Source organism: Citrus sinensis, chromosome 3 (genome assembly GCF_022201045.2).
Source record: "Citrus sinensis cultivar Valencia sweet orange chromosome 3, DVS_A1.0, whole genome shotgun sequence".
Lineage (NCBI taxonomy): Eukaryota > Viridiplantae > Streptophyta > Magnoliopsida > Sapindales > Rutaceae > Citrus > Citrus sinensis.
Window position 1 is genome coordinate 4,243,888 of NC_068558.1, and position 59,018 is coordinate 4,302,905.

At 35.2% G+C, this 59,018-nt stretch overlaps 10 protein-coding genes and 1 pseudogene across 17 annotated transcripts; 5 read left to right on the plus strand and 6 right to left on the minus strand.

Moving 5' to 3' along the window:
• The first annotated feature begins 505 nt into the window (after positions 1–505).
• LOC102610687 (beta-glucosidase 24-like) lies at positions 506–4,073 on the plus strand. Its single transcript, XM_025099127.2, has 12 exons — positions 506–623; positions 754–872; positions 1,022–1,091; positions 1,180–1,238; positions 1,318–1,393; positions 1,492–1,569; positions 1,672–1,759; positions 2,033–2,398; positions 2,890–3,110; positions 3,395–3,493; positions 3,578–3,686; positions 3,800–4,073. The coding sequence occupies exons 1-12, from the start codon at positions 506–508 to the stop codon at positions 3,969–3,971; spliced, it is 1,575 nt and encodes a 524-aa protein (XP_024954895.2). The 3' UTR covers positions 3,972–4,073.
• A 2,089-nt stretch (positions 4,074–6,162) lies between these two features.
• On the plus strand, positions 6,163–9,896 carry LOC102610992 (beta-glucosidase 12-like; annotated as a pseudogene).
• A 284-nt stretch (positions 9,897–10,180) lies between these two features.
• Positions 10,181–12,786, minus strand: LOC102611289 (O-fucosyltransferase 37). Its single transcript, XM_006477495.4, has 6 exons — positions 12,186–12,786; positions 11,694–11,862; positions 11,419–11,508; positions 11,022–11,305; positions 10,666–10,924; positions 10,181–10,572 (listed from the first exon to the last, which is right to left on the minus strand). The coding sequence occupies exons 1-6, from the start codon at positions 12,554–12,556 to the stop codon at positions 10,345–10,347; spliced, it is 1,401 nt and encodes a 466-aa protein (XP_006477558.4). The 5' UTR covers positions 12,557–12,786; the 3' UTR covers positions 10,181–10,344.
• Positions 12,787–16,811: 4,025 nt separating this feature from the next.
• On the plus strand, positions 16,812–22,305 carry LOC102628337 (probable aspartyl aminopeptidase). The gene is made up of 11 exons (XM_006476935.4): positions 16,812–17,025; positions 17,152–17,287; positions 17,442–17,520; positions 17,617–17,819; positions 17,915–17,987; positions 18,583–18,666; positions 18,819–18,974; positions 19,316–19,489; positions 19,983–20,057; positions 20,147–20,287; positions 21,862–22,305. Exons 1-11 carry the CDS (start codon positions 16,821–16,823, stop codon positions 22,081–22,083), a joined length of 1,548 nt encoding a protein of 515 aa, XP_006476998.2. The 5' UTR covers positions 16,812–16,820; the 3' UTR covers positions 22,084–22,305.
• A 466-nt stretch (positions 22,306–22,771) lies between these two features.
• Positions 22,772–25,366, minus strand: LOC102628633 (adenylate kinase 4). The gene is made up of 6 exons (XM_006476936.4): positions 25,061–25,366; positions 24,258–24,403; positions 24,038–24,157; positions 23,749–23,916; positions 23,458–23,547; positions 22,772–23,109 (listed from the first exon to the last, which is right to left on the minus strand). The coding sequence occupies exons 1-6, from the start codon at positions 25,173–25,175 to the stop codon at positions 23,008–23,010; spliced, it is 741 nt and encodes a 246-aa protein (XP_006476999.1). The 5' UTR covers positions 25,176–25,366; the 3' UTR covers positions 22,772–23,007.
• Positions 25,367–27,502: 2,136 nt separating this feature from the next.
• On the minus strand, positions 27,503–31,204 carry LOC102628911 (nucleolar protein 56-like). 2 transcript variants are annotated; one of them, XM_006476937.4, is made up of 8 exons: positions 30,844–31,204; positions 30,051–30,265; positions 29,791–29,948; positions 29,361–29,548; positions 29,006–29,258; positions 28,638–28,786; positions 28,414–28,548; positions 27,503–28,162 (listed from the first exon to the last, which is right to left on the minus strand). In XM_006476937.4, the coding sequence occupies exons 1-8, from the start codon at positions 31,046–31,048 to the stop codon at positions 27,777–27,779; spliced, it is 1,689 nt and encodes a 562-aa protein (XP_006477000.2). In that variant the 5' UTR covers positions 31,049–31,204; the 3' UTR covers positions 27,503–27,776. The 2 variants fall into 2 exon arrangements, with proteins under 2 accessions (XP_006477000.2, XP_006477001.2); XM_006476938.4 differs by having other exon boundaries at positions 27,503–28,138; positions 30,844–31,203.
• Positions 31,205–32,561: 1,357 nt separating this feature from the next.
• LOC102611574 (transcription termination factor MTERF5, chloroplastic-like) lies at positions 32,562–35,351 on the plus strand. 3 transcript variants are annotated; one of them, XR_008053594.1, is made up of 3 exons: positions 32,562–34,078; positions 34,573–34,621; positions 34,722–35,351. XR_008053594.1 is itself a non-coding variant. In XM_015529675.3 (2 exons), exon 1 carries the CDS (start codon positions 32,724–32,726, stop codon positions 34,071–34,073), a length of 1,350 nt encoding a protein of 449 aa, XP_015385161.2. In that variant the 5' UTR covers positions 32,562–32,723; the 3' UTR covers positions 34,074–34,078; positions 34,573–35,351. The 3 variants fall into 3 exon arrangements, 2 of the variants coding, with proteins under 2 accessions (XP_015385161.2, XP_024955196.2); XM_015529675.3 differs by having other exon boundaries at positions 34,573–35,351; XM_025099428.2 differs by lacking the exon at positions 34,573–34,621.
• A 7,487-nt stretch (positions 35,352–42,838) lies between these two features.
• Positions 42,839–46,692, plus strand: LOC102629385 (probable inactive leucine-rich repeat receptor-like protein kinase At3g03770). Of its 4 annotated transcripts, none has more exons than XM_052438571.1 (8): positions 42,839–42,857; positions 43,545–44,945; positions 45,091–45,224; positions 45,302–45,545; positions 45,622–45,833; positions 45,918–45,943; positions 46,065–46,173; positions 46,310–46,692. In XM_052438571.1, exons 2-8 carry the CDS (start codon positions 43,586–43,588, stop codon positions 46,520–46,522), a joined length of 2,298 nt encoding a protein of 765 aa, XP_052294531.1. In that variant the 5' UTR covers positions 42,839–42,857; positions 43,545–43,585; the 3' UTR covers positions 46,523–46,692. The 4 variants fall into 4 exon arrangements, with proteins under 4 accessions (XP_052294531.1, XP_052294530.1, XP_052294529.1 ...); XM_052438570.1 differs by lacking the exon at positions 42,839–42,857 and adding an exon at positions 42,895–43,102; XM_052438569.1 differs by lacking the exon at positions 42,839–42,857 and adding an exon at positions 43,113–43,358.
• Positions 46,693–46,826: 134 nt separating this feature from the next.
• Positions 46,827–48,881, minus strand: LOC102630046 (probable adenylate kinase 7, mitochondrial). 2 transcript variants are annotated; one of them, XM_015529936.3, is made up of 5 exons: positions 48,448–48,881; positions 48,121–48,211; positions 47,787–47,810; positions 47,646–47,686; positions 46,827–47,314 (listed from the first exon to the last, which is right to left on the minus strand). In XM_015529936.3, exons 1-5 carry the CDS (start codon positions 48,823–48,825, stop codon positions 47,147–47,149), a joined length of 702 nt encoding a protein of 233 aa, XP_015385422.2. In that variant the 5' UTR covers positions 48,826–48,881; the 3' UTR covers positions 46,827–47,146. The 2 variants fall into 2 exon arrangements, with proteins under 2 accessions (XP_015385422.2, XP_006477005.2); XM_006476942.4 differs by having other exon boundaries at positions 47,787–47,865; positions 48,071–48,211; positions 48,448–48,880.
• A 461-nt stretch (positions 48,882–49,342) lies between these two features.
• Positions 49,343–52,823, minus strand: LOC102630538 (argininosuccinate synthase, chloroplastic). Its single transcript, XM_006476944.4, has 10 exons — positions 52,615–52,823; positions 52,383–52,441; positions 52,199–52,280; positions 51,853–51,991; positions 51,291–51,339; positions 50,972–51,154; positions 50,578–50,652; positions 50,306–50,491; positions 50,104–50,192; positions 49,343–50,004 (listed from the first exon to the last, which is right to left on the minus strand). Exons 1-10 carry the CDS (start codon positions 52,679–52,681, stop codon positions 49,452–49,454), a joined length of 1,482 nt encoding a protein of 493 aa, XP_006477007.2. The 5' UTR covers positions 52,682–52,823; the 3' UTR covers positions 49,343–49,451.
• Positions 52,824–54,662: 1,839 nt separating this feature from the next.
• On the minus strand, positions 54,663–58,701 carry LOC102611876 (protein ROOT INITIATION DEFECTIVE 3-like). The gene is made up of 8 exons (XM_025099394.2): positions 58,335–58,701; positions 57,188–57,301; positions 56,801–56,934; positions 56,534–56,726; positions 56,231–56,433; positions 55,671–55,792; positions 55,297–55,532; positions 54,663–55,196 (listed from the first exon to the last, which is right to left on the minus strand). Exons 1-8 carry the CDS (start codon positions 58,560–58,562, stop codon positions 54,975–54,977), a joined length of 1,452 nt encoding a protein of 483 aa, XP_024955162.2. The 5' UTR covers positions 58,563–58,701; the 3' UTR covers positions 54,663–54,974.
• Between the last annotated feature and the right edge of the window lie 317 nt (positions 58,702–59,018).

Consider the following 59,018-nt stretch of genomic DNA (forward strand, 5'->3'; position numbering starts at 1 on the left):
TATCATAGACATGTGATATGTCCCGCAAAGAATACCATATTAAGAATGATTATAATATTATATACTCGTCTGAATTGCAAAAGCCAAATTCAAATTATTACAATCAAAATGAGAGGAAACAAAATTGTTAGAACACCATTTTTTTTTTGTTTTAAAATTTGGATAAATAGATGAAAAGAAATGTTAAAAGAGCAGGGAACAGATGGCGGCGGACTCGTGGTTAAAAAAGAATCCTAGTCCTGTTCCTCAGGACGACATTTATACTATCTTTTGACCACCGTAGAAATGCTGTGTGTGTGGGTGTGTATATATTGCGTGGGTCAAGTTCCATTAATTGATCGTAAGACTTCCTTAAGTGCCCTAACATCACAAACAAGTTGAAATCAGCTCAGTTTTATTCAATCTGCAGATTAAACCAAACTTAGTCAAGCGTCAGAAAGAATTCAGTGTCTACAAATTTATAAATTAAAATCACTCTAATCATTATTAGTATAAATTAAAGCCCATGGCCTTTTCAGCACCTTTGTCATCACGCATTAGGAATTCAACACGAGCTTTACCTTCGATCTTTGCCACTGTTTATGTTTTGCTGCTTTCCTGCAGCTTGTCTGCGCAGTGTCATGGTATGTATTAATTACCATTAATTAATGTATTTATAATGTTCCGTTAATGGTTTAATTGATTTCTTCTAATCAAATTTAAATTTTCTTACAATTTTTTTTTTCCATCTTCATTCTGCTATTTTATCAAAAGAGTTCACATCACTGTCGAAGTCGGAAGCACACACTGGCCTCAACTCCAATGTATTGAATATCAAGAGATCCAATTTTCCAGCTAATTTCTCATTTGGAGCCTCAACTTCTGCTGCACAGGTGTGTGTGTTTGTGTGTGTATCGCATGCAAATATATAATTAACGTGAAAATTCTCAGATAGAGACATCCACACGTTATATACGGAATGCGAATGCATATGAAATAATCAAGTTAATTTATTTATAAATAATGTGTCCTATTCATGTAGATTGAAGGAGCAACGACAGAAGATGGGAAGGGACCAAGCATTTGGGATGATTTCATTGAAAGATATCCAGGTTAAACAAATCTCAATTAACCCCTATAATATGAAAACTAATAATTCCCACTATTATTGATACCTTTGATTTGTTTTATTATTTTAAGGGAAAGTTATGAACGGAAATGACCTGATCACAGCAATAGATTCATACAGGCGCTACAAGGTGAGTAATATTATATTTATATTGATTCGTATATATGTTTTAGATTGATTTACTATTTAAATTTCCTGATGAATTGTAGGAAGATATGAAAGCTGTGAAAGAACTTGGAGTTGATTCTTACAGATTTTCCATTTCCTGGACAAGGATTCTACCCAGTTAATTTGATTTCATTTGTTTCAACCTTTGTTGTTAACCTTCTTTTTACGCAAAAATAGAAACAAAAAATAACCATCAATCTTTTTTATGTTATTAGACGGCTCATTAAGTGGTGGGGTGAACCAAATGGGTATCGATCACTACAATAGTCTCATCGACGAACTAATTAAATATGGTAACCAATTAGAAGCCCATCACACATATATATATATTAAAAAAATTAATTTAATTTAATCAAAAACTTATTAATATGCTTGACTTCTTTGTTATAATCTAGGCATCAAACCCTTTGTTACAATCTTTCACTTTGATTCACCGCAAGGCCTGCAAGAAAAGTATGGTGGCCCCTTGAATCGATCTTTTGTGTGAGTAAATCTTCTATACAACCCTTCTCCGGAGTACAAGCTTACTGACAAATGATAATTATCTCTGGAATTATACGATTAAAATTCTTCAACTCCATATGCCCTACAAACACAAATATTATATTGGAGTTCATATCGTTTTTTCCTTTTCTAATATTAATAAAACATGGACGTCGGCATCATCTAATAATTAATTATAATCTTGCATATATGTAACCGTGCGTTTTATTTATTTATTTTTTCAAATAATATAAAATTGGTTTTTGATTTCAGGGATGACTTCAAGGACTACGCAGAAATTTGTTTCAAATCATTTGGGGATAGGGTTAAGAATTGGATGACAATAAATGAGCCATTAATTGCATCAAAATATGGATATGAATCAGGAACAGCTGCACCAGGGAGATGTTCGGATAGGAACAACTGTCCAGCTGGTAATTCATCAACCGAACCTTACATCGCCTCTCACAATTTTCTGCTTGCCCATGCCGCTGCTTTTAGACTCTACGAACAAAAGTTCCGAGCAAAACAAGGTGGCCAGATTGGACTCTCCCTTGTGTCTCAATTTTATGAGCCCCTTTCAAATTCTTCCGATGATGAAGCGGCTGCAGAAAGAGCTTTGGACTTCCAGTTAGGATGGTCAGTTAATTTTCATCACCTCTTTATATATGTGTGTGTATATTTTCAAGAAAATTCCCATGAATATTTATATGACGAACTCTCGAGTGCTGAGTTCCACAAATTTGATGGAAAAATTATAAAAACCAATTTTATAATTTTATTTTCTTCCAATTTGAGCAATAAGTTATTTTGCTATGTTGTGTTGTAAATAATGTTATATGGCTTAAAATTTACAGTTTAATAGTATAGACAGCTTCGTGGGATAGGATATATAAAAAATAAATTTGTCCACCATACTTTGAGTAACTATACAGACGATATAATTATTTATAGTACTATCACTTATCATAACATGAATAACATCGCTTATCATAACATGAATAATTAACATGTGTGCTAAACTAATCAATGTTGATGAAAGCAGTGTTGGTTTTGCAATCACTGCTTTTCCGTTTCAAATTTATTGTTTTTAGCTGGGAATTATGTGAAGTGGGTTGTTAATTAATTAGGTATTTAAATCCTTTGGTGTATGGAGATTATCCAAAAATCATGAGAAAGTTGGCGAGGAATAGGCTGCCAACTTTTACAGCTGAAGAGAAGAAGCTGGTCAAGGGAGCTTTTGATTTTATTGGTCTCAATTATTATACCACCAATTATGCTAAGAGCATCCCAATGAATTCAAATGACCCACCGGTCAGTGTCACTGCCGATCAATTTGTAGATTTCACAGGTACGTAATTAAACTATGTACAAATTGTCAAATTAATTAACCCACTTTGATTTAGTTAAAAACAGGAAAAAGAAACTGCAAAATATATATTAGAAAGAGCGCATGCAGCAATTAATGATTTATTTGCTGTGTATTGCGAATGTTGCATGCAGTGGAAAGAGATGGAGTACTTATTGGTCCAGAGGTCTGATTTCTTTTTTTAAATTATTAAATATATAAGAAGACTACAGCAGTTTGTATAACTTCTGAAATAGTTCTTACTTGCTGCATGAAATAGGCTGAAGGGAGCGGGTACATTTACATTTATCCAAAAGGGATGCAACAAGTTTTGGAGTATGTGAAGAACAATTATCAAAATCCTGCAATCTACATTACTGAGAATGGTTTGAGATTTGTTGCTAATATTTCTTTAATTGGTTTATCAGGAAATTTAATGGCATAAAATTAAGCATAATGTTTGCTTGTAGGGGTTACTGAACAACGAAACGACAATCTTACACTTGACGTGGCATTAAAGGATGAACATCGGGTAGATTTTGTTCTTGGGCACTTGTATTATCTCCATGAGGCAATTAAGTGAGTAAATTAATTTTAATTATGTAAATTTTGTTTCACAAAATTAACAGGAAAGCGAGTTTATATATTTAATTAGGTAATTTATTGGCTGTGAATATAATTACATGTTGCAGGAACGGAGTGAATGTGAAAGGATACTTTTATTGGAGCGCATTTGATGATTTTGAATGGGGGATAGGCTACCTTCCCAGATTTGGACTTTATTTCATTGATTACAATAACAATCTCACCCGTATTCCTAAAGAATCTGCCAAATGGGTCCGTGATTTCCTCGAAGGTACATAAAAGCCCAGAAAAAAAAAATATTGTAATATTTTCCATATTTTGAAGGATATATGTAGAGAAACAATGGAAAAAAAAAACTTAATCATTATTCATGTACGTGCGTGTATGTATATTCGACCGAAATATTTTTGCTACTGCATGAGCTTATATGTTGGTTGCAGCATCCTGAGTTTGCATTGATGGGATTCTCCTCCAAATTACATGAGATTCCATATATGCATGCTGAGTTTTTTTTTTTTTCGGGCACATGGAGATTGCCTTGCCATCGTTTTGGACGACTTTTTTGATATCTGGCTAGCATACTAGCTACTTGTTTTATTTTTAGTTTTCACAATGTTTCCTTTGTATTTATGGAAAATTATAAGGAGTACGGCTAATTGTGTCCTCTAATTTTGTGATAATTTCACTTTTTACATCAATACCAGCATGCCTTCCGTGAGAGGTCAATATCTTTCTCTGGACCTAATTCCTAAGGAAGTGGTTAGACAGATTGTTTGTAGGTCTCTGAAATCTACAATTGATTGGTATAGATTAATGGTTAGATGACACATTATTATAATTTTTATAGCCCCTATCAAACCAAAATCCTGGTTAAACCACTGACTAGGGATGAAACGTATACTTAATTATTCATCTTATACTTAAATGGTAATATGTATATGTGTCTGTGTGTGTGTGTGTATAATAAATAAAGGTGTGAGTGACCTCATTTTTTTAAAAAAATGTACGTTTCACGAAATGGAAGCCTTGGACGAGTTTATTTATTTGCCTGTTGGTTGTAGATTATATTACATGCAGGAATGAATTGAATGAGAAAGGATACTTTTATTTGACTTTCATTGGTGTGCATTTGATGATTTTGAGTGGGGATTAGGCTACACTCCAAGATTTGGATTTTATTTCATTGATTATAATAATCTCACTCGTATTCCTAAAGAACCTGCTAAAGGGTTTCATGATTTTCTCAAAAGTAATACAACAAACTATGCATCATAGAAATTATTTTCGTTAATGATTAATGTTTCCTTGAAAAAGAATGAACTTTATTCATTTACTTTTCTTTATATTTTTCTTTAATTTTCTGAAGGAAATCGTGTTGCAGAGCTTTGAGCTTATGTTGGTTGGCAGCACCTGAGTTTCGTACGTTGTCGGCACTCTCTTTCTCATGGGATTAGATTCTTCGTTCTTTCTGAATTATAAAAATGGTCTTGCTATCATTTTTCTTAGGGAGCTTTTCAGCTATGACCTTTTCACTTTTTTGTATCTTGATAGGGTATTGTTCTTTTCTAAGCGTTGTTGTTGCTACTGTTGTATCTGAGTGGAAACCCTACACAAGGGTGGGCACGATTCACTATGTTTTCTCTAAAATATACACGCTGAAATTTTGAAAATATATAAATTTTGAGTTGTTAGAACCTTTTAGATATAAATTGATATGCATACGATATAATTTTAGGTCAAAGTGGTTTGTCTAGTTGGTTAGCCTTTGTAATAATAAAAAACAAATAGTCAATAACTCTTATTGGAATAATGATATTTGCACAAAATCATTAAATTTAAATTTTTTTGTCTTAAGTGATAATATAATATAACTAATGGAAGAGAAAATTTGAGACATATAGTATAATTTTATTAGATAATTTCACTGAGATGATTCTATCTAAAACGGAATTCTATGATACAATGAAAGTAATAAAACAAATCAATACATATATGACATATGTAGTTGAATTTTTTTTAACTACCACTTGGATGGTGATTTTCTAAAATAAATGCACACATGTGATGACATCATTTGTATGTTTGTTGTATGATTGACATAATGAGATTTTCTCATTTATTATATAATTAATTTAATTTATTATGATCATTTAAAAAGTTATAAACACGTAACTAAGACAGATTCTTATTTGTAGTCCTCTGTGTGGTAAAAAATATATATAGAGAAATCTTAAGTTACTCATAAGTCATAGTGGATTTATTCACATATATTTTTACAAAAAGATCAAAGACTTCCCTCTTATTTGGCAAAATTAACTATTTCTAGCTATAACTCATTAATAAAACTTCATTAATTTATCTATCCCCCCCCCCCCCAAAAAAAATTACGTGAATCTAAGTGTTTAGCGTTATATTGTAATGCAATGCCGTTATAGTGGATTTTAATTAAAACGTAAGGGGTGACCTAGGGATGGGTTTGGTGGTTACATTACATCGTGAGATTGAAAAAGGGCACTTAGGAAACCCAAAAGTAATTTCTTTACACTTTTTAAGTTGTTATTATCCAAACAATTTAAAGGTTGTGAGAAACTAATTTTAGGTCAGTTGTAAATTACAGATAATGTAACTTAACAACTGCCCATTATATGATCATTTAATTAGAAATTCTTACAATTATTTCATGTTATTGAATGTAATTATTAGAGTAACGAGAAAGTCTTTAGTGCTCTTAGACTATTTGTTTCTTATTCATTTACTGTTTGCCATGTATGTACGCATATCATTATGGTTGGTTGAGATGTGCACATGGCAAAGAGTGAATGAGAAAATAGCAATGCTCTAGAGTTAATCTCAGGGATGATTTCAAGGACTATGCAGAAATTTGTTTTAAAACATTCGGAGATAGGGTTAAGAAATGGCTTACAATAAACGAACCACTAATAATAGCAAAATTTGGACACGCCATGGGAATAGCCCCACCGGGAAGATGTTCAGATAGAAAAAAAATGTCCATCAGGAAACTCATCAACTGAACCTTCCATTGCGTCCCACAACCTTCTACTTGCTCACGCAACAGCTGCTCGCGTCTACAAACAGAAGTTCCAACCAGAGCGAGGGGGACAAATCGGACTAATTAAGCCTTGTGGGACAATATTATGATCCTTATTCAAATTCACCTCGTGATACAGCAGCAGCCAAAAGAGCAATGGATTTTGAATTGGGATGGTTAGTATATATTTTTTTTATTTTCTTGATTAATCGGGATTGATCAATATAATTCTGAAAAATTTAATGTAATGTTGGTATTTAATGAATGAATGAATGAATTATTAATTAGGTTTATGGAGCCATTGGTGTATGGAGATTTTCCAAAAACCATGAGGCAAATAGTAAAGGACAGGCTACCGAGATGGAGTGATGAAGAGAAAAATTTGGTGAAGGGATGTTTTGATTTCATTGGTGTCAATTATTATACTACAAGGTATGCCAAGAACATTCCGATTGATTTTCGTGCACCGCCCACCAGCTATCTCGTCGACCAATTTGTCAATGCCACAAGTAATTTGTTCACTAATTAACTAATTAAATTAATTATGAAATTGATTTTGGCAGCTGAGAAAGATGGAGTGCCTATTGGTCCAAAGGTGTGTATATATATATATGAAATTGAATTTAGATTCTGAATATAAAAAACTCATTTTTTTTATTATTTTGGTAATAAATAAATTTCCGTTCCATTTGCATTTTAGGCTGAAGGGAGCTTCTTCATTTACGTTTGTCCGCAAGGGCTGGAGAAGATTTTGATGTTTATGAAGCGACATTATTAAAACCCTACAATCTACATTTCGGAGAATGATATATAATTAGAAGTAATGAAATAGTTATAAACTCTTGTACAAACTGACGTGGAATGATAAGATTGGCTGAATTAAATATCACTTAGCCCACATGATTTGTTTTTATTATTTTATATTTTCATTCAACCAATGAATTAATGTCACGTCAGTTTGTTCAAAATAAGTTTATACAAGAGTTTGTGGCTGTATCATCACTCATATAATTAGACATTTGTTGTTATATATACATATTATTATTTTTAGGTGCCGACGCTCTCATTTATTTTTTAATACAAACATGCTATTAAATCATGTGGTTTAATAGCGTGTCTGCATTGATTTTATTAAACTATGTGGTTTAACAATATGTTCACATGAAAAAAAATGAAGACATCTACATAAGAGAAGCACTATATATATATATATATATATATATATACAAAAGAAATTCATAATCATCCAGTTAGGATCAATCTAAACCAGCCCATAATGGATAATTCAGCATGCAAACTATTAAACAACTTATTAGAAACCCAAGACAGGTATGAGAAAGCTATCAGACCATATAGCATTTCAATAGTATAATGTCATTAGACTCATTACACTATTAAATCATATGCAGCATTAATTAAAATTGTTATACCTAGAATAATATATAATGCAACAGGTTATGTATGTATATTAACAAAAAAATATAATTGGGTGAATTTTAATTTGTGCATGGGTGTTACTGAGAAACGAAACGACACACTTGCAATTGACGCTGCCTTAAAGGATCAACATCGGATTAGCTTTATTCTAAGGCATTTGTATAGGATCCGTAGAGCCATCGAGTAAGTGATCATCATCATGGATTAAATACATAGAAAATGTACCCTAATGAGTGAATGAACTAATTAATTAATTTGTCATAGTTAGCTAGGGAGAATACTATATGTTAATTATTATTATTATTTAGTCATTACCATTAATTTAGTATTAATAAAATAAATTGATGCATGGTGGTGGTGTTGCAGGAAAGGAGCGAATGTGAAAGGATACTTCTATTGGACTTTATTTGATGACTTTGAGTGGTCGGAGGGATTTAAATATTTAATCCTAGACACATACTTTTACTACACTGATTACAAAAACAATCCCACCCGCATCCCCAAAGATTCTGCTAAATGGTTCCACGCTTTCATCAAAGGGCAGGGCCAGGCTTCACACTACTATATCACATAATTAAACTCTGCTAATTCATATATTTATGGTTCCAATATTTATTGTGTTCGCACAAATATTGATTCATTACAACTTAATTATGTTGCTTGAAATTATATATGTAATTTTAAATTCTATATGCTGATAGTTGAATAAAGATGTAAAAGCCATTAAATGTTAAATTGCACACTTGACACATGGATTTTTAAAAATTGGGGCACATATTAACATTGATGAAAATGAGATTACTTAATTGGATGTTCGATTACAACAATGCTAACTTGTTGTCTTCGGAAAAGAGACCCCTTCTAATAAGCGTTGGAAAAAAAAAAAACGACCCAGAATATTCAAGATCCTATCTCGGTTTCAGCTGATGAAATTTGATGAGGACACACACACACACACACACACACACATATATGCATGAACCGCACGCAAGAATTAATAAATAATTAAGATGATTAATATTGTGGCATTGAAATTGATGATAAGCTAGAGGCAATAGCTATGAAGTTACCGTAACATACAGCTCACATAAAGATGCTGTTGTGTGAGCTGTGTTGGTTTCAGCGCCCATTGATGAACAAAGATATTTCAAGGGCTTAGCATTTTCATTTTGATTTTTGATATCAGTTCATCAGAGATAGTTCTTGGCCTGTATGGATATAAAATGGGTAGCAAAACCAAGAATCCTAAACCTGCTACTGATCCCTACCCTGCTACTCATCATATCATACTAGCCCATTCTGCTGCTGCTGCTAAGCACAAGGAAAATTATCAGGTGAAATTTAAATTGCCTTTTCAAATCCTCAAACGTGCCAAAATTATAAATATAGATTTTTTAGGCAATTAGTTTTAGTAGTTTCCTTTTATAGCCTATTCAAGATGGAGAAATTGGAATTTCACTGGTATGCTAATGGTTTGAGCCTCACTCACAGCTTTCCCACCATAAGGAGGCAGCAGAAAGAGCCACAGGCTTGCTCTTGGATGATTTGTTTGATTACTGTCACAGATAATTAAAACATTTAGAATTCTTTTTCAGGTATATATCCATTTGTTTATGGAGATTAGCCATTTATTTTCTATGAAGGCTTTGGTTAGGGATGGATTTCCAAGATTCTCAGAAGAGAAGAAAGACTTGATTAAAGGAGCCTATGATTTGTAGGGGTTAATTACTGTACTTTGCGGAATGCAACAACACTTTCAATTAACACCAGTGATTTTCATCAACTCCATGACCAATTCCAATAGGTTGATCTTAAAGGTATATTCTTCGCATGGTCAAGCTTGCAAAGATCTCTCACATTCAGTACTCAAAATTCTTTCTTGAAGAGATGAGATTTCAAAGGGCTGTTGGCACTTCAAGTCTTCTTCTTTTTTTTTTTTTGGGGTCATTAATAATAATGGTGGATGAACTAGCCTGGTTCTCTTTGTCTTTGAATTTTGCTTTTTATGAATGAACTCTATCTCGCATTTTCTCAAATTATTGCAATGGTCACTGAGACTATCATTGGTAACAGACTATTGCTCTCTGATTTGTATGGAAGAAAATTTACAAATCAGTCTCAGTCTCTCAGATGAGACAAAAATATTGAGTACACTAATTGAGTTGCTTAAAAAACACCAGTGTTGTGTTTGCGCATGCACTCGGGAACTGGATATGCCGTCACGTCCCGGTCTCTCTTGTTAGTCCTTCGCTCAGGCTGCCCCTGAGATTTACTGTGTATCTTTCTTATAATGCTTCCAAATTCTTCATCAGAAATTGAGGAGTCAAAGAAAGGAAGCATGGCTTTCTTGTTAGGCTTTATGTACTTCCAATGACCCACATAGGCACGGTGACCCTGTCAAGTCGATCAACAATTACCTTCATTTTACTACAATATCTATAAGATTGTTGTATACCTAAGTAAATACCAGCCTTAGCTCACACAAACCTGCATGACTCGGCCCATGTTTCCACCGTGGGAAGGCACAAATACATTGCTGTTCAACGAGACAATGTAGTCAATTGCAGCAAGAGAAGAGGACCTGTTGACATACGGAGAGAGTTCACCTTCTTGAGCCAACATCTCCTTGGTCACCAAATATGGAAATTCTGCAGCAAGTGGCTGCAGCGCCTGGTGACCCCCAAATGGCTCTCCTCCAGCAATGTATATTCTTGCACTACTTGGCGCTCCCAAAGCCTTCAAAAACCTAAACCAATTACCATGTTCAAATGTAATAAACCAAAACTAAAACTTTGAACTAAATCTACCCCACAGTTCTGTTTTTGGTTTCTGATTTAATTTACCTTGCTATCTCTGAAGCAGTAAGAGGACAGAGTCCAGCAAGTCTTCGCTGAATGTGGCTCATGTTCAATTTTCCTGTGAGGTATTCAGGTTGAGATTCGCGAATCTTGGCAATAATTTCATCATATTCCAAGCCTAAACCAGTGAGACATCCGGTTCTGACCCAAACGTCCTTCTCCATCCGGAGATGGAGGGCAATATATGGACCTTCAATCCACATTCTCCTTGCAAGTCGGTTTCCAAGTTCCTGAATTGGAGCTGCAAATCTTAAAGCATGGAAGGCTACCTGCATATACAGAAGAGTTTTAAGGAATCAACACATGATGGCAATATTTTGCTCAGTAACTATGTTCATGACTTTCTAATCTAACATTCATGTAAAATGACTTTAGAATGCACCTTGCATCGAAGCTTCTGCAGATCAGGTGGAAGATTCTTGGAGAGCTTAGTATCTAACCCTTTTAGTACAAGAACACCTTCTTCATTTAGCTACATGAACCAGGAATGTGAAAAGAAGCGTGACTACAAGGAGAAACAATAAATATCTATATTTCAAGCATGCTTCCATAGGCATCACAATGTCACCTTAATTAGCTTAAAAAAATGGGCAAAGTTTCATGCAAAGAGTTTATATTAATATATAAAGACATCAGGGTAAGATTTTTCTGCCATACTTGTTTGAAGAACCTGGCACGGATCCAAAATGGAGAAATGTTGTAAGGAAGCTGATTTTCAATGGACTGTCTTGACATCAAATGTGTTGAGGGAAGGGATGATACAACTCTTACGTCTGCTTGTAAAGTCCTCTTGAAGTGTTTGACATTAAAAATGTCCGAGAATTCACTGCAATTATCATTAAACAAGTGAATGTTTAACAAAACTTCACAAGGGACCGAGTCCTCAAAAGTACTAGTATGCATTGAAAGACACTGTTTGCTCTGCACCGATGAGAAGCTGAGGTGTTTCTCCAGGAAACACACATAGAGCCAAGATGATTAATCCAAAAACTTTTACAAATAACAATCCTCACAGAAAATGAAAATTAACACTTTAGTCAGGTCACATAACCATCCAAGAAAATACACAATTTGCAATTTTCACCACCACAAGATGAACTGACATGATGGGCTAATTAAAGACACAAAATTAACTAAAATTCTCTTTACCTCTCATCTCCCCAAATCAGATTAACCTGCAAGACGGGCACAACCAAGGCTGCTTCAAGAATCCTTGCAATAACAACAGCATCAACAATCTGATTCCTCTGCTGATTCAATCCTCCTGAAGCCACGACCACCAAGAACTTCCTCTTCTCCTTGGAAATCTTGGCTGACTTTCTTCTATACGCAAGACTGAAATCCAAACAAGGCTTGTAACCTTCACTACCAGGCTGCTGCCAAAACTCCCTCTCCTCCTTGGACAAATTACCAGCCACTAGCTGTGCCGGTAAAGGCACCAGTACGCTATTAGCCAACCCCGCAGGCTCGTGACCATCCTCATTGTAAGTGTTTGACGAAGCAAGAGAAGCAAAGAGCATAGCGGAGTTTGAAGAGAGTGGATTTTGTGAAGAAGGTGAGATGAGAGAGCAAGGGGGTGGATCTTGGTAACTTTGTATGAAGTTAAGAACAGAAACTCCCAAGAACGTGAAAGTAAGCAAGAGTGAAAGAAAAAAGATTGCGAAGTTTTGTGGTGTGAAGAGCCTTTGGTGGCTTCTCGGGCTTTTCTTGGGAGACAAGAAAAGAGAAGTGAATGGAGAGATTGAGAAAAGTTGAAACAATGGTGACGGTGTCAGTGTGATGAACGAGTTCTTGATGATTCTTGCTCTCGCCATGAAAGCTTGCTCGCTGTAATTTCTTGGCAAATGAAATGAAATTCTAATAATCACGGATCTTTGTATTATTTTGGCATAATCCTGAGCTAAGAAATTTGAGGTCAAAAGTCTAAAATGTCCTCAGTTTCTTGGAGATTAATAAGGTTGTTTTGGTCTAAAGAAACGGTTACAATATAGTTATAAAATCGTTTCATTTTCCCGGGAAAAGGCGGTTACGTCACATTACACTCTCTAACTTAAAAGTAGCTAAATACCGAAACTATCCTTCAATAAGCTAGTTCTGGTTGGCGGTCGTTTCACTTCTGAATTCTTCCCATCCTCTGTAAAACGACTTGTCGTGTATTTGTAAGGAATCCGTCAATATAATGTGCAAGAGCTGAGACGAGCCAAAAGGCCGAAGCCCAAAGGCATGCAAGCGTAAGTTGTTCTCGACTCACTAGCCACTATTCCTTGAATCTAACACCACCAATCCCAGCATCCACTATGATCAAATGGAATTGACCCAAGAGAGTATGATCCATTTCATATGGTGAGGAAGATTATGTGCTTTAGTTGTTGGACAAATAGAATATCGCTCATACTTTCAATGTGGCTGATTTCATCCGAACGATGAGGAGTTTTATTATCATAATTCGTGGGCTAGGAGTACTAATGTAGGTTAGTTGCATAAGACAAACAATATACTTTTCAAGGATCATAACTTGTGCTACAGATATCTTTTTTTTTTTATTATAATAATATAATGCTTTGAAGTTTGCAGCGAGAAGAACCAATATCAAAATAGAATATACAAGGATTTTGGGAAGAGGCATTGCATCAGATCATCCCATGGATGGCTCAAACTCCTCGATCATGAAAGAGCCTGTCCATTTCTTTTGAATCCCTTTTCAGGTACCCGGATTCTCCTTCCTTCTCCGTAAACACTTGCAGATATTGTGGGGTATTATCCGGATGGGGATGCGGAAGAAGGTCATCATGTCTTGGACCGTTGGAATTCAAAAGTACGTTTTATTTCAATCAAGGAATTAAGAGACGATGGTTTTTTCTTTAACGCTATTCTGCCATCAAATCCGTACTTTGAGAATAAATATAGTGCGATTGTAATCTACAATGATAAATCCAAACTTGCTTTCTGAAAGCACGGAGAAGGAGGAGATTTCGTGTGGAAGAACTTTAACGGAGAGTGCCAGTGCGGTTACAGTGATGTTATATGCACTGCCGACAATCTCGTTTATGCATTATCAACATCCATTAATGATAATACAGGATTTACAGTTGAAGGATGGGATTTTAAGCCACAAGCTCCATCAAAATTGATGCAAGTCACAGCTTCTTTACCACGACAGTTGATTTTACGTTCCATGTTCATAACCTCGTACTTGGTGGAATCTTTGGGGGATATCTGGCTTGTTGTGAGGAAATTTTGGGTACCCAGCAAACGGATACATTTCACAACTCAGTTCTCAGTTTTTAAGTTGGATTTCCAACTCAGACAATGGATAGATGTGCATAATCGAAGTGATTGTGCTTTTGCTGAGACTGTGAAGATTGAACCCCCTCCTATTTGGGTTGCTCTAACATTTAATTGATCTGGACAAATTTTTACCTTTTTTTTTTAGTAAGTAAACTGCAATATTTTATTTTTCAATTTATATATATTATAATCCGTATTGTATTCTTATAATTTGAATTTTTTTCCCTGTTTTAAGTAATTAATGACCTTGAAGGGCAATCAAGGGAGATAATAATAGAAAGAAAAATGATTAGTGAGACAATACTTTGGAGCTTCATTAATTTCGTCGGTTCATCGGGAGGATAATAAGCTCACTAAGATATCCCATAATAATTAAGCCTCATATTAGCAAGTGTGCTCGTCTCTACTTTCCTTCACAATCGATGTTTTTGGAAATAAAAACGACGTCATTGTGTGTTCGGACTTAATTTCGGATAAAATTTTCGGGCTAATGAAAGTGACGCTACAGTTTTGATAGTTTGCGGACGCTGTTGTAAAAAGTAATCTGAAGAAAAAAAATCTCAAAACAATGTCATAGTTTTCTGCTAACGAAATCATTATTGATCACTTACCCCATAGAGTTTTCATAATATCTCATTGGGTGGGGTACTTGAATTCACTAAAATACGACAAAGCTTTGTAAAATACCATTGTTGCGATTGAGAATAAAATATTATTTTAATGAGGTTAGTTATTTACAAATAAATAAATGAGGTTAGTTATTTACAAATAAACAAATAATCCGTGCCACTTCGGCCTTGGCCGAAGTGGTGGGCTGCTGCCCTCACAATGCTTGTGAGGGCAGCGGTTCTAGCCCCCACAAAAGCATTGTGGGGGCTAAATATTCTTTATATCCTTCTCTCTTGCGAAATGCAAGTGGAGTATGGACATCCTCTCCTGTGAGGGGTTATTTGTATTGGGCATGTACTTCATAGAATTCATTGTAATAATGTAAGTCCCAATCATGTATATCTGATTGTAAATATCAGTGTAATACCTCTGCTACAATAAGCAGTTGTTGTAAATATCTGTGAATTCATTGTAATAATGTAAGTCCCAATCATGTATATCTGATTGTAAATATCAGTGTAATACCTCTGCTACAATAAGCAGTTGTTGTAAATATCTGTGTAATGCAGTAATATGATGATTAATCAGTCTCAAAAAAAAAAAAACAAATAATCCGTATATAAAAAAAATATTAAAAAATGTTATATAAATCTATATAAAAGCCTAAAAGTTAATGTAAGTACCTTGTACATAAACAAAAAATTGGTCTACGTACTTTTCAAATTTAATATCCTAAGGGCTCGTTTGATATGCTAAATTGGATTGGATCGGATTAGATAAAATAATATTGAATTGGATAATATTAGATTATATATAATACTATGTTATCGCACAGAACTTAACACTCAAGCTCCCTTATAAATTTTAGTTTTTTAAAAAAAAATGAGTATGAAAACCATATCCTTACCTTGGCGGAAGCTCTCTTGCTTTGCTAGTTTGCTTTGTTTCTTATTTGATGCAATATTGGATTGGACTATAAATAATCATGTCTTGTGTTTAGTATATACCATGAGATTAGCTAGTAACTAATAATATGTCTTATATATTAATTTATTAAAATCATCTTAGATTTACTTAAAAATGACATGTAATATAATTTAATTTAAATTAATAATTATTGGTAAATTTATTTAAAAAGTGTAAAATCTTCCCTTAATTTTTTTAATATTTAACATGTTATAGTTTTTAATTCCATGAATAGTAGAGGACAAAGTTTTAGCTTAGAAAATGTAATCCTAGGGATCCTCTTGCGATGAAATTTTACCACTATTGAGATTAAGTGGTGAGCTCATTATTGTTATTCTACCAAACATAATATAAAGATTATTTTACACTAAAATTATCTAATCCTATGATATATAATTAAAACCAAACGAGCTCTAAGTGTATGAAATACTTTATCTTTTAGGACCCTAAAAATATTTTTTTATTATTTTTATTATTATATAAATAAATAGATAGATATTTAAAAAGTAAAATTAATAAGATTTTTTTTTAGATGCTGTAATATGGACAAGAGGCGAAAGCGCAAAAGCAAGCATAAATTATTCTCCTATGTTTAAATCAGTATTCCTTAAATCTAACGCCAAGTCAGCATCGATGTACAGGACAGAGATAATGTTAAAATAACATTGGAATCCCGCCTAATATTCCGCGTTTTCATTTCGTATTTTTAATCAAACAAGTTATAATTCGAATGACCGGATTACCCTTGACCTATTGAATTTTGAGTTTTTGACTTTTGATGTTGCCCTGTATTTGTATTGTAACTAGTTAACACTAAAGATTATTTCAGTCATTTTAGTGGGTTAAGGACCTATTTATTAATTAAAATGGAAAAAAAAAACTATTTCTTTATCTGACGCATCACAACAATTTTGGGGATCCATGTGTTATTTACGCTATCAATCATTTAATATATTTCCAGGAGAGGAGAGATCTTCTGAAGAAGAAACTGAGACTGCACTGAACCAAACTGAAAGAGAGGCAATGGCAAAGGCAAAGGCAGAAGCAAACGGCGAAGAGGTGAACTCGATCGTCTCTGATTTCCTCCATTTCTTGAACGCTTCACCCACCGCTTTTCACGCCGTCGGTAATCAATCACCATTCACCTTCGTTCAGTTTCGTTTACAAACTCGACATTTGGATTCGATTTTGCGTGTTCTCATTCTTGAATAACCAATTAATTTTGATTTTTTTTTCAAAAAAAATGTTTCAGATGAGGCGAAGAGGCGTCTGCAAACAGTGGGGTATCAACAGATTTCAGAGAGAGAAGATTGGGAATTGGAAGTTGGCAAGAGATACTTTTTCACCAGAAATCATTCGACGATCATCGCTTTCGCCGTTGGTAAAAAGTAATATTTTTCGTTTATTTTAATATAATTTGATTTTTTTTTTTGTATTTACAAATTTGAAGAAAAGTAGCTTAAAAGGCTGTAATTTTTGGATTTTTAAATGGAGTTACATTACTTATGATTTTATGCCGATGTGGTAAAATTTATGCTTTAGATATGTTGCTGGGAATGGATTCCATGTAGTCGGTGCTCATACTGACAGTCCTTGCCTAAAGCTGAAGCCTGTTTCTAAGGTGATTTTCTATTCGAAAAGCTACAATTTTATTTCTATCTTGTGCTTTATTTTGGAAATGACTCAATTAGTTTTTAAATGTGGGTGGATTTATTAGGTAACAAAAGGTGGGTATTTGGAGGTTGGCGTCCAAACATATGGAGGTGGTTTGTGGCATACGTGGTTCGACCGTGACTTGACAGTTGCAGGAAGGGTGATAATTAGAGAAGGGAAAGATGGTTCTGGTCCCTATTCTCATAAACTAGTTAGAATTGACGAACCCATAATGCGAATTCCTACACTGGCAATTCACTTGGACAGGTTCTCTACTTAGATAAGTCTCTTTGTTGCTTGGTGATTTTGCCTCCGTATCCTTTGGGTTTAAGGAAATATAAATTTCTCTGTTTCGATAATAGGAATGTTAATTCTGATGGATTTAAGGTGAACACCCAGAGTCATCTTGTTCCCATCTTGGCAACATCAATAAAGGTATTCTTCATACACCATACTTGTTTTGTGTTTAATATATTTGATTCATAACTTTGCCTCATTTTTTTTTTTTTTGGTGATAAGACATATATTTGCCTCTGATGATTACCGTTTGTGGAATTGGAGTAATAGGCTCTCAGCTTATAGGTCATTCATACCGGATACTTTGTAGTGTTCCATTTAGAATTTAAAATCTGAACGAATGGTTAGCAAGCTTCTCTTGGTTTAAGGTTCTTCTGCTGTATTGGAATGTTTATCTGCTAGAAGCTGGAATGAACTTCTGTTGAGTGGTCATGGACAAAGATTGCACAAGTTTATAACTTGCCTTACATTGGTCCTTAGATATTAATAAAAGCATACAACTAGTTTATCACTTCAGTTGCAAGAGAGTGTTATTGTGGTTATTCGGTTCAATAACCTTATGTGGGAGCGCGATTTATTTGTTGTTAGCTACAACTTATCTACAACTTGCTATTTAATAGTTAAAAAAAAAAAAGTAAGCGAAGCTCCCTTGGATTTTATATATTCAGAATGATGGATTCTCTGCACTCATCAAATGTTGCCTATTCTTATCCAACTAATGACTTTTTTACAGGAGGAGCTTAATAAAGTGGTCACAGACAGCCCTAATGAAAGAACAGACACTTACAGCTCAAAGCATCATTCGCATCTGCTACAGGTTTGTTTTTCCTCTTTTTTTGTCCCTCTTTTCCATCACTATTTTTTCGGTGGGTGGATGATACAAGCAATTTCTATTTAAGTTGATTGATGTATGGAATTTGGACAGTAATAGAAATGACATTATTTTATTCTTTCTCTTTTTACCTTTAGATGATTGCAAGTCAGATCGGCTGCAGACCAGATGATATATGTGATTTTGAATTGCAAGCATGTGATACTCAGCCAAGTATAGTAGCTGGTATTAAGAAGGAATTCATTTTCTCAGGAAGGCTCGACAATCTCTGCATGTCATTCTGCTCTCTGAAGGTATGAGTAGTTCTTTGGCTTGCATCTTCCTTTCCTAAGATGCTAAGGGTATATGTACATGGGAGAGTTAGTGAAATGTTTTGCGAAATGTGGTGCACTATCCCCATTTTAAATTGTAGATCTTAACATATCTGTTTGATGTATTGTTTATTGTTGTTGATTTAGGAGATATAAATGGTTCTAATCACCTTTCTGATGGCCTCGTTATTATCAATTATCAAACTCTGCATCATCCTCTCATCATTTATAAGTGTAGTCCAATATGAAATATTGTGGCATCATCCTTCATCCTTCCCTCATATTGTCGTCATCTCCTTGAGTGTTCATTTTTATTATTTCAGGCATTGATAGATTCTACATCTTCTGAAGGCGACCTTGAGGATGAGATTGGTGTTAGAATGGTGGCATTGTTTGATCATGAGGAGGTTGGATCAGATTCAGCTCAAGGAGCTGGATCACCTGCCATGCTAGATGCTCTATCACGAATCACAAATTCCTTCTGTTCAAATTCTAAGGTGGGGTCAGCTTCATGCCCATTTTGTATTTTTCGGTTGTGCTTAATATATATGATATTTTGAGGCTTCAGAGGGCCAGTTACAGGGTGCCTAGCTGCTTTTTGTTCATTATTTTTACTTTACACAAATCTAAATCTAAAGCTGCTCTCCAGTGTAATCTGATTTTAAATGAGCTCATTATCCATGAAATTCTAAATTGATTCAGCATGTCATGACAGCAAATCCTAGCTGATTGGAGGTTTTTCTGTTCTGATGATTATGAAACTAAGAAACATAGCTACAATTGGAATGAGATCACTTGCGCTCTTTTTGGCTACTCTTTATTTTTTTCTTCAATGTCGTCTACTAACATGTTCCCTTAGATAAGGGCTATTAGAAACATCTTATTGTGTTGTCCTGCTGTTAGCAATAATGGTAGTATGATTAAAACAAGCATGTTTGCCACCCTCCTTGTACTATGCTCTAAATATTGTTGTGCATGTTCTCTTCCCAGCTGATTGAGAAGGCAATCCAGAGGAGTTTCCTTGTTTCTGCTGATATGGCACATGCCCTACACCCTAATTATATGGTATGTTGTTCCCTGTGCCAAGCATTTGTTATTCCGTGTTTCATTTTATTCTACTTTTTTTTAGATAACATGGATTATTTATTTCTCAGGACAAACATGAAGACAATCATCAGCCAAAGTTGCATGGAGGACTTGTCATCAAGCACAATGCAAATCAACGCTATGCAACCAATGCCGTGACATCCTTTGTTTTTAGGGAGGTAGCCTCAAAGCATAACCTTCCTGTCCAGGTGGGGTTCCCCCTTCTAATAATTTTATGGTTGCCAACAAATTATGGTAGATCTTGAGCTTAGATCTCGAAGTTTGAGAAAAAAATGAGGGTAAAGTGAACCGGTTAGGTGTTGGAACCGAATTATCACCAAAACAGGGAATTAGTGCTTTATTCTATTTAGGGATGGCAAAATTCGGGTGCGGGTGTGGGTGCGGGTTTAGCCTTTCTGGATTCGAACCCGGACGCATATTTTCTTTACCGGACTTGGAAATAAACCCGCCTTTTTCCACTCCGGGTTCAACCCGGAAAAATCCGGATTCCCGGATTGTGGGTTTTCAACCCGGATTGATAAATCCAATTGAAAAAAAAAACTAAATTCAACTGAAAAATCAAATAGAAATACAAATCTAGGATTTTAGCAAATCAAGTACAAATTTAGGTTTTAAACAAACTAAATACAAATCAACTCATTCAATTCTTGGTTCAATATCATCATCATTATTGCTGCATTTGAATCAAATCGATCACGTTTCCAGCACTCTAATCTATTAACAGCAACAACCAAGATGTTCAGTTTTCAACTTGTGAGTAGTTCTCCAGATTTGTTGAGTGACCGTTTTGAACCCTTCGCAGTGGATTGCCTTATTTGTTAAAACTTCCTCCACCAAGCACTGTTCTAATCTATGTACACCAGCATCGTGTGCACTCCCCTCAATAGCAACTACCTAGCCTTCTTCCTCGGGAAGAGAAAGGGCAGTACAGAATTGATGTAACTTTTTATAGTCCATGCAGAGAACAGATGAAAGACAGAAAGAGAAAGTTGAGATGAGTAGGCAAAAGAGAGAAGAAAGTGAAAGCACTCCGGATGAGTGAATAATCACAGCCAACAATTAAAAAATATTTCAAAATTAAATAAACTATAAATAATGATGATGATGAACAGTCGCATCACTGTTGGTTACCGGTCGCGCCAAAGAAGACAAGGAAACAACGGTTGGTGATGATGATGATGAACAACCGCGAAGGTGAAAACGATGATTTGATGAAGATAAACTAAAGAGGGACTGAGAGAGGAAATGGTTGTTGCGGCTGTGAAAGTGTAAATGAGCTAGGGTACCATTTGAGCTTTTTTTTTCCTATTTATATTAAAAATAATTTTAAAAAATTAATATTAAAATTAATAAATATCCAGGTCCAGATTTCAGATATACGGGTTCACCTAAATCTGGAACTGGACTCGGATATATGCGGGTTTTGAAAATGGCATATGGATACTAGATTTATTTAACTTGGTACGGGTTGAACCTGGTCCGAAAAATCCGGGTTTCATCTGGGTCCGGTCCGAGTCCGGGTTGAATTACCATCCCTAATTCTACTTGAGTCCTAAAACTCATCCCATGTAGGAAATGATGAGTGTAGGCTGTACCATTGACATGGAAGCACAATCTTGTTAATTTCCAGTTGTGCCTCAAGGCATTGTTTTAGGAATTAGAGTTTGGGAACATGATGTACATAGAAGAACTAGAATACTGCTCGTTGCAAATTCATCCTGTGGATGAACTGATCATCTAAGAGAAACTTCTATGAATGCAGGATTTTGTGGTCCGCAATGACATGGCTTGTGGTTCAACTATTGGCCCCATCTTAGCAAGTGGCGTTGGCATTCGTACAGTTGATGTGGGTGCCCCGCAGTTATCAATGCACAGTATAAGAGAAATGTGTGCTGTTGATGATGTGAAGCATTCATATGAGCATTTCAAGGCCTTCTTCCAAGAGTTCTCTGAGCTTGATGCGAAGATCAAGGTTGATATGTAGATCTCCGTTTCTTATTACTCGGCAGACTGTTCAACAGCTGCTTATTCTATTGGTTTTCGCTGATGTAATACATGCTACATTACTGAGCAATCGTTGTGCTGTATAAAATCAAATATCATGACTACTGTAGAATTATTGGATCAGGGGATCCTTTGTCGTCCGTGCTAATAAGTATTTTATCAAAATAAAACACTTATAACGTGTTTCTTGCCCTTTAAATCACATCATTTGGGTGGTAATATGATATTCTTTGTATCTACGTTAGGCTTCTGCGTCAAAACCATGTGAGTTCTATGGCCATTATTTTTCACAGTAATCTCTAGGCAGATTTATTGTTAGGTTTTGTGGATGGCAAGCATCGAATTCTAATGGAAATCTACTGGTAGTGGCAAGTTGCTGTTGGAACATCGCGAGGTTAGATGACTGACCGTCATGCAAACTTTTGCTAATCAACCTCTGCACGCACATATTCAGAACCAGGATCAACCTGAATTAGTTGATAAATTTTGATGAAAATTCATACAAATGACTAAATGAAAATACAGCTAGATCAGGTATGGATGCTTAGTCACCGCGCTAAATAAAAATTCTGTAATACAACCATGTGCATTGGGCAGTAATATATATAGCACCTGCAGCTTTGATAAACAGAAAAGGTGAGGGACAGAAATAAATAAAGCAATTGAGATTTAACTCTAAAACCTGTGATGTTCTTATTTGAAGGTAAATCAGTTATTTATCAACTCAAGAAAGGACAGCCGCAATATCCGAAGTCAAAATAGCAACGGACATCAATGGATCAGCATGTTCAACAGTATATCAAGTACACGTGAGCCAAAAAAAAAAGAATAAGAAAGTTCTCAGATGTTTCATCTGCTGATAAATTTAAATGAACCATATAATGAACCTCAGTTGTAGCCCACATCATGCGGAAAGTGCTTTCTGCACCTCAGATGTAACTTCTTGAGGAGGCTTCTCAGCATGTAGTTGTGCAACAATGCCCTTTTTGGAGTAATAATCAATTACCTGAAAGTATATTAGAAAAGGAAAGGATAAATAAATAAATCTCAAAAAGTGGGCACAATTAGTTAGAGTAACTAGTGGCACAACAAAAACATGTGTTGGACTGAACTGTGAGGGTCCTAGGGGAATTATATGCGGGAATAGTGAAGAGGTAACTGCTATTTATGATTTCACAAAAACCACCAAAAACTTTTGACGTAATAGTGAGCAGAAACAGCTTATGATTTCAAGTAAACTGCATCTAATGGGTAAGCAGCATAGAAGGATTAAAGCAACAATTGAATCATTAACTATGGTACATAATAAGACATTATACCAAAAGGAAAATAACAAAGCAGACAGAAAGTATACCGGTTCAGTTTGCTTGTGGAAAGCTTCCAGCCTTGACTTGAGAACAGCTGCAGTGTCATCTTTACGTTGAATCAAAGGTTCTCCAGTTACCTAAAAAGAGGAGAGTAGTCAAGCGTTGGTCAATAAAATATCATAGAAGCCACTAGGGGGATACATATATGAACAACATTCATTTGAACCAAATTGCCATGAAATCAACAAGTTTCATTATAAATTACTTGTGCTTGAGCTATACAACCAATTGATTAGAAAAACAGACGAATTATGGGAGAATGATTTACATTGACTTACATCGTCAACACCAGGAACCTTGGGAGGTGCAAATTTTGTGTGGTAGGTCCTGCCACTCGAAGGGTGGATCCAGCGACCAGTAATCCTCTCTTCCAAAACCGCATCATCAATAGCAAAGTTGAGAACCTTATCAACTTTTTTTCCCTGCTTCTCAAGCATCTCGTCCAGCTGCATATAGATGGTAATTGACAGCATAGTTAGAAGCTCATACAACTTGACTGAACATTGAAACACAGATGCACACTCAAATACATTTAGATGCTAATCGACATGTTGAAGAAGGTGATACCTTCTGAGCTTGGACCTCAGTTCTGGGAAACCCGTCAAGAATGAAACCTTTCTGACAAGAAGGTTTCTTCATTGCTTCATCTATGATACCAACAACCAAGTCATCAGAAACAAGTTCTCCCTGCAAAACCATTATAAAATATCCTCTTAGCATCAAAGACAAGAACCACGTTATTGACCATAACAACTAACAAGAGGCATACAATATAAAAGAATCCGACCTTGTCCATAGCCTCCTTAGCCTTGATCCCAAGAGGAGTTTTAGCAGCAACAGCGGCTCTCAACATATCACCAGTAGCCAAGTGACACAAGCAATATTCATCTTTAATGATGGGCGATTGAGTACCCTTTCCTGATCCGGGTGGGCCTGCCAACCAGACAATAATCTAATGGATACAAACATCTAACTAATGACTTGAATCATTAGTCAAACTCATCTCTACATTTGCATTCAATCACCAGGAATTAGAAAATTGTCCCTTTTGGTTATTCAACTGCATTAATTACTTTAGCGGGAAAAATCTAAGTTACTAAAATACAGCAAACAGAAAATAAAAGAGCAACAAGTCCCACTCTAAACAGGCCTGCCAGAGTTTACAGTTTCATTTCAATCTGTCATTCACATATTGAAACCATAGTATTCTTCGACTAAACAGAAACACAAAGTAGACCTTCCGACATGGATACCAACTCAAGCAGTACTCTTCGTAAACTACCAAAACTCTATACACCTTAAATAAGTAACAATGCTTGTTAGCTTCCTGTTTAACTTAATAACTATTAAGAGAGAAAAAAAAAAAAACTTACGAGCCACCACGACCGAACAGAATTTGAACTTTCCAAAATTCGTTTTTTTTTTTCGTTTTTTGGAATATCAAAATTCGGTTTTAAATCATATAGATAGAATCAAAATTCGAACTTTTCGACAGAAACTACAATTCAATTGCGGATCTGAAAGTTTCGAAGAAAAAAGGAACGGAGAAATATTATCTGCATGAATTACAAGGAGAGAAGTAAGAGATACCAACGAGAATGAGGCGCTTGTCTGGCTTGGAGGCGCACTTCATGCGACGGAGGAGCTCAGTCATGAGATCCACCGACGGCACATCTTCCAGGTTCGCCGCTGAACTGCTCGCCATTTTTGCAAACGGTGCCGTTTAGGGTTTTCCTCCCTCTTTGGACGGATATTAGAGAGAGAGAGAGAGAGAGAGAGAGTCTGATTTTGATTTGATTTTTGCGTTTGAATGAAAAAGGGTAGGTGCTTGCTTCAGAGCCTTCGGACCTTCCAATGCTTCAAACTCAAGCTGCGTGTGGTTGGTCTTACCGGCATTTGTCATTTGACTGTTCTGTCCTTGGACTTTGGCCCGTGTTCCCTCTTAAATGACTTGACAGTTTGTGACTATTTTTGGTATTTTAAGTGTTATAGACGCTAGATTTTGACATTGAATCTGTTATTTAGGCAAATTCTAGAAACGCAAATTTTGACTCAAATAAAATAATGTACTGAAAATTTTATAACTAGGTTTAATTTTCCTAGTTATCACTTCATTCTATGAATTAATTCAGTAAAAAAACAAGATTAGGTGGCTCTCTTCCCTTGACTTAGTAATGAGTTTTTGAACAATTCCCTAATATATATAATATTATTTTGGATTAATGTCAGGAGGGTGTCACATATTTTTAATTATTATCAAAAAGGTAATATGTTTTTAAATCAGGCAGGTAAGTGACAAGTCATTAACTTTTGCCAAGTATTGGTTGCCTTATTATGAAATAATGTTCTTACCCCTGTGACTTTGTTTAAATATGGGTTGATGGCACCTAAATGACACTTGTTTCGATATTTATCACCTTTTAAAAATAAGTACAAAGTGGTACTTTATTAAGTTTATTGTTAAAATTAACAAATTTGGTACTAAAAATTAAATCGATGATTTTGTCCCTCATTAGCTGATTTAAAATTTTTTATAGAGAAATAACTTTTAGCGTTAGAAATGGAGGAGAAAAAGATGAACAAGAACCAGAGAAGAAGAAACAAAGAAGACGAAGAAGAATAGGGGAAAAGGAAAAAGAGAGAGAGAAGACAAAGAAGAAGAAGGTAAAAGGAAAAAGGAAAAAGAAAAAAGACAGAGAGAGACACTGAGGAGTAGTCTTCTTCTTTCTTCCATTTTCTTTGCAAATCTAATGGTGTGTTGTTGAAATAAACTTTCATATAAAAATTATTTCTGTATAAAAATTTAAAATTATGAATCAACTAATGGGGGGGCAAAACCATCAATTTAATTTTTAATATCAAATCCGTTAATTTTAACGAATTTAACGGAGCATTACTTGTGTGTTTATTTTTAAAACATTTATCACTTTTTTTTATAAATATTGAATTTTTTTTTTGTATCAATTATTTTGATTTTGCCTTTGCTTCGTTACGGTTAATAGAGAAAGTCAATGTTTAATCACTTGAGCGCCTATCTTTAAGACATGTATCATCTTTTTTATAATTGTTGAAAAATGTGTCACCCAGGTGACATTAATCCTATTATTTTTCTCAATAAATCTCATGATTCTAACTAATGGCATAGATGTCAAGGAGTTCATTTTGAGTATTGACGCATCATAAAAATTAAGGTGAGATTCTTTCAACTCATCAAAATATTCATTATATCCATTTTTTAATTATTTTTTTATTACAAAAATGTCCTTAGTTAAATTACAGAAACAAATGATTAAATGAAAAAAAAGTATATTATTCACTCTCATCTCCAAACCAAATTTGGATTTTTTTTTTCCCCAATTTACGGGACTCATCTTTCTTTAAATTTATTACACTTACCTCATCTACACTTATTGATATAAAGATTCACCGCATTTGTTTAGTAATTGAATTTGGCCAAAAGTTTCTAGCTGGTACAGCCGTACAGGACTCTCGATTTCATTCAAATTTTTCTTCAAATATCTTTTGATTCAACAATAAATTGCTATCTCCTCGGTTAGGAGTTCTACATATGAAAATGAAAGTCCATGCCAAAATTGGTAAACTGTGAAGTACTTGAATATTTAGCATAATAACAATCTTATTAGTTATTGTTTCTTTAATCTTACACACATTTTGAAATAAATTACGTTTAAAATTCAAGAAAAAAAAGGTAAAAATGGAGACTTTGGATTAAAAAAAAAAGTGACTGATAGAAGGCAAGAAATTGTGGAAAAAAGAGACGGAGAAAAGGCTCAAATTATGATAATATAAATTAAGGAAATTTTAGGTATTGAAATAGATTTATTAAGTAAACTTTTAAATTTTTAATATTCTTGTATGGTCATTAAGTAAATGGGTATCATGACTATCTTGATGAATTTAAATAGCGTCACCCTAAGAATTAAGAAACATGAAAAAAGACGACCGAAGAGTTTGCCAGTGCAACTTAGAAACATGTCAAGTGGGCTGGTAATTGGCATGTCAAAAGACGCGTGCAAAAAAGGCCATAGGCAATTCACTTGATGGCATGATAATACCAGTTTTTGCTACTACAATCAAAAACCTAACTGGAACATGATGATGGAAACAGACAGAAACTAAGATAGAAGTTGAATATTTGGACAAATCATCTCAAAGCACAGAGCCCAATTTCTGCTGGGCTCCCTACAGGCTACAGAAAGATGATCCCATTTCTACAACTAACATCTTGTAGACATCAAAACCCAACATAAAAATTGCAGTAGATATCAACACTGAAAACAGGCTTTTACTCGTCACCATCTTCGCTTTTTGACTTCTTTTTCTTTTTCTTCTCGCTTTTGGCTTGCACATCCTCGTCGTTATCCTCGGCCGTCTTCTTCTGCTTCTTCTTCTTCTTGGCTGTTCCATCTTCATGAGCATCAACACCACTGACTCCATTCAAATCCTCTGCTGGCTCCTCATCTAATTTTCGCTTATCCTTCTTTTTCTTCCTTTTCTCGGATTTAGGTTCCTCTGAAGCATCTCCATTTGTAGCAGCAACTTTATCCGCAGACATAGGTTCACCATCCACCGCAATCTCAGATTTCGATTTCTTTTTCTTGCTTTTCTTTCCCGAAGTATCTGTTGCTGCTTCTTTCATCTCTGTATCTGCATTTGAGAAAGTAGTTATAACTGCATTAAAATAATTAGTTAAATACCATGAAGCTGAAAAGAATATTGCAGAAAGTCAGCATGCTAACAACAATTAAAAACCTTCCGATCAAAGCCTAAGGGCCAGAATGTTTTTGAAGGCCAAATGCATGTGAAGCTAAGCATGAAGCATCCAGACTGTATCCCATCCGTACATCTTTTCAATGACCAACCGTATATTTCAATTGAATTTGTAAGGAAAGAAAAATGAACAGTTTTAAGTCTATGCCCACCATTGTTTTCAGTGCTTTCAATTGCAGCTTTCATCACATCAATGTTTTTACGAGGTGCAACTCCCTTATCGTAAAAGTCCAGCCGCTCTTCAACTTGTTCACGAAGTTTCTCCCCAAAAATGGTAGTGTTTTTTTCTGAAGCAAAAGAAGATGAAACAAAGTTAATTTAAAAGGAAAATAGTGAAGTACTAGACAGAATAATTTATCATAATAACAGAAGTTACCTGCAAAACAGTCAATGCGAGATGCAATAGAACACTTGTTTGCAAGGTATCGAGCCATACGGCCCTTGTTCCGGGCAGAAGCTCGACCAATGAAAGATGAGTGGAAAATCAGACCATACTTTGGTGTGTTTCCTCGAGTTTTTAATGCTCTGAAAACAAAATTTCATGAATCATATGAGAACTTAAAAGCAATTAGGAAATCTCTTAATAGCAAATACATCAGCTCACAATCAAAGTAACAGTATAAATAATAGCTTTTGAAAATGAAAAATCAACTGGAAATAGGTTCTTGAAATTCAAAGCCATTTCAATTCCAATTCTAATTTTCACAAAAATTTACAAGCAACCCAATTGATAGAGTAAAACACCTGAAGAGTGCTTTCTCAGCACCAAGGATCTGAAGGGTAGAAGATGGACACTTAGCCAGATTTGTGAGACTACCAGCATGAGAAATCAACCGAGCCCCAACAACTTCACCAATCAAGGAGGCCAAATTGGGTGCAATATCATTCATTTTAGTAACCAGATACTCATAAAGTTTCTTCCTGTACTCAGAGAGGTCCATCACCCTTTGAGCAAACATCTGGACATTAACTAAGTCAACTGCAGACAAATCCTGTCCTGCAAGCGGGGAAAAAAGTGAAAGCTAAAAATGCTAAGTTTGACATGCAATATCACAAGAGTATTTTAACTTTGACATGCAATATGAAAAAGTTAAATTACCCATTGATGCTTTGCCAGCCTCCACAATCTCCTTGGCCTTGTCTTCATCCCCAAGTATGTCTGTTAAAGCCGGGACCATGTCATCAGTCAACTTTGACTTGTCCTCTATAAGTTTTACAACTCGGGCATAGAGATAGTTGTCATTGACAATCTTGACTAATTCAGGGAAATGCCATGAGTACCACTCCCTGCAGGAAGTTATAAAACAGAGAACAAGTTTTCAGTAAGGAAAATTGAAAAACCAGCATCTTTTTTATACAACAGCAAACTCCAAACTCCAAATTCTTTAAAGTTAATAGATAAAGTTGACAAGGTTAAATTACAAGAGAAAGCCTACAATTTTGTTTCCATAGATAATGATAGATTAACTTTATTTTTCAAGGCATATAACTTTGAATTAAAATAATAATTAGGGATGGTCGTAACAAACCTCACACGCATGGAGAAGGAATTGATATCCTTGTCAAGAGTATCCAGAAGAAAAATTGCTTGAATAACCATATTGTCAACTCGGTTGACATTGAATTTCACCTTTGCTCTGCTGTAACTGTGCCCCAAACCAAGCTGAGCTTTTTCTAAGTCACCAGGCTATGAAAGTTGAGAGATAGATAGACAGTATCTTTATGAGAAAACCACCGTCATTCCTTCAAAAATTAACAAAGAAAAGTACATAGAAGGGGAAAGGCAAACCTTTAAGTCCTTAATGAACCTATCAAAATGCAGACGCACACCACGAAGAAGTTCAAGAACAAACTCATTGCTTTGACAAGGAATCTTAGTCTCCTCAAATATATGGGACCCAATCTTAGGCTCGGATACTCCCAAACTAAATTTTGCCTTCTTTCCTTCCTTAACTTTTGGGAGATTAAGCTCCAAAAAGTTCCTCAATTCATTGGTCATAAGCCCTGCAAACCCACACCGTTAGATGCTATGCTAGGCCAAGGTTGAACACACAAGTTGAATCAAACTGAGTATAACATTTAGATAACTTTGAGAAAATCAAAATAGATAACTTTGGTTAAAACTAAAACAAAATCGGAGAAACATGTGCTGCATGAAAATCTTCATCTAGTGAATTTTTTAGTTTTAACCACATGCAAACGAACACAACATAAACCAGGCCAGATAAACTCATACTTTGCACAAGAAAAAGCAATTTAACTGGCGTACTAGATCTACCTCAGCAACCAAATATTAGAAGCTAAAAGCCAAAAAGAACTGAACAAAAGCAAAAACAAGCCACTGAAACAGTTTCAGTGAAACTTGAGCATAAAGAGACATGCAGCAACAACCTCAAAAGAATGCCTTGTGAAGTGGAAAACGAAACATGCCAACAAACAGTGTATTCTATTAACCTAATACAATAAATGGAACATCCGCTAACATTAATTTAAACAGGTGATGAAACAGAATGAGCATGAATAAGGCATGTCACTCAACTAAAAGAGAGATATTGAATCTAGGAGGTGCTGAGCAAAGTCACCTTCAGAAACAGAGTTGCACTGATTAAGAGCATCGAGAGCGGACTCGAATGGGTGAAAGGCCGTGAGCTGAACGACTTTACCGAAGCGGTTCATATCGGAAATGGAGCTTCGAACAGCCTCAGTGTTTTGCCCGATTTGGTCGAGACCATGAGCCAAAAACAGAGAGTAACCAGAAGCCGTCTCGTACAACAAATACAGAGCCATTGAAGCGGCTCGAAATATGAAACGCACAAACGAATGACGAACACAGAAGCAATATATTCGCCAGGTGTTGCAGCTACCCGGTCCCGCTGAGTGAAAGCCTCCCTTTTTCTTTCTTTAGAGGTGTAGCGGGAGAGCGAGATTCAGAGCAGATTTAGGGTTTTAAGGTATTAGAATTTTTATAGCTTGTTTTGCTGTGCTCTAAAACGGGTTGACCCGTATTCACCCACATTTCAGCCCAAATTTTAAGGGCTAGGGTTTTAGTTCTAGTTTAGCACAAGTTTAGATTTAAAAATATATTTTAATTTTTTTTAATAATTTATATATTTACTTTGTTGTGTAATTTGTCAAGAATAATGATATAACCACAAACTCTTGTACAAACTTCTTTCGTACAAACTGATATAGCACGATAAAATTGATTGAATTAAATATTACTTGGCCTACATGGTTTATTTTTTTATTTTATATTTTCATTCAACCAATGAATTAATGACACGTCAGTTTATACAAGAGTTTGTGACTGTATTATTACTCATTTGTTATATATACATTAAAGTGCTCCTAGCAAATGTAATTTTTTTTTCTTTTTTTTTTTTTTGTGTGCGTGTTTGTTTATAGGTTCAAAACATTCAGGAATTGCTATCCAACGGACTGTTTGATATGTAGAGTTCAAAAGTATTTTTTATGCAAACAAATTATTAGTTATAGGTTAATTTCAATGTGGCAAATGTGTACTTCATTTTTTATAAATTTTTTTTAGTGTTAAAAAAATAGATGAATGGTGAAAAAACTTATTAAGTTTCAAATGTTCATTGGTGATCAAAAGAAAATTAGTTCAAAGCAAAACGTTAATGTCGCCTCAAACAACTAAAATTAAGTTGTGATCGAGTTAGTTTTGAATAATCTTATACTACTTGAGAATAATGTTATACTTCTTAAGTCATAGCCGAGTTTTTTAAACCCTAATCATGGTTGGAAAAAAAAAGGTTATATTTCTCACATAAATATTTTTAATTTTATACAAATTTTCAAATAAATCTTATTCAAATATAGTTTTGTAAGTAATTTTTTTACTAATAAAATTTAATTATTTAGTTTTCAATCAAAAATTTTATTACTAATTGAAAAATTAATATGATAGATAAACTTTTAAAATTATGTCCTGCAAAGAATAAAATATATAATGAACATTTTAGACAATTTATCATTTTTGAAAAAAATCCTCCAACCTCTAATAAAAATCTAAAATTTAAATTTTTACTAATAAATATAAAATAACTTATGTAATCTTTAAAATATCTTCTCAAAATAAAATCAAACAATAAAAATAAGTAAAAAAAAAAACGATTGAATAAGTATTCATAACTACTAAATTATTCATATCAAATATGAAGCTAAAGTGCTAAACCCCAGCATAAAAGGGCCTTAGAGCCCAAATTGAATGGCCCAAAAAAATGGAGTTGGGCTCCCTCGGCCTAAACCTCCCATCGTCAATATGTTTTACTTCACAGATTCAAGCAATTCTTGTAGGCAGCCGCAGCACGCACAAAATTTTGAAATAAGAGCAGAGACGAGGGAGAAAAGAAGACATTGCTTCAACTACATTCACTGTCACAATCATCAGTAAACGGGTAATTATTCTTTATATAATTAGTAACTCTTTGCTTCTGTTACAATGATTCGCTTGATTCGCCCAGAATTGTTAAATGTTAAGCCAATAGCTTCACCACTTGGCTATGGTAACTCGTTTTCGGCATTTTCTCACAGACCCGTTACAGAACTTGATAAAATCACTTGCACACAACCTCTCACTGTCTCTGACCTCCAAAAATCATGTGGGTTTTCATTAGAATCAGCCGTTTCAGCTTCCGAGAAGCTTCGTGTTGACACCACCGACAAGATTGACTCAGTTTTGAAGTTACTGAGAACCCATGGATTGACTCGGTCCCAAATCAACAACTTCGTTACAAAACGCCCTTCGGGTGATTTGGGCGATACCCTTGAGCCCAATTTGAAGTTGTTCAAGTCCTTGGGGATTACTGGTGCTAATCTAGCTGAAATGCTGAATAAAGAACACAGGGTTCTTGAAAGTGATGCATATGCTACAGTTGAGTTCTTTAGGACTAATGGTTTTAGTGACAGCCAGATTAAAAGTATCACCGTGAAACGTCCTAAATTCTATGTGTACAATCTCAAAAAATGTATGAAGCCAAAGTTGGAATTTTTCAAGTCCCTGGGCTTTGCAGAGCTTCAAATGGCAAAATTTTTGTCTTCACAGCCATATATTTTAGAGAGGAGTCTGGAAAATCACATCATTCCTTGTATTGAGATCCTTAGGCGTGTTCTTGACACTGATGAGAATGTCCTAAAAGCAATAAGGGCTGGCTGTCTCGTACTTGAATACGATATTGAAAAAGTGCTTGAGCCTAACATAGCAATCTTGGTAAATCATGGTGTACCAAAATCATTAGTTGTGAAATTGATGTTAATTCAACCAAGGACACTGCTTCAAAGTACTGCTCGTCTTAATAAGATCATTGACGAAGTTAAGAAATTGGGTTTTGACCCAACTAATCTGCTATTTGTATTAGCCATCCGTTCTATGGCTGTAATGAGTAAAGCACTTTGGGAGAAAAAGTTGGAAGCTTATATGAATTTTGGTTTGACTAAGGATGAAGTTTATTCAGCATTTAGAAGGCAACCTATGTTTATGATCGTATCTGAGCAGAAGATAAGCAAGTTGATGGATTGCTATGTGAACAAATTGAGCATGGAGCCTTTAATTATTTCCAAGCACCCATATCTCTTACTTTTTAGCTTGGAGAAGAGGATTTTGCCAAGGTGCTCTGTTCTGCAACTTTTGATGTCAAACAAGGTGATAACGGAAGATTTTAGCCTTACATATATGTTCAAAATGACTGAAAAACAGTTTATAGAAAGGATTGTGAAAAAATATGAGCATAAGGTTCCTAAAGTTGTTAAGGCACACCAAGGCAAGATAAAATTTCAAGGATTTCTCAAATGACCAAGGTAAATCACTTTTGAGTTCAGTTTTAGGTCGTTAAATATAGGTTACCAGGACAACTTGCTTTTTGTTCATTTTCTTGTGTCACCAGAAAGCAAATAATGAATGGTCACTAAAAGGATTCAGCGACTTTTATCTGCATTATACATCATGCTTAGCCTGCATTGTATTCATTATGTTTAATGAAAACAAATCTAAAACTGAAAAATGTATGCCTTACTTGAATTTGAGAATAACCTGATGAATCAATAAAATCTTTTGCCTATTTCTCTTTCCATGTGCCACTGCATTTGAGGAAGTTCAGCCATGAGGCTCTTCAGATTTGATTCAACACTCTTGCAGCATTTTGTTGTTTTTACTCAAGTTGTTGTTATAGTGATTTTGTTTTTGTTTATTTTGCAAATATGTTGATCTTCTTGAATAGCGCTAGATGAACACACAGTTAAGTTTCGAGTTTGTTTCTTCTCTCTTAAATCCTTGTTTTTTCTTTTTTGCCCAGGAGAATTAGGTTGCCTTTTTTTTATTCCCTTTCCCAAGTGAAGCTGAAGGTTTCTCTTCAGAATTTCACCTCTGCACGGTTTCTCTTGAATTATTTCTTTTGATTGGTAAATCAATTCAAAAATCCTAAGAGGATAACTCTACTCTCAGGGAAATGGCTTGTTAATTGTGGGTTCAACTGGAAGTCATCAGCCAGTTGGGTCATTTCTGTGCGTTGCCTAAGAATGTGCATGAGAACTTCAAACATCTGTACACTGGTTCATCAGGGTGGCTGTACATCAAGGTGCAATAGCACTATCAACCAACTCAGCGGCAGATGAGCTTCCTTCTTACCTTGGCCACCGTCTCTTCTCTTGTTGCTTGTGGGAACCATCATCCTGATGCTCCTAATCTACTCTGTAATTTTTTTTTTTCCTTTAATCTTTTGATCTTTCATGGGTGAGAAACAGAAATTGTATTGATGAGAGAGTAAGTGCAAGAAGTAATGCAAAATTACAGCGAATTGTAGATGACAAATTTTATGAGAATAAGAGTTTCTATTAATACAGTAGGTAATAAACCCCAAAGGAAAAAGTTGGGGGTGCGGAGGAAAAAAAAAAAAAAAAGGCAAAGCGAACAATGGGTGATATGAGTGAGAGAAAGAGCAAGTTATTGGCATAATAAAGAAAGTTTTTAAACCGGTGAATGGTGTTAGCAGTCTTCCAGGGGGAGTTTTCAAGTTATTGATGCCATGGTGTGCAAAAGGGAAAAATACAAAAGGAGAGAGAATTGTTAAGGATATGTTTGGGATTTATTTTGAGTCAGTGTACTGAGTTATAGTTTATATTTTTTATTTAACGAGTGAGTGTCTATAATATTAGAGCACTCAAAATATATTTTTTAAAGTGCAAAATTACCCTACCTTTTGCCCATTTGTACAAAATAGGCCCCTGACCCTTGTTAAATCTTTTAACCTCTTTTAAACCTTTACAACACCCCATTTGAAATTTTTTCCCCCTTAAAATACCACCAGTTAAATATATAAAATAAATACTCAATATACTTAAATTAACCATCTTCCAATAAAAATTTTCTAACAAAATATATTTTGAAAATTTTCATTTATAAAATACGTACAAACTCTAAAATCTTAATTTATTTTCTTCTTTATATACTTCATGTCTCCATAAATTTAAACTCTTATAATTTTCTCAAAATAAACAAAGAAATTATTGATTAAATTAAAATATAAATATAAATTATGAAATGGAGTAGGTGTAAAAGAGTTGTTAAAAGAAGAATATATTTTAAGTGTTTTATTAAATTTTCATTCAATAAATAAGAAATGAATAAATTTGTCTTTTGTTAATTATAGGCATAACTGACGGTCATCGTCAGTTAGCCACTCGGTGCTTCTATATTTCCTTCAGCCAATGGCTGTATTTTTGTAACATTTTGCCATTTTGGTGATGGCTGTATTCATTGAGTCGGCCACAATTGTCTTTCGAAATACACACACCAATTAGCCCCACCTTACGTACCTATCGATTTGCATGTCCTTTCTTATTAGAACAAAATTGAATTGGAATTGTTGATTTAAAAAACGACTTCAATCCAAAATTCTGTCCCACAGTACTACTGTCAGGATTTGGGCTTAGGGATGATAAATAAATATCCAGTAGGTTATGAAAGTTATTGATTCATGTGCAAATATGTAATTATCCATATCTATAGATAATTTTTAAAGTATTCATGCCTTTGATCCATAATATCTTGGATGGGGATATCCAACTTGGATTGATTAGATCGTCATCCCCAAATTGGGCTAGATTGCTTGAACAACCCAACCAAAAATACTTTGGCTATATACGGCGGGCCAATCATAAAGCTTTCACGCAGATGTAAATGTTTTATGATGCATCAGTTTTTCATTTCCGGCAATTCTCCGAGAAAATATATACCTCAAAAAATTGCGTTACAGTTACGGGTGGGCATAGGTCAGGTTAGGAGGATTGAAAAAATTCTAACCCAATCGAACCCGCAGAACCACATATTGGGTTGGGTTTTGGACAAAGGTTCGTCTTCGTAGTCTAATTTAAAATTGTTTAAAATTAAAAAAAATTATAAAAATAAATTAATTAATTAGAAAAAACTAAAAACACACACACACACACACAAATATGAACATCATATAAAAAATATACAACATTTTAGAGTCTAACAATCAAATTATTAGTTCACAATTAATGAAGACAAAAACAAATAATAAATTCAAAGTCTTATTTAACACAAAACACTAAAGTCTAAACAATAGCAATCAGTAGGAGTTTGATAAAGATTAGTCTAGATTAATGGTATCAAATTCCGATGCCAACAATGACTCTACAAAGCAATCAAAATGAAAATATTAGGTATATATGTTATAACAAATACATATATTTATCTAACCTAATTAATTTACTAAATTTCATATATTCTCTTCTCCATAATGAAGCTAATTTTGCCCACATTTCAAGCTCTCCACCATTTTTGGACTCAAAGCAGCTCAAAATGGATCAGAGAATACGCCCTACTGCAGTTAATGCAGACTCATAAGCAACTATAGATATTGGGAATGTCTTTGACAACATAAAACAAGATTTTATACTTCCTACCATTTAGCTTCCACTAATTCAATAAATCAAATGAATCATCAAAAAAAGTTTCACGGTCATCTAATGAATATTTATCCACTTCATTTTTAAACTCAACACCATCCTAGCACCATCCTCCTCCAATTTCTTCTTTTTCCATTTTAAAAGCTTTACTACCTTAGCTAATCTATAATCGATATTGTCACTTCTTTTTCTCCAACTCTGGTGACAAAATGAAAACAATAGAGGATTGGCTTTGGCTATTACTATCACTTCTAGCATCATTATTTATGTAAAATCATACAATGATGACAATAAATCCTTAATCATTTTTACTAATTCACACATGACTTTTTCATCATACAACCCTTCAAAACAAAATTTCACAAAAGTCAATTTGCAACATGGATCAAGCACAACAACAATAATTAACGACTTATTTAGTGTTTCAAGGGAACCCCAATATTTACTATACTTCTCTTTTATCTTCTTGGCCATTGCACTCGCATGAGAATCTTCACTTAGTATCAATTCTTTTAACTTTGACTCAATAAAAATATAAAATGCATCTCATGAAAATATAAATGTGATGTAACAGGCAAAGAAGCACTCAACTTTTTTGTTATTTTATAAAAATTCTCCAAAAAATTATTCAACACACTTGCATTCGCCCAATCTCAGAGTTCAAGTGGCCTAATCCTTTCTTTCCACCCTTTTTCTCTTCAAAATAAGATTTATAAAATCCATCATCATTCTCCAATCATTCAAAAGCATTCAAGAGCACTCTTTTATATCGAATAGGTGGAATTCCACTAAGTAGGCACATCCATCACAACAAAATATGTATAGAATCAAGTTTTTCATGCTCAACATATTTTCTAAATCTTATTAATTTAGAAGGTGATGATATTAAATATTTCTTAGCATAATGAATGTTAGAATCAGAGTTATTCATCTCTTTTAACCCCTTTAGTCACAATCAATTTTATAATGTGTGCACAACATCTAACATGAAGACAATCATCATTGAACACAAGCCTATCCCAATTACTCAACCTCTTTTTAAAATAAAAATAGTCAAATCATTTGAATTTGCATTTTCGACAATATTTATAAACACCCTATCAATACCCAATTCAAGCAAGCAAGATTCAATCAATTTTTCAATTTTATCCCCTTATGATTACCGATCTGGCAAAAGTTTTATAATCATTTTATGAAGTTGCCACTTATCATTAATAAAATGGGTTGTAATAACCATGTAGTTCAAATTTTATATATTAAAGTCCAACAATCAGTTGTTATACAAAATTCTAATTCTATATATATTAGAGGCAAACACAATTTTCAAGTACAATTAATACACATATCTAGTAGCAATTCTCCTAAAAAAAGTATCAAGTTTTGTGTACAAACTTTGCTCGTTAGTTTTGAAACTCTTCTTTCTCAACAAAACTAAGAGACAATTCATCAATCATTATCATCTCAATGCATGCTTTTTTAAGTTCCTCTTTCCTACAAGACAAAGCCACAAGACTTCCGCTACCACCAATTATATTATCCACCGACACTAAGGTTTTTTTTTTTTGTTTTTGGTTTTTTCAAATCAACTTTTCTGTTAGCATAGATTGTGCGCACTAGCAAGTGATTCCATAAAGTATGAGTCTCGATAAGTCTAGAATGATACGCATATACTTTAAAATAGTACTTACACTTACATTTAGTATCATTCTCGAATTTTGTGTAACATTGCCATAGTTCTGAAACTTTCCCACCTTTTCTCTTGCCAATGTGTGTACTTGTAGTACTATCAATTATTTTGAGCAGTAGAAGGTGCATAGGTATCCCCTTCTCCAGCATTACTAGACGGATTTGCTTACGTCTACAAGGAAAAAGTTTCAGAACATATGAAAGTTGTCATTATCTTATTAATAATTAATAAACAAAGATGATGACGATGATAAATTATTATTATTATTATTATTATGCCAATTTGATTGAGCTTGACACCTTAACAACCAAATATTGACCAATTGGTTTCATAAAAAAATATTATAGAGCATCGAATAATTGTATCTGAATAGATTGGGCTTGACCTATTGACAACCAAAATTGACTAATCTGTTTCAAAATAATAATATAAAATTAGAAACAAGCAAGAGCCTGTGTGGGCGGGCTGCCATTCAGGAAGGAGTACGAGTTCTGATGTTGTGCAATGTCCTGTGTACGAGCGGCTGTGTTTTGAGCTTAAGGAATTTGTGTCTACTTCTATAATTGAGGAGGTTGCGGCTGTTGCAGCTCTTGTGACATTGCTTTATTATTGTTTTACTTTTATATTTATATTTTTGTTTTATATTTTTAATCTTTATATAATATATCAAAATTGCTATTTCTTTTAGCCATTCGTTCTATGGCAGTAATGGGTAAAGAACTTTGGGAATAGAAGTTGGAAGTTTATATGAGTTTTGGTTTGACAAAGGATGGTGTTTGTTCTGCATTTAAAAGCAACCTATCCGTATGCCTGTTTCTGTGGAGAAAATAAGAAAGTTGATGGGTTTCTTATTAACGAATTGAGCATGAAGCCTTCTTTTATTTGCAAGGATCCAAATCTGCTAATGTTAAGCTCGGAGAAGATTGTTGAACTAAGGTGTCTAGTTTTGCAACTTTTGATTTTGAAGAATTTGATAAAAGGAGATGTAAGCCTTGTTAACATGTTCAGAATTAATTAAAAGATGTTCTTGGAGAAGTTTGTGGAGAAGTATCGCCACAAACTTCCTGAAGTTGTTGAGGCATACCAAGGGAAGTTGAGATTTCAAGGATTTTCGTTCGAGTTGAAAATGTGGGTGGTTGTTCTTATATGGGCAAATGATCTAGGTAGAGCCATCTGATTTCGAGTTCAAATTTAGTTTATTGGAGTGACAATGGAGGTTACTGGATCAAATGTCACCAGCTTGCAGCAGGAAATAGTTTCTAGGGATCTGCAACTACTTTCATCTGCAAAATAAATCATAAATAACTTAAGACTGAATTAATTTTAGCTTCCATAACCATGAATTCCCAAACGGAGACTATACAGGCTTATTTGATGATGGGATGGTGCAACAAATTGGTTCAGAACTATGCTTTCATATCTGGAGAGACCACTGTGGAACTGACATAATCTAGGAGTCATGAAGTTCTTTGCCTAGTTATTTTTAAATATTTCATGATATCTGAGGAATTTCAAGTGTGAGGTCTTCAGATGTTATTTAAATTTTGAACAATGCTTACTCAGCAAATTTTGTTATTTCCTGAAGGCTGTTCAATGAAATGATTCGATATTGTTCATTTAAAGTACCCGTTTATGTCCTGGGAAAGCACTTGATGAATGAATAGACATATGTTTTGAGTTCATTTTTTTTCTCCGTTTCTTTTCCCTGTTAAATGTTTTACATTTCTAGCATTGGAGAATTTTAAACTTAAAACTTTATTCAGTATGAGTCTTAAAGATAAGTGCTCAGTATTTCAGTGTAATGTTAAGAAATGTGGACTCAAATACTGGAAGATATAATCTTGGACTTGGATGGGGGGCTACAATGATACCGGTCTTGATTGATTTCAGTAGATTGTTTGATCTACTGAATAATCTAGTTGTATGAAATACTTTAAATATATCATGGCTTTGTTAATTCAGCTTGTAAATTATGCCCTTGCCTTGATTGTCTCCACCATCTCCTCTCCTGTCGCTCACTAGGTTACTTCCTGCCCAATCCGAACCATTATTTGATGCTGCCAACCAAGTTATTGTTTGTGAAGAGATATCTGTATTTTAAGCACTTACATTTTGTGCAATGCTACATTGTGAATAGGGGCAATAATTGTCACGTTCTACTTGTTTCAGTTGCGGTGATAATTGCACAACAAATGGATATTGATGGGGAAATTTTTGGATTATGTCTTGGTTTCCATTCGGAGAAGATTCCTTTGGTTCTCCTGGCAATGTGAAAAGAATCAGATTTGAAATGGGACCATGTTTGGGTTCTTTTATATATGTGTTCTAGTGAATTTTATTACTTGGTGATCTTCACAGTACGTTTAATCCAAATCTGTATGTTCTTAATCATTTGCATCAATAATGTACTGTTTTCCGGGAAACTCTCGTTGTTTCTTGGTCATCGAGACATCGAGACATCGACTCCAGACCAAACCCATCTGTATGAATTCTGCTGGAAAATTTAATATCCCCAAGAAATGGGAACATGTTTTATATATTTCTCTTAGGCTGTCTTTGTGTTTTAAACCCTGTAAGTTTCTGCAACTTGAGACAAGTGAATATATACATATATCATCATTGCTATGAGCGGTGCAATTATTCAAGGGTGAGGGCCCTGGGGTCCCCTGATAGATCTCTCTCTGACAATGGATTACAATGCTGAATTTCATCTCTTTATTTTTTAATGTTTATTTGAGAAAAGCCAAGGTATATTGTCATCCTTCAATTATCATGTGGTTATAATGTCTCTACTGATTGAATTATTTGATGAAGGGCTGCCCTGGTACTAAAGATGAAAGCATTGCCATTGTAGGCCCCTGCTTTGTGTACAAGAGAGTGCGATCTGTTGGAGCCATTTTGTTATTGAGTCATGACAGCTGGCGTATCAGTGAACTCTCAATTGTTAAAAGCTTCTCAATTCTCATTCCTCATTTATTATATATTGAATGCTCATTATTATAAGTAACCTAACTTTGGTTCTGTAGTTAAAAAAAATTGCCCTGAATTTAGGGTTGCACATTAAAGAAGTTGGGGTTTTTAAACAATATGAGATTGATATTTAACAGAGACTAATGTCTCAAGTGCATTGACTGCTGCACTTAAACAGCTTGAGCTCTTGGCCAACCTAATTACTTCCTTTATGTGTGGGGCGCTTACTTTCTCATCTCCAGTTACTATCAACTTTCTCCAAAGCTCTGCAAAAGAGAGTGAATGAAATGCAAAGCTTACTTTTTTCTTTGTCTAACAAAAATCCATATTGAAGACAGAAATGAATGGATAAAACTCACTTTTGTGCGAGATTTTGATGACGTCGAATAATTAAACTGTTAAATGGTGCATAAACTAGTTCGTTATATAATTGCAGATATTGTCGAGTTGCCAAACAGTAACCCTTATCCTTCTACATCAAGAATGTAATGTTTTTCAAGATTTTACAGAGTGGTCAGAGAGGATCTTCATAATTAAATATCTGCAATTTCCTATGCTGCCCCAAACAGAAATGTATGGGCAAAATGCAACTTGCCAATTTCAAATTGGAGACAGCCTGTCCTGTTACAAGTAACCACTAACCACCAGTTCCAGAAACCTGCACTATTAGTTTTCTAGCCACCCTTCAATTGGTTATATGTAATTACATTAAAAGTGGGGAATATGTTACATGAACAAAAGGGTACTTTCAAAAATTAGGAAGAAAATACATTTTGTCAAAAATTAGGAAAAAAAATACATTTTGTATGAAAGTGATGGCAATTCTGATGCTATGTCAAGGAGCTGAAGACCTATAGCTTAGACGGTTATGAGTTTCAGAATCAGAACCATCCATAGGGCTTGCTATATAGAAAATAGCTGACAAAAGCCTTAAAGAGGTCAAATACATTGGACTACCATAAAGTTTATGGACAGCTAAAACTTTCTGAAGAGGTATTTACTAATTGCTAGTAGGCATTGTAAAATGACAGATTCGTTTGCCCCTTTGCTGATCACAATGCGCATCCAAGCCAAATTTCCACTCCATTTATTTTGGAAAGAGCTCACAATCTTTAACGGAGCCACCATGTAGAAGCACTAAATGCATTAACTTCAGCTACCCCGCCTAGAAATTCCTAAGATTTTCAGTAAAAAAAAACTAGTCCTTTTTTATTTTTATTGCTGGCCATTACTCTCTGGTAAGACTTCAGAACTTAAATGAATAAAATAATAATAATAATAATAATGATACTTTCATAAAGCATGTACAATACAATGAAACTTCTGTTCAGTGCTGCTGTTTCTCCTTCATTTGGATCACTCAACATATCTACTGAAACATGCTCTGTTGATAAATTCTCTCTCCAGTCTCTGCATTTTCTAAGTTTCTGCTCAAAGTGTGCCTCACTTTAAAACTTTAAGACTACTACAAAATATCACTTTTCAGCTTCTGAGGTAAAGTTCTCTCAGTCTACGCATTCCTTTATTGGGTTGCTATAAATCAAGCAAACTCACTTTTTCAATCTGAACTTTAAACAACCTGGTTCTGACTCTTTTATTACTGTTTTGCTAATACTTTCATGTCTCCTTTTTCATTGTTACAAGAGTTTATACTGAATTTTCTTATTGTTTTGTTCTCAGGTTCTTGACAGCTCATAAAGTGACTGAAGCAAGTAGTTAAGATGTATATGGGGCAGGGTAACTTGTTGCTGCTGTTGTGTCTTTCCTGGAGTTTGTTTCCGCTTGGAACCCATCAACTGCAATCTTCACAAACACAAGTGCTTCTTCAGTTAAGGAAGCATTTGGAGTACCCGAAACAGCTAGAGATTTGGATCAATCATGGCGCTGATTTTTGCTACATATCTTCATCTACACAAGTAAACATCACATGTCAAGACAACTTTATCACCGAGCTCAAAATTATTGGTGACAAGCCATCAAATGTCGGTAATTTTGATGGATTTGCATCAGCTAATGCCTCTTTATCAGAGAACTTCTCTATCGATTCTTTTGTCACAACTCTGGCAAGGTTGACAAGCTTGAGAGTTCTTAGTCTGGTGTCTTTGGGCATTTGGGGTTCACTTCCAGACAAAATTCATCGATTGTACTCACTTGAGTACTTGGATTTGAGCTCCAATTTTCTCTTTGGTTCAGTTCCTCCCAAGATTTCTACAATGGTGAAGCTGCAAACTCTTATACTGGATGACAACTTTTTCAACAATACAATTCCCAATTGGTTTGATTCTTTACCTAGTCTCACATTTCTAAGCATGCGAAACAATAAGTTAGCTGGTCCATTTCCATCTTCGATACAAAGGATCAGCACCCTCTCTGATCTTGATTTGTCTAAGAATGCAATATCCGGGAGCTTACCAGATCTTAGTAGTTTAGGTAGCCTTAATGTGCTGAATTTGAGTGACAACAAATTGGATTCTAATCTACCTAAATTGCCAAGAGGGTTGGTCATGGCTTTTCTCAGCAACAACTCCTTCTCAGGTGAGATTCCAAAGCAATATGGTCAGCTGAACCAGCTACAACAACTAGATATGTCATTCAATGCATTAAGAGGAATGCCTCCTCCTGCAATCTTCTCATTGCCAAATATCAGTGATTTGAATTTGGCATCAAATAAGTTCAGCGGGTCACTTCCGAAAAATCTAAATTGTGGAGGCAAACTTGTTTTTTTTGATATATCTAATAATAAATTGACAGGAGGTTTACCTTCTTGTTTGAGCAACGAATCAGACAAAAGAGTTGTTAAATTCAGGGGAAATTGCTTATCCTCTAATGTACAGAACCAGCATCCAGAATCATATTGCTTCGAAGTCCGCACGGAGAGGAACCAAGCTGGGAGCAAAAATGTTGGAAAACTAGTTGGTATTATTGTCGGTGTACTTGTTATAATGGTGCTCCTGGCTTTTGGATTTCTCGTTGTATGTAGAAGATATTGCCCTCGATGTACATCAGAGCAGCATTTACTGCATAAATCTGTGCAAGATAACTCAGCAACAGGGTTCTCCTCTGAGGTCTTGACAAATGCAAGTATGTCATCCCCAACTTCAACACAATTACAAGCAAAAAATGGCAAAAGCAAGAGCGGAAGTTGAAACTAGTCGCTTTAGTTCGTAGTATTCTAGAATCAATGTTAATAAACAAGCAACCTTACTTTTTCTCCTCTACTTTCCAGGGTATGTTTCTGAAGCAGCAAAGTTGGGTTCAGAAGGCCTCCCAGCTTGCCGCTCATTTACTTTAGAGGAGTTGAAAGAAGCTACAAACAACTTTGATATGTCTGCAATTATGGGAGAGGGTTCATATGGAAAGGTAATGTCATCATTAACATCAAATGGAAACTCTTAATATCACAATGTAGTTTTGACTCTTATCATTTGATTTGCCAGCTTTACAAAGGAAGATTAGAGAATGGGACCTCAGTTGCCATAAGATGCTTACCTTCATCAAAGAAATATACAGTTCGAAATCTTAAACTCAGGCTGGATTTGCTAGCAAAGCTTCGCCATCCACATTTGGTTTGCCTTTTGGGGCACTGTATTGATGGAGGAGGACGAGATGATTACGCTGTGAACAAAGTCTTTCTCGTATATGAATTCATGTCCAATGGCAACTTTCGTACTCATATCTCTGGTAAGTTTAGAACACTTATTAATCAATCTTCAAGGAAGTGAACCTTTCTAACTGCCGTTGCATATCATATGTATAGAGAACACTCCAGGAAAGGTACTCAATTGGTCAGAGAGATTGGCTGTTCTAATTGGAGTTGCAAAGGCTGTGCAGTTCCTGCATACCGGAGTTATTCCTGGTTTCTTCAACAACCGGGTGAAGACAAACAATATCTTGCTTAATGAGCATAGGATTGCCAAGCTGAGTGACTATGGACTCTCTATCGTCTCAGAAGATATCAACAGCGTTGGTGTAAGGCTCCTCATTTTGATGTCTTTTTTTTTTTGGTTCAATGACTTCTTCCTCCAAGTTCTTATGACTGTTCTTGGTTTTTAGGGAAAGCAAGAAGATCCCAATTCATGGTAAGTATCTTATTTTATCAAAACCAAAATTTTTCATGTGATCCACTTTATCAAAGAGTTGAACTTTCACATGTACAGAAGAAGAAGAAGAGTATTTTATTGATTGAATCCATGTTTTCAGGCAAATGACAAAGCTAGAGGATGATGTTTTCAGCTTTGGATTCATGTTGCTTGAGTCAGTTGCAGGGCCTTCGGTGGCTGCTAGAAAGGGGCAATTTCTACAAGAACTGGTAAGTACTGAAAGCCGCTAGTGTAACCTATTTGACATTTTGATGTTCTCTTGGCTATCTTCTTCAATTTCTTGATGGCTTTTAGGATGTTCATTTAACAAAGATAAATACTGAAACTGGATTCTGCAACTTACAGGATTCTTTGAACAGCCAAGAGGGCCGCCAAAGGTTAGTGGACCCAGTTGTAATGGCCACTAGCTCACTAGAATCCCTCTCAATTGTGATTTCCATTGCAAACAAATGCATTTGCTCTGAATCATGGAGCCGTCCATCTTTTGAGGACATTCTTTGGAACTTACAGTATGCAGCTCAAGTCCAGGAAACAGCCGATAATGAACAGAGATTTTGAATCCGTTTCACATTAATTGGTTGTTCATGCCTGGAGCAGCTCCAAAACTTTTCATTCCATCCTTGTAATCCTGGAAACATTTCTCTATTAGATAGCTGATTTTACACCGAAATGAACTTATGTTTTGTTATAACCGTGCCACAAATTGGGTAGTCATCAGTTTTCCGCCTTTTCTTCTTTCTTCCCTCGAACTACATAAACAGAATATAATAAGATTTATGCGTGCTCCACTGCCAGCCGACAGGCAATTATAACACGCCATTCAGACCAAGAAAACAAGAGAAGAACAAATAAAAACAGAAAATAATAAAGCAGATCTCCTTCATATTACTGCAGTTTTGGCAGGGTCTGCTTTCAATATTTAAACCTAGAAATTTTGGTAGCCTTCATCTTCCAAGTTAAGCCGAACTCCAATAAAAATTGAATCTTTGTGCTGAAAGAATTGCAAAGGCTCTAACACCTCTGATTCTCAGCAATGCCAAAGCCGTATTAGAGATTTTTGTATTACTTTACCACTGGAACTACACATAACACATATTTACACAAAAACACTGGCTGACGACTTTGAATTGTTTTATTTACAGGTGAAGTTAACACTAGAATGAAAAATTGGTAACGTTAAGTCTAAAGTAAATGGGATCTTTTCATTAGTTCTTGTGAAGAATAGGCAGCATTTATATGCTGTAGATGCAATGCAGTCAGAAGTCCTTGCCACGTCTCTACAGGTGCACTGCCAACTTGAAACTCAAGAAGTTTTTTCTGCTTCTGGTAATAATCTTCCAGTGGCTTGCTCTGTGAAAGACAGTACATAAAAATTCAATTGAATTTGCTAAAACTCAGAAAGGTGCACAATATACAATATTTTCGGCAAATTGTCATAATAACTTAGATAAACAGGCCGTGACAAACAGGAAGAAACAAGGCACACAGACAGTCAATTCAACAAATTTTTCTTCTCCAAACTTTTCTGTTGTTTTCTTACTATCTAAGCTATAAATATGTTTTCCTTCCAGATTAAAAAACACGTATACAGGATATCTGCAATTGAATTCATAAATCAAGAAGCTAATAAGGAATGCAACATCAAAATCATAAAGCCAAGAAATTGTGGATTGATGACTACCAGCTCAGCGTATGCTTCAAGTTTTTCCTTCAAGGAACCTCCTGCAATAGTCAATAGAAAGTGCACGGCCGTAAAAGGAAAGGCATCAAGGAGGAGTTGCTCATATCTTAATATTCTAGGAAAAGGGGGAAAAGATAATACCTCGATTTGTCACAATGAAATTGTCTGCACATTTGAAGTTTACAACCAAATCAATCTCAGCAAGTTGGTCAAGAATCTCCTATAGTAGATACAAGATATGAAAAGAAAGACGAGACTTAACATAAGCACCAAGCAGTCCTTGAAGCATAATCATCAAGATTACAAGAAAAAGTATGCATTTGACTATCTGTGATCTTTAAATTTGACAACTACACAACATTTTCAATCACTGATGTGTGTGCATTTATTTTTAAAAGCCAGCCAAAATTTAGTAAAGGACTCACAGCTTGGATCCGGGAACGAGGTAATCCATCCAGAATAAAACCAATCTCACCTCTGTAATAACCATCTTCCAACCTCTTTGACAACAGCCCAAATATTATATCCTCCGAAACAACTTCCCCTCTATTCACTGCATTTGCAATCTGAATTACATTTTTAGGCACAAATAATTATAAGCGAGTGCACTGCTTATTAGTTACATAAAAAGAATTAGAAATTATAGATAAGCTAAGGAAAGAATTCGGGAGTGAGTGATTGTGTTGGAAAGCATCACTTTTGCGGAAAAATAAAATGTGTTAAAGCATTCAAAAGCGCCATTGCAAATGTAAATATAAAAATAAAAGCAATTGTGTTTCTGTGGATTGTGCGAAAAAGGTACCTGTTTGTGTAGAGAAGAGCGAAGACTGAGGTCCTGGCGGACGAGACTGGACATAGAAATGCGAGGAACTTCTAGAAGCTTCGACGGCATTTCAGCGTACACGTGCTTCTTGGCGCGTGGGCTTCCAATGAAAGCCCACTGCACTCCTCTTCTTCTTTCCCGGCCCTCCGTGTCAGGTAATGTAACGGAGCGGAGCGAGTCGCGGTGCTGGTCCGAGTCCGACTCGGCTTGGTAATAACTGTAGTAATTATCAGGATCGAAAAGCGGCTCAGCTGCTGCGACGGAGCCGTAGAATCGGCTCGTAGTGAGCTGGAAAAGCCGATATGATAGAGGCGCAGCCGTCACTGCGATGGCTCGGAAGCAGCTCAGTGGCGTCATAGCAGTGCCAAGTGTTCATTTGAGACCTTGAGACCAACTTTAAACAAGTAAATTGACAGTGGTAAGCGTATCTAATTTCAATTGGTGAGTGCCTGTCAGATTAGCTGCCACGTCATGATGATCTCGTATAGTTTTAATCGAAATGCATATATTTTTAATCAACACAATTTAAGGTAAAGATAGGTATTTTTTATTTTTTATTTTAAATATGATCCGAAATAACATGTCATTGTTTGAGTAATTGACAATTTTCATAAGATTCAAATAAATTAATGTATTATCTCACTAATTAATTAATGAATGTCACATTATTTAAGATAATTTTTTAAAATAAAAAATTTAAAAAATGTAGCAATACTCATAATTTAAATATTATTTTAAAATATCAAAAATCACGTGTTGATTGTTGAACATCAAATTTGGGTTCATTTGAATCAAATCCACAATGCTAGGCAAGAGTATACTCATGTTTGGCTAAACACCTTAAATCAAAAGGCAAAGCTAACTCATGGCAAAATTTCATGACAAGCCAAGCTAAGTTTTCCATAAATAATATCTAAAAGATGACAATTATGAGATTAACTCCGGAGCCCCAATGTAATAATACAAAAGAAACTAAAATCTAATCAGATACCCCTCTCAAGCATTGCCCTAACCCTCATTGGAAGGCCATAGAGCCGAATAAATCCGGCAGCATCAGCCTGATCATATATCTGCCCGCTCTCAAATGAAGAGATATCTTGCCTGTACAGACTCTTGGGGCTTGTCCGCCCTGTTACAGAAACAGATCCTTTATACAACTTGAGTGTGACAGAACCAGTCGTCGTCTTAGTGATGTTCTCCATAAATGCGTCTATTGATTCACGAAGTGGGTCAAACCATCTTCCTGCATAAACCAGTTCGGCATACTTGAGAGCCAAGGAATCTTTAACTTGCATTGTTTCTCGGTCAAGTGTTAAGGACTCAAGCTCCTGCACAGCACTGAAGAGGATGGTGCCGCCAGGAGTTTCATAGACTCCACGGCTTTTCATACCAACAAGCCTGTTTTCGACCATGTCAATACGTCCTATTCCATGTCTTCCTCCAATTTCATTGAGTTCAGCTAGAAGAGATGCTGGAGATAGCTTCTTCCCATTAACTGAAACAGGGATTCCCGAGACTATACCAATTTCAAGGTATCTACAAAAATAGAGTACATGCAAGAGAAAGTAAATAGAAATTCAAAACTACAGAATGAACTAGAGATGTTGAATTGAAAAATAAGGCATGCACACTTACTCAGGTTGGTTAGGTGCATCTTCTGGATCAACAGACATCATGTACATATCTTTTTTCGGCTCATTTTCTGGATCTTCCAAGATGTCCCCCTTCAATGCCACAAGTATAAAAGAATTAGAGAGATTGAAGACAAGATGAAAAGACTGCACAATCGTTTTCAATCAACGACATTATGAATGAAGATCTATCATATGATAGTCACCTCATGGCTCAAGTGCCATAAATTCCGGTCTCTACTGTATATGGATTTTTTTGTTACAGGAACAGGCACGTTGTGCTTCTTAGCATATTCAATAGCATCTTCTCTTCCCTGAATATCCCATTCCCTCCATGGAGCCACAACATTCAACTCAGGATTTAAAGCAAAGAATGTAAGCTCAAAGCGGACCTGAAGATAAATTAGGTAAACAAGGTTAAGTAAAAGTAAAGCGTGAGGCCCTGAAAATTTTTCAAACTTAAAAGTTTGAGGCATGCCTGGTCATTTCCTTTTCCTGTGCACCCATGAGCGACAGCATCAGCTCCAACTTCTCTGGCAACATCCACCATGGCCTACCATTATTGGTACCACATGATAAGGTTTAACAAATGTATCATATAAAATGAAATTAACTAATATGCTAATGTGATAAAATATGCCTTGACCATGACCAACAAATGGACGAGTGTAGTAATACCCTTTATAGAAAAAAAAGGGGGAAAAACACATCTATTACATTTAGTTATATATCCAAGAAGAGGAAAGGTACCAAGAGAATGGCCAGATTTTCTCCTCAATAAATAACAAATGAAAATCAAGGTTTTGATGGACCCTCCGAATTTAGAATCGGAAACTACTAGCTCATTATGACTTTCAGAAAGGGATATTCACCTTGGCAATAACGGGGCGGGCCATTGATGTTCCCAGCAGATACTTTCTCTCATAAATTGCACCAGCTCGCAAGCAAGGAAATATATAGTCTTTAACAAATTCCTCCTTCAAATCCTTCACCACTAACTGACAAGCTCCACTAGCCTTGGCCTTCTCTTCCAACCCATCCAATTCCTTGATTCCCTACAAAATCAGCACTTGGTACTAAGCAAACACATTGACCAAATAAGAAATCACCAAATGAGAGAAGATACAGTCAAAGTATGGCAGAAGAGCACAAGATAGGCTCAATGATCATATGTTGGTATAGTTGACATACTTGACCAACATCAGCAGTGAAACAAACAACCTCACAACCATAATTCTCCCTGCAGAAGCAAAATAATTAGAAAACATATATGGATAGAAAAGAAAAGTGATAAAAAATAATAAACAGATGGACTCTGAATTCTGAAACAAATTAAGCGCATATATCAAGGCACATGAACGTTAAAAAGAATGCTACTTTCAGTGCCAAACCAAAGAGAACAGAATGTGTCGTCTGTGGAGAAAACTTGCTCAACCACAACACTATACAGATATACGATTAAGACAAGCAAACATACAGTTCTTTGTCAAAACCACTAGGATTTGCCAGAATATTACTTTTATCAAACAGCAAATGCACAACTGCGTGCAGCTACCACTCGCCATTAGACAATGTTTGCATACTTCCAGAAGTCAAGTATTTCAAAGAAAATAAATTATCATATAATTTGCGTACAATCACCCTAAATGCAAGAACATCTCATTCAAAGTAAGAACAGCCCTTCTTGACCCGTGAACCATGGGCCAAGTTCCAGACAGATATTATTGTGAAAACACAAAACAAGGGGTATTACCTTAGCCATGGCACAATGACTGAAGTGTCTAAGCCACCGCTATAAGCTAAAACAACCTTATTCAACTTGCCACGTCGCCCTCCACCACTTTTAGGTGCAGATTCCACCTCTCTCTCACTTGAGAGAAGTGCTTGAATAGCTGCAACTCAGGCAGAGACCATCAATTGTCAAACATTAGTAATGAAAAATGGCCTGGGCAAAAATAAGCCACTGAGTTGAGTATACTGGGTATCAATATTGCAGTCCACATTCTGACTTTTCAACATTTTAAACAAAAATGCATAAACCGAAATCATATTCAAATTAAGAATACATCAAACAAAACTAATTCTCCCATTAACCACACCTTTTGGCTCACAAGCTCGGATGACATTGCAAGTGCTGCTAACAACTGCACGACCATTAAGTTCGCTTGCTCTCGACCCAAACTGAAAACAGATGTTCAAAGTTGCCCCATTAAAGCACACACAGAAAAACACAGCTATGAAGCATTAATAAAACGGTTAAATGAAAAGTAGTAATCTAACTACCTCTTGGAATGAATGCAACTTCCTTGGGAATGATAATTTATCATGATACAACAAGGAACCTGCAAAACAAAATCAATTGCCCATAACTCAAATGGTGTATCATCTCATTAAATACAAAGCACTTTTTTTATTTTTTAAAAAAGGAATATGCATATAAAGATTCGAGGAAAAGAAAAGAAAAAAAATATGAGGCAAATGCAGGGATTGAACTGTAGAGAAAGAGAAAAATAACCTCTTTTGGGGGCATGAAAGGCGAAATTGATCGATGAACACAGCGACACTTCCTTCAATTGAGCCATGTCTCGGTGATTCTGATAACGCGACTCAATGCACTCGACACTTTCTGTCTCGGTTATGAAGAGAGAAATCTGACAATGACAAGTTTTTAAGGGGGCATTTAGGGTTTTAGATTGTAAAAAGGGTTTTTGTGTAAAACAGCCCAATTGTCTGATCGAGGGAAGGAAATCAGGATAATTTTTTCGGATCAGGCTACGAACTGTGTTATCGTGCCATAATTGTATTCGGTCATTGAATACCCTTAAATTAGTGGGGTCATTAATATTCAACGACTGAATACAACTGTGTGACAATACCACAATTGCACTTAAGATTTTCCTCATGTTTATAAGTAACATCTCCTTTTTATCCATATTCCTATTCTTATTCTTAAAATTGTGTCAAGATTGTCCATGTGTACCGACGAAAATATCCCTAATGCCAAGATAGTTGCATGCCTAAAATTTCTCCCATACACACACAATAATGATAAATTCCTATACAAAATTAGAGATTACCAAGAGTCTCCCTTTTATGTACATTCTTAATATTATAAGTATGTAAACTCATAGAATGATAGCCTAGGCTAAAGGTATACTAATTCTCACTTCATGATAGCCTAGTTTAAGGGTAATTTTTAAAAACCTCCCCTGAGGTTTAAGCTTGTTGCAAGTAGATGGCGAGAATTGATTTATTTGTAAAAAACTCCCTACCGTCAGTTAAGTTTAACATTGACCGTTAGTTGACCGTGCAAAGTTGACCGTGCAAAGACAATATTACCCTCAACAATAGTTTGTAAACGAAAATAACTATAAAAAAACCAAAATTATTGGTGCAAAAAGCACAAACCCTATTTTTTGACAATTTTATCCTTGTCAATTCTAAAAATTTACAATATCATAGGTAAAGATTATGACTATTTCATTTTTAAATTTTTAATTTTATCTTTCTTGTAGGAATTTTAAGGAAATATCAATAATTTAAAGAGGATTTTTTAATTTTTTAATTTTAATTTTTTATAAGAACTTTAAGAAAATATCAATAATTTAAAAAGTGTAAAATAGCTAATAATTTTGATTTTTTTAGTTATTTTCGTTTATAAACTATTGTTAAGGGTAATATTGTCTTTGCACGGTCAACTAACGGTCAATGTTAAACTTAACTGACGGTAGGGGGTTTTTTACAAATAAATCAATTCTCGCCATTTACTTGCAACAAGCCCAAACCTCAGGGGAGATTTTTAAAAATTACCCCCTAGTTTAATGTTATACTAATTCTCACTCAAGATTTTGAGGTCACATCAACTCACAATATTATAATAAGATATTATTTGTTTCATTTGAAATTTTAGATTCGAAATTTAGAATTCACATAGGGGTTGAAAATAGGGCTTTCTCTTAAATTCAACTAATTTTATATAAAGTGTACGCGTTGAGTTCTTTTTTCTTTTTTTTTTTTTGAATTCTGTTATACACAGATTATTACTGATATTACATCAGACATTACAATTACAATATTTACAATAGTACTAAATAACTGGAGACACCGCCATACATTAACCCATTGAAGCATTTGTCCAAATACTTTAAACACTCTCTAATATTCGAGGAGTGCCTACTTCACTCACATTTCGTAAGGGAGAGACTGTCTCCACTCAATTAGTTGATAATTAAGGAATAATTGAAACTAACCTGCATAATGCTCTTATAGAGACTCGAACCCTTGCACTCAATATTATAAGTGCAAGGTTTCTCCCATTGGACCAAAAGCCTATCGGTTACGCGTTGAGTTCTTGACTTCTTGTGTTATGGCCTTCCAAAGATTGAGTTTCATCCATAACCAGAATCCTGAAATCCACCACTACACTGATTACCTTTTTTAGCACTTTCAAAATCAGCTGTTCCATGTTACATCAACTTTAGCTTTTTCTTCATCAGAAGTAAATTATAAATTATTACACATGAAAACTCTAAAATGGGACGAATTATCCGTAATGGAATTTTTCAGTAAGTAAAATTTCTTGTATATTGTATTTTTCACTGATAATGTTCCGCTATGATGACATTTCGCAGAGCTAGCAAAAAACTTTACATGCTACGATTTAAGATGTCGCAATTTCTTTTTGAAAAGTATGTAATAGTAAACTATAGAACTGAGTTTGTAATCTGTATAAACTCTGAATAGCAAAAATATAGTTTAATTGATCACATATCTGATCAAAGATAAAATGAGCAGCAAAGTTTCCTCTGAACCACTATTTAACTTCCAAAGATGTAATAGTATGGGAAAATTAACCGGAGGACTACGCTTGTTTCTTCATTGCAGTGCCGGAGTTTCAATCTTGCGCTTCTTTCTTCGTTTGGTTGAGACAGGGTCAATTTCTTTGTACCATAAAATTCGACACTGCATCAGGTCTAGCAAACGGGATTGCAGATGCTTGTTAATTTCCATGACATGCTTTGTCATTTGTGATGCCCATGTTCGTTGACTCATGTTTACGTCTGCTTTCATTTGCATTGCTGCTGGTGTTCCCTCTTGCTACCCACCCATCAAGACAAGGAAAAAAAGGAAAAAAAAAAAAATTAGTTTAGGTGTGCTAACAAGCAACAAGTGCAGGATGCTATGGACAGGGAGAAACCTGCAATTCAGACATATGCTGAAATAGTGACTTGGTTCTGCGGATATTAATGGAACATTGATCATCTTTGTTGAAAAAACATGACTGAAGGAGAATAACCATTTCCATCGACAAGCTATTTAGTTGAGGATACTTTTCAAGTGAAGGCATGCGGTCCTTTTTCAACTTCCTCTGACAGTTTGACACTTCAGAAAGCAGTGAAGACTGCCGGATTACTACCAGATTGGTTACTACTCCTGCTTGTACATGAACACAAGTGCACAACATTACTTTTGGTAAAATCCCATAGGATTATAGCAAAAAATGGAGTGAAACTTGGAAATATTCAAATGTTTTTAAATAGTACATATTCAAAAAGTTGAAGTTATGGTTACCTTTCTTATGGTTGAATCTTCGAATGCTCACCCTTCTAGTGACATCCCAGAGGCAGACAGTTTTATCTTCTGATGCAGATATCAGATGGGATGCGCTAAAGGCCAATGCAGTTATTGATCCACTGTGAATAGATGTAATTTAAAGTCACATGAATATTGGGGTGGACAAAATGTTTGGGCGAGATATGAACCATTCATAATCTAACACAGGAAGGAAAGTTTTAAGTCTGCATTTTAAGTGAGAAGCAAGATGGAAAATAAAACAGAAGGGGAACAGAAATTAGCTTAATGGCTTGAAAGTATGAATACTCTGGTTGGGAAGCCAAGCACTTAAAGTTGAATCGATTTGAGAACTTAGTTCAACACTTAAAATGCCATCAGATCATTTGCATTTGTAATTTCTTGCAGAAATGATAAATTATTACTAGAGTCCATAAATTTCCTAATCAAGAAAAGTATAGCAGAAAAAATCTTCTTTGGCCTGCTTCCTAGAGATTCCTGTCACAGGATTTATGTCTAAGTGATTTCAAGAAATTAAAGCATCACACATTAAACATTACTTGTGTCCTTTAAGTACGCTGTGTTGATCTTCCCCAACAATAAAATGATCCTCCAGTAACAAGAATTTAAGTGGGCTAACAAATATTCTTCCATCTATACTTCCAGCAAACAAAAGCTGCTCTCCTGGATGAAAAGCAATTGCAGTTACTGCTTGTGGATAGACTTGTGTTTGTATGAGTATTCCTGAGCCTAGGTCCCAAACCTGCAAATTTTGAAAAAGCATCCCTTGTGAAGAGGAGATTTCAACTTCGAAAAAATTTATAATCACTAGGAGTTCAAAACACGATGCATCATTTATAGACCTTGCATGTTGCATCCAGCGAGCTAGATACAAAAAATGTTGTGCCACCTGAAATAGTTAGCAAGCCAGTCACAGAGGACTTATGCTCCAATGAGTAATGTAACAGAGAACGTAAGCTTCGCAGCTCCATTTCTATCAACCTTTGGTCTAACTGATCAGAATGATGCATCAATTCAGAAGTTTGCTTCAATAATCTGAATTTTTACCATGTCGTCAGTCCTAGACCAAGTGACTCAAGGAATAAAAGGGAAAAGAGTTGGGTGTATACCTAGTCATAGACCAAACACAGATCATACCATCATCTGATCCAGAAATAAGAAGAAAGCCATCGTCAGAAAACACCATGCACTTAATAGATTTATTATGAGCATGCCACATCTTGAGCATTCTTCCACTTCTGACCTACATATATCTTAATCAAAATAGAGTTAAGGTTGTGGGCTTGTGGCAATGTATCATTATGCAACTTACAGAAATGGCACAGAATTCTGTAGTCCTAGAAAATATGTCCAATGCCATAGTCGCTGACTTAAATGTCTTCTTGAAAGAACTCATCTAAGGGTGTTGGCTTGGCAGGAGAAATTTTTTTATTTTAAATCAGAATTGAAGGGAAAGCTTTCCCTGTTTCTGGACAGTAAAAGAGTGCCTTACTAACCTCCCAGAGATAAGCATTCCCTGATGGGGCACCGCCAGCAAGATATGCACCATCCTTCGTGCAAGAAATTGGCCCCATGGCTTCCATTGTGTAGCTTCGACGTGGTGGGTGAGGCTGAAAAATATGAGTATAGAAGTGAAGTGAACTTTGAGTATGCAGAGTTTTGTGGGCAACAAATTCAAAACCTCAAGCTTAGTTTCATTTAATTCTCTGTTTTGATTATCAAAATGCATAATAATGTTGCACGCAAGCCAAGAAGGGGAAAGTACAAGCAAAAAAGTACTGGAATCTTTGATAAAATCATCTCACTCCAGTTCCTTATCTACAAGCAAATTATAAAAAGAGACCATTCGCATTGATGTATTTCTCTTGTTCTGCTTCCACTCTATCAGAAGTCTTAGAACTTGCACCACCGGGAAGTTGTTTAATACAAACCATTACTGTCTAAGAGATACTTATGCCTAAATCAGCTTATCATTGCCCCTTTTCTGGCCGCAATATCCTCTGTTTATATACAAACAAACAGCCCATTCATAGCCAGACAGAGTGAAATTCTTCAGCATTGACCCAAGCATCCACTTTAATTTGAAATCAAATTATATAGGACTTTTGCTGATTTGAGATTAGGTTTTTCAAATTTGTACGTACTCTTGAGTATGTACAAATTTTTGCCCAAACGAATTATCAGCGAACTATTACTGTTGAGTTCCCTATTTCAACTCCTCTGTGGAGCCTTAAGCCTAATGGATTAGTGAAAACTTTGCATATTTTTATTTACAATGAGAATTTTGACAAATTCGTTAGTCTCAACGCTGAATAATTAACATATGCATAGTGAAAAGACAATGAAAAGATTCTACCACATCAAAAGGCTTATTCAAAGAAGAAAATAAGTAGCTAACTAAACATGTAGATCATCAAGAAAGATCAAACTTCACAGAGAAACAAACAAACCGCATGACTCATCATCACAGGATACATTGGCTTGCCTTATCAATACAATCAATGATGATCAAAACTATCCTTAACCAACAATGAAGATAATGCACACACAACCTGCGTGAAGTGTGAAAAAAAAAAAAAAAAAGTACTGCAAGTATCAAAAATCAAAACCAGGTAACTAAAAGAGAGAATCTGAGGCTCTTACCTTATTCAATGCCCACATGAAAATAGCCCCACCCCCAAGAGAGCCATGCCTGTTGACCAGAGAAGCAGCAAGACATTGGTTTCTCATGCACAGAAATCCGTAAGGAGAAGCAGCACAGCTTGGTATCTTCAAAATCTCATCTCCTGTATCAACATCCCAAACCGTTATCCCAATTTTCATGCTCTCATCACTACACACTACCAGCGCCTCTCTTCCCGGCTGACCCATCTTCTTTTTTTCTTAATCTCTGTCCGCATATGCATACACTGTAAAATGTAAGTGCATAATTAATACAACCGTGTTTCTGAAGCCTTAACTGCATGCAGAGGCTGCTTTGGGGACGTGAATGGGGTGGTGGACGCATGTCAAGCAAATTAGAGAAAGTGACAAAGTTAGTTGAGAATTTTAGCACTTTTACACTATCCTCGGTGGCTCAGTGTGATTGGGTCAGCCTCTTGAAATTTTCTACAAATGTTGTTCATGCAACAGCTCAGCTGTCAACTGATGCCCGATGGTGAAAATTCCACTTCGCGGTGTAATTCACGGTGTGCATGGACGTTTTCGCATATGCTCGTCACATTAAATGATGCGTGAGTCGATGGTTATTAGAGAAAGTCTTCCGTGATATGTGCCGTAAGACTTCCGACATTTAAAAAAATTTCTGACACTTGTATATGAAAATTT

Coding starts and splice junctions, on each gene's coding strand:
- LOC102611574 (XM_015529675.3), top strand. CDS start 32,724: ATGATTCGCTTGATTCGCCCAGAATTGTTAAATGTTAAGCCAATAGCT.
- LOC102628633 (XM_006476936.4), bottom strand. CDS start 25,175: ATGGCGAGCAGTTCAGCGGCGAACCTGGAAGATGTGCCGTCGGTGGAT. Junction 23,917..24,037: donor CTGAGGTCCAAGCTCAGAAG/GTATCACCTTCT, acceptor ATCTATATGCAG/CTGGACGAGATGCTTGAGAA. Junction 23,110..23,457: donor TCCACAAGCAAACTGAACCG/GTATACTTTCTG, acceptor ATATACTTTCAG/GTAATTGATTATTACTCCAA.
- LOC102629385 (XM_052438571.1), top strand. CDS start 43,586: ATGTATATGGGGCAGGGTAACTTGTTGCTGCTGTTGTGTCTTTCCTGG. Junction 44,946..45,090: donor TGAGGTCTTGACAAATGCAA/GTATGTCATCCC, acceptor TCTACTTTCCAG/GGTATGTTTCTGAAGCAGCA. Junction 46,174..46,309: donor GGCAATTTCTACAAGAACTG/GTAAGTACTGAA, acceptor TGCAACTTACAG/GATTCTTTGAACAGCCAAGA.
- LOC102630538 (XM_006476944.4), bottom strand. CDS start 52,681: ATGGCTCAATTGAAGGAAGTGTCGCTGTGTTCATCGATCAATTTCGCC. Junction 50,653..50,971: donor CCCGCCCCGTTATTGCCAAG/GTGAATATCCCT, acceptor CAATAATGGTAG/GCCATGGTGGATGTTGCCAG. Junction 50,492..50,577: donor CAGGAAAAGGAAATGACCAG/GCATGCCTCAAA, acceptor ATTTATCTTCAG/GTCCGCTTTGAGCTTACATT.
- LOC102611876 (XM_025099394.2), bottom strand. CDS start 58,562: ATGGGTCAGCCGGGAAGAGAGGCGCTGGTAGTGTGTAGTGATGAGAGC. Junction 56,935..57,187: donor GGAATGCTTATCTCTGGGAG/GTTAGTAAGGCA, acceptor AGATATATGTAG/GTCAGAAGTGGAAGAATGCT. Junction 55,793..56,230: donor AGCGTACTTAAAGGACACAA/GTAATGTTTAAT, acceptor ATCTATTCACAG/TGGATCAATAACTGCATTGG.
- LOC102611289 (XM_006477495.4), bottom strand. CDS start 12,556: ATGCTCTTTGCTTCTCTTGCTTCGTCAAACACTTACAATGAGGATGGT. Junction 11,509..11,693: donor GTGCCAGGTTCTTCAAACAA/GTATGGCAGAAA, acceptor TGGTTCATGTAG/CTAAATGAAGAAGGTGTTCT. Junction 10,925..11,021: donor ACTGCTTCAGAGATAGCAAG/GTAAATTAAATC, acceptor TAATTGGTTTAG/GTTTTTGAAGGCTTTGGGAG.
- LOC102628911 (XM_006476937.4), bottom strand. CDS start 31,048: ATGGCTCTGTATTTGTTGTACGAGACGGCTTCTGGTTACTCTCTGTTT. Junction 29,549..29,790: donor TCCTTCTCCATGCGTGTGAG/GTTTGTTACGAC, acceptor AACTTCCTGCAG/GGAGTGGTACTCATGGCATT. Junction 28,163..28,413: donor TGAAAGCACTGAAAACAATG/GTGGGCATAGAC, acceptor ATTTTAATGCAG/TTATAACTACTTTCTCAAAT.
- LOC102610687 (XM_025099127.2), top strand. CDS start 506: ATGGCCTTTTCAGCACCTTTGTCATCACGCATTAGGAATTCAACACGA. Junction 624..753: donor CTTGTCTGCGCAGTGTCATG/GTATGTATTAAT, acceptor TTTTATCAAAAG/AGTTCACATCACTGTCGAAG. Junction 1,092..1,179: donor TTTCATTGAAAGATATCCAG/GTTAAACAAATC, acceptor TATTATTTTAAG/GGAAAGTTATGAACGGAAAT.
- LOC102628337 (XM_006476935.4), top strand. CDS start 16,821: ATGTGTTATTTACGCTATCAATCATTTAATATATTTCCAGGAGAGGAG. Junction 17,988..18,582: donor TCTTGGCAACATCAATAAAG/GTATTCTTCATA, acceptor ACTTTTTTACAG/GAGGAGCTTAATAAAGTGGT. Junction 18,667..18,818: donor ATCATTCGCATCTGCTACAG/GTTTGTTTTTCC, acceptor TTTTACCTTTAG/ATGATTGCAAGTCAGATCGG.
- LOC102630046 (XM_006476942.4), bottom strand. CDS start 48,825: ATGACGCCACTGAGCTGCTTCCGAGCCATCGCAGTGACGGCTGCGCCT. Junction 48,212..48,447: donor GCTCTTCTCTACACAAACAG/GTACCTTTTTCG, acceptor AATGTAATTCAG/ATTGCAAATGCAGTGAATAG. Junction 47,866..48,070: donor CTCGTTCCCGGATCCAAGCT/GTGAGTCCTTTA, acceptor TATCTACTATAG/GAGATTCTTGACCAACTTGC.